At 42.6% G+C, this 72,089-nt stretch overlaps 1 protein-coding gene across 2 annotated transcripts; it reads right to left on the reverse strand.

The window, feature by feature from the left end:
- Positions 1–9,480: 9,480 nt before the first annotated feature.
- WNT2 (Wnt family member 2) lies at positions 9,481–54,738 on the reverse strand. 2 transcript variants are annotated; one of them, XM_019797704.2, is made up of 5 exons: positions 53,814–54,734; positions 51,455–51,681; positions 46,009–46,286; positions 29,326–29,590; positions 9,481–13,252 (listed from the first exon to the last, which is right to left on the reverse strand). In XM_019797704.2, exons 1-5 carry the CDS (start codon positions 53,894–53,896, stop codon positions 13,023–13,025), a joined length of 1,083 nt encoding a protein of 360 aa, XP_019653263.1. In that variant the 5' UTR covers positions 53,897–54,734; the 3' UTR covers positions 9,481–13,022. The 2 variants fall into 2 exon arrangements, with proteins under 2 accessions (XP_019653263.1, XP_034526923.1); XM_034671032.1 differs by lacking the exon at positions 9,481–13,252 and adding an exon at positions 25,607–25,867 and having other exon boundaries at positions 53,814–54,738.
- Positions 54,739–72,089: the final 17,351 nt, after the last annotated feature.

The raw sequence follows: 72,089 nt of genomic DNA on the forward strand, positions 1-72,089 counted from the left end.
TTTCCTCTTGCATTTCTTTTGGAAAATATTTGTTCTGAAGTTCCTATAGATAGGATCTGTTCTTGGTAGATTTGTTTGTCTGAAATGTCTTTATTTTACTCTTGTTCTTTAATATAGTTCAGCTGGATATAAAGTTATAGATTGATTTTTTTTCAGGGTTTTGAAAATATGATTCGAGTGCCTTCTTGTTTTCCCATCACTGCTCTGGAAAAGTCTACTTTTGATCTGATTTTCTTTTCTGGGTAACTTGTCTTTTCTCTTTTGTAGCTTTTGAAATCTCTTTTTCTTCTACTCCCTGCACTTTTGCAACAATATATTTTTGTGTGGATTTATTTTGTTTTGGAACTACTTGGAACTTTGCTTCTTGACATTGAAGATTTATATCTTTCATCCGTTCTGGAAATTGTTCATCTTTCTCAATTTCTCTCTTCTTCTTTTTTAAAAAGATTTTATTTATTTATTTATTTATTAAAAAGAGAGAGAGAACATGCGCAAGCAGGGGGAGGGGCAGAGGAAGAGGGGAAAAGCAGACTCCCCACTGAGCAGGGAGCCCAACTCGGAGCTCAATCCCAGGAACCCAAGATCACGACCTGAGCCATAGGTAGATGCTTAACCAATTGAGCCACCCAGGTGGTCCATCTCTCTTCTTTCTTTCTGGAATTCCTGTTATAAGACATATGATGGACCTCTTAATTCTACTTTTCCTGTCCCTCAACTCCTTTCATATGTTCCATTTTTTTAATATCTTGGGCAGAATTCTAGGTAATTTCCTTAATTTCCTTAGATCTATCTTCCGCTTCACTAACTCTCTCTTTAGCTGTATCTACTTTTCTGTTTACCAGTGAATTTTTTTTAAGGTACATTTAATCAGCATCATGATCAGCTATTACAGTTATCAATTAACAACATGTGAACAACAAAAAAAAAAAACTGCATTAAACCTTCTGTTGGAATGCTTTTCACTTTTCAGAGAACAGAAACTAAAATACCTATTATATGATTAGTCACAAATACCATCCTTATTTTTTTTTTCTTGTAGCAGTTAGGCTCTGCCACTGTGATTGGCTGAGTTCACAAACCTATTGTAACCCAAAGCTTTTCTTTCACTTCTCTGGCTCTCCTTTCCTGCAAACTTTTTTCTTGGCAGTAATTAAAATCTCTGCCACTGCCATAACTACTGGTGTTGCTTAGACACCCATAATGACCTTGGTTTTGTGGTTTGGCAAAGTACTGGCCTTCACCACCACAAGAATAGAAGTTTCCTTTCTTCATGGGTCCAGAATCTGAAGATTGATTGTTGTAATTGCCCAAGTTATTGTGGCTTCTACCACCTCCAAAGCTGCTTCTGTTATTACCAAATCAATTACTGCCATCATATCCACCACCACCAAAGCCATAACAACCCTGGAAGTTTCCTCCATGACCAAAGTTGTCATTTCCTCTAAAATAACCTCCATAACACCTGCCAACATTTTAAGAACTACTTTGACCTACATGAGACACTGGCCATCTCTTGCTTAAGCAGGGCTCTCATTACTTCACAGTTCTCGCTATTCATAGGATGGTATTCTGAATGACAGTCTTATCCATGGAGTTATGGTCACCAAAGGTTACAAAAGCAAAACTTCTCTTCTTGTCACCATCCTCGTCAGTAATGATTTCAATCACCTCAGTCTTCCCATGTTGCTCAAAATTATCTCTTACGTGATGTTCTTCAGTGTCTTCTTTAATGCCACTAATGAAGGTCTTTTTCATAGGTAACTGTGCACCTGGTCTTGAAAAACCTTCTCTTGGGACATCTTCTTTGGTTCTATGATGCTTCCTTCCATCTTGTGTGGCCTTGCATTCATGACTCCATATGCTTGCTCCACAATGGCTTATGTGACAAGCCCAAAGCTTCTAGAGTGCTTGGTGTTTAGATCTTTCATTGCTATGCAGTCTGTGAGTGTTACTCATATTTTTCAGTCTGCCACTGGTTATTTTGAAGTTCAAACCTTTAATGAAGAGCTTCTACAGTTCTTTGGGCTCTTTGAGAGATTCTGAATTATATATGATAGTGGCCGTGGGAAAGAGTTTAACAGTGCTTCCTCAGTGGTGGCCATAGGCAGAAAAATCACTGTTTTAATAACAGTGATTATATTTTTAATTACTGGCTGTTCTTTTTAGTTCTTTTTCAAATATCTTTTAGCTTTCTCTTTTTTCCTTTAAGTATTATTTACTATATTCATATTTATTATTCATTTTGCTTTTTAAAATCATTCCTAAACAGATTTGTTTTATAGTCTGTATATAGTAATTTTATTATCTGATATTCTTGGGAGTCTAAGTGTATGTTTTGTTTTTTATTTTCTGTGACTCTCAATCATGGTGGCTTATTTTGTAGTGTGTTTTGTAATTTTAAATTATCAACTTAGATTTGGTGAAGTATAACATGTGAGAATCCTCTGCAGCCTGGCTGAAAATGTGACCCTCAAAGAGGTTTTCTTCTTGTCTCTGCTAGGCACCTCAATCTAGAACTATTTTGGTTTTTTTTTGTTTGTTTGTTTTAGGATGATACACTGGCTAGATCATTTCTGAAGTGTGCAGGTTACGTTCGTTCTAACATCAACCTAAACAAAGAGAGGCTGGTAGCTGTAAATGGTCCAGGCTATATATTTATTTTAATTCATTTTTTCCTACCCTAATGCCATTTCAGGGCAAACTAGTTCCCAGTTGATTCCCTGTGCTGGTAGTCAGAGTTTTTCTAATTGAACTTGTTGTCCTCTGAAGGTTCTGACTTCATATGGGAAGAGATGGGTTGCTGTAACCTAATTCCAACTCCTCACTTCAAGAAAGCCCAAAACCCTGTTTCCTGCCCTGCCCTGGCCTTTAATTTAAAACCCAATCTTCTAGGGGCACCTGGGTGGCTCAGTCAGTTAAATGTCTGACTCTTGGTTTCAGTTCAGGGCATGACTTCCAGGTCATGAGATTGAGCCCCGCTTTGGGCTCTGCTCATTGTAGAGTCTGCTTGAGATTCTCCCTCTCCCTCTGCCCCTTCCCCACTGTTCACACACTCTCTTGCTCTCATCAGTCAATCAATCAATCAATAAATACCCAATCTTCAAGAGAGGCAGATTAAGAAGCCTGCACTGGGGGCACTAAGGCTTGAGTTTTCAGCATCCTCTTCATATTTAACCTTGGAGCTTTCCTGTATTTGCAGGTGGGAATGGGGAGAGTTTACTTATGTATTTTAAAGGATGCTTATTTTACCTATGTCAAATTTCTGAGCATTTTGCATCAGAAGGCTTCTTTTTAGGGTATTTAGTCTGCCATATTACCAGAAATAGAAGTCTCATTTATATCATTTTCTTTATTCAGTGCTGTTTCCCTGACACTGGGGAAAATATTTGGTATATGTAAATTGTGCCAGATATTTGTTGAATAAATAATTGTTAAATTAAGGAAGAGACTTGAATAACTTTTATACATTTTAAGAGAAAAATTTTGAAACAGAAGTTCTTAACCTCCAGGCAGCATTGGTAAGGGTGAGAATTTTAGGCCCAATTTAAGATCGATGAAAGGAAAATGGCATTTCGGGATGAGTTGATTCCCCTTATGGTTGTCAATATAATCTATGCAGGGAACTGATTCTGCTATATTTGATATAAGGAAAATGCTTACATGTCCCAGAAATAGGGAAATTGCTTTTGGACATCATCTCACTCTATTTATTGGTCCAAAAGAATGAATCACATTCTAGGCGGGATTACACTCTCTGGATTTTATTTATTTATTTATTTTAAGGACCACCTTCTCCATGATCTCACATTTCTTAGCAGCCTTCTCACAAATTAAAATGCATATCTGGGGACTTTTTTTTCACCATGAATAAACATGTGTGTAAATCTATTCCAAACAGTTCTAGAATAATTGTGATACATGCTCCACCCTTTCCCCTGACCCATCATTTAAGATTCCATTTAGACAAAGATTCTTTCTCGCTCTCCTACACTCCTCAGATATTCATATAAGGTCTTGTCCTTGGTTCCCTTACACTCTGAAGAGACTTACTTTTGCTAATTTGACCACCATCGGAAAAAAACCCCAACTACAAGATTGGATTAAGTCAAGAGCTGATTCAAGATCAATTAGAGGTCAGGGCCAGCAATATGTATTATTCCAGCCCTGCTGGATTGTTTTCACATTAGAAGGTAGAGGAAAGGTCCCCTGTTGTTTCTTGGGACAATATCTAATAATCTAGGATTATACAAACCTCCCCAACTTGCTTTATGGACAGAAAGACCACCTATCCTTTATGTTAAATGAAGTGAAAATATTATTAACCCTAAGATGCTGATATCATATTTATATGCACTTTGTACCTCTAAAACTATTTTAAAATACATTGTTACATTTGATTCAATTCTGAAAATTTTTTTCTTGGGCATTGTTGCTAAGGAAATTTTAACTCTCTTCCTCAGTGTAAGTGGACAAGACTATTATGAAAACTATTTTTAAAAATTATTGACATGTTAATTCAACCTGAATAAAAGCACTAGGTAGGGGATTGAGGAAAACTTAAATAAATCATGATTTATACCATGTTTGAGTTGGTTCATGATATTTTTAACCATCTTCAAATGTGGGTTGTATCTCCATCTGACAAGGAAAGTAGATTTCTTATGACCAGAAATCCCAGATTTTCTAGGAGGATTTAGAAGCCATTTTATTTTAAATAAAAGTGCTTTGTGAAATGAATAACTAAAAGTCACATTCTGGTAGAACTTGGCTAAATGTGTATCTAACATGATTTTTTTCTCTGGATTGCATATAAATTTAATCAGAAAACATAGAAATATTTTGACAGTCCACACATCCTAATTTTTGTTTGGAAAATGTGGTCATTGAACCAACCAAGTCATTTTCAATAGCTCATTGGACAGAATACTTCTGACTAAGTTTTAATCAGAGGATGCTCTGATATACTGGAAAGGACACTGGAGTGAGAGTTGGAAGACAAATATTTGAGTCCAGACCCTGCCTCTTATAAGTCTTTTTATCATCTTGGGCCAATTACCAAATCTCTCTGAAATTTATCTCATCTTAAAAAAAGAGGATAATCGTATCTATATCTAAGGGTAGTTATAAGGACTAAATCCAAGCATGCACGAGAAACTGCTTGTCAGGTAAGAAGCAAAGTACACGTGTTCTGTGTTAGCCCTCCCTGAAGGTTCTGAGCAAGGGCACGTTTGTCTTAGTCACTGCTGCGCTTCCAGTACTGTATGTAGCACAGCAGTTGACTCACAGGAGATGCTCAATACAGACTGATGGAATGAATAATAGCTGTTCTTCCCTGAAGGTGATTCAGTGTGTTGTTTATATCACAGTCTGAACCATGAAATTTCTTTTGTTTTCCCATGAACAAGATATGGAGGTTAGAATAAATTATGTGCATTGTTCCTTCCAAATGTGACGTTCTATGATTCTATGAATCCTCACTCTCAGACTCTTGGAAGTGTCATGTAACCTCATTGCTCTGTTGAAGTCTCGTATCCATATGACAGAACAACATAATTCTCAGACACCATTTAATTGTATGTCTACAATATACAAACCAGAAGGATAATCCTGACCCAATCATTTAGTCAGTTCAGAAAAAGTGAAAGAAAATCACCAGTGAATGAATGGTTAATAACTAGAAGCATTCAAATTCATTTATCTGTATAGTATACTAATTCTTACTCCAGTTCCTAAGTGCTGTAGAAGAGGGAAATTTCTCATCTGTGAATCATGATCCTAATAAAATCTCCAAGGGCTGGTGTAAATACCCACAAAACACTGGTGCTTGTTATTTCCTGAGAGTTGCTGAGAAGATAAGGCGTTGTTTATAGTTACAGCAATATGTAAGAAAATTAAACCCGTACTCCCTTCTTCTCCTAGTCCTCTTAGGCTGGGAATATTTGTCTTGATTAAGAATGATTCCACAATGACAACTCAGAGTTCAAGGCCTTTCATGAAGTCTTCATTACTATTGGAGAATAATGATCAAGGAACAGATGCCAAAGTTTATTTGGGTGGGTGGACTTTTGGAGACTCCAATTCAGATTTCATTTTCTGTGTTTCCTGCCATTTGTTCGGCTGGTGTGTCACCTCCACCTGTCACATGAGGCCCCGAAACATTCACAGATGGGTTTGCCATGCTCCCTAGCCTCTGCTGAGGTGACCAGGGTGAGCAATCTGGCTGACTGGACACTGGATGCATCTTCGTCATTTATTTGAATTGGGTTTACGGGCAGTAATATGATTCCTCTCATCCGTGCAACTTAGGAAGGACTGCGGTGCTATTAAAATAGGATTGGGTGGACTGCCTGGGGAAATCCAGGGCCTATGATTCAATTACAGGGGCTTTCACAGGGTCAGTCACTACTCGGAAATTACAAAATCAAGTCAAGAGTCCAAAAATAGTCTAAATGGTAAACTGATCATGTTGATCAGATTTTAATCATGCTCTATTATCTAGAACTAGATCATAGCATGAGGGAACAGATGAAGAGTTATTTGTTCATCGAAGTGGTTTTGTCTGGTCTGTATCTCCATGGGCAGCCAAAAACATAAATTCGTTTGGGTCCATGAAAAATTGTCAGGTGGAAGACTGGCTTTCCAGTTCCTTCTTTTGGCCGGTTGTCATTGCCCCCAATCTCTATCCAGTTTGGGTTATCCTTTGTTTAGTCTGCCATCCAGGCTTGTTTCTTTCTCCTCTCTTCCCACGTTGCACCCAGCTTGTGCTCTCCCCTTCCCGCTCTTCACTGACACACATTGGACAGCACTTGGATTGCTTCGCTCTCCTAAAATTCCACCCGTCCAAGGCTAGGGTTAACTGCAGTAGGGATAACTGGCAGTGTGTGTGTGTGGGGGGGGAGGTGTTCAAGGATCAAACTGCAAATGATACCCATCCTAGTCTTAAACTGGAGATTCTATTTTTTTTTTTGCCTGAAACTCAGTCTTTCTCCATGTTTTGGTGCCCTCTCTTTCTTATTGCCCTCCTCTGTGTCCTGAGAAACTCAAAATTACTCAACTATTTAATGCAGAGCTATAACAGCCTTACTCTTCCACCTTCCAGGCCGTATCTTGGGGCTTCTCTTTCCCAGTGAGCGTTGTGAAACTGAGGAGTTCCTAGGAGTTCCAGGCCGTATCTTGGGGCTTCTCTTTCCCAGTGAGCGTTGTGAAACTGAGGAGTTCCTAGGAAGACTTTTGCCTTCAGCTTCTGAAACCACACTAGTGTTTTTCCTTGCTAAGCTTCCATCCTTCCTTTGATACCCTACAGTTAATGCCCATCCATGGAAACCCAGGAGCCTGGTGCTTTCCCACCCTCCCAGGACACATTGTGAACTTCAAGTCTCAGCATGTCTTGTTCTGGCCCACGCTGCTGAAGGGTTCTATGATATACCCATTCCAAAAGATTCCTTCCCAGTTAGTCTTATGCATTAATACCAAGATTTAATCCCATTAAACTATCACTCCTGGTGAAGTGTACCTAACTGAAAATGGCAAAAATGTATATGGATTGCATTTCAATAGAGGACTTGACCCAAAGTGTTACATCAGTGGTTCCCAACTGGGAACAGTTTTGTCTCACACCTTGCTTCCTCCTCCCCTCACCAGGAACATCTGGCAATGTCTGGGGACACTTTTGGTTATCACAGCTGGGAAGCAGGAGTGTACCTCTGGCATCTAGTGTGTAGAGACAGGATTGCTTTTGAAGATTGTACAACATCTAAGACAGTCCTCTCACCCAAAGGATTAGTGAGTAGGGAATTTTCATTGATAATGTTTGGGCAAAAATATTTGGGGAAAATGTTCTTTGAAAAACACATGTAGACACATGTATCACCACATCTTCTGCAAGTCATCCAAGCATGGGAGTTTCTGAAAGGGACAAAGGAATCCTAGAGGGACAGCAAGCAGCCTGACAGTAGGGCCACCTTGGAGTACTTGATGTGCAGAGTCAGCTCCTTGCTTAGTCAGGTCACCCCAAAACAGTTCCTCAGGGAAGGGCAAATGTTGGGTGGATTTCCTTTGCTGGGAGAGAGTTTCTTTCCATTTTCCGAGCTTTCCCTACTTGTGTGTAAATAGCACCCACAATCAGGATATGCAGATCTCAGCAAAGGGGCAAGGGATCTTGTATGTTTCTAATCAAGCTGAAAAAATACCATTTCAGCCAAAAGCAGGCACTTACATGGAGTGTAATAATTTGGAGAGGTCAACAAGGGTGGGTCTAGCTGCTGTGGAGAGACACTGAATTTAAAAACAGAGCCAAAGCGTGTTGGCACCTAGAGAGGGTAGGCACTTAAATGGCAGCACAGGGTGAAAATGCAAAATGATTTCTCAATCAGGAATATAAGCCTTACCCGTGAGCTCACAAGAGGATTTATCAGTAAGGGAAGCCAACTGGCTTCCCTGAAAATCTTCACAAACTTGAAAGCCACTTCTTGATGAAGTTGTGTAAGAAGCATATTCCTGAGAGAAGACAAGGGAATAATTCCCATAACCTGCAGGGATTTCTTTCCACCAGAGGGTTTGGCAAGACTATCACAAGTTTAAAATAACAAAGTCAACTCTGAAAATTCACTTTATTATGTTTTGATTTCACAGAAGATGTAGACTTGTAAATAACAATAGTTCTTTGTAACAATCTGCGTGACACTTTTATTAGCTCGTGGAAGTGGGAGGTTTGGTTAAACAGGAATCATGTGACTATCAGGGGAAGAAAAACTACAGTTGGAACAACTATGATTTAGAAAAATAATAATCATGTTGGGCTTTGCAAACCACCTGTCACCTTGCTGATCCCCTGAAAAATGTAAAGAACATTCTCATGGATGAGTGAAAATTTTCTCTGCCTAGGTAAGGAGAAGGTCAAAATAAGCACGCCTTTGTGAGCTTATACCGTTGGATTGTTTTTCAGAAGGTCAGCACAAACCTGACAAGAGCAATTTACCAGCTTTGGAACTGGCGAGGTTTATTTGTTTAGAGTATGCTTCTTGCTCTTAAGATAAGGAAACCCAGGTTGAAGTACAGTAAATAGACACAAAAGAATGGTTCTGGTCGATTGGACACCTCTTTGAGCCTTTATTTGGAGAGCAGGCAAGAGGGGAGATGAATGTTCTTCAGCTGAGCGAGACAACACCAGCCCCGGGCTAGCCTTTAATAAATGAGAAGTAATAACAATATCTTGGCCTGAAAATACCAGCGGGGGCAAGTGCATGTACGGTCGTGTTGGGTACCTCTGAGGGAGCCCTGCTTTAGGTTTTGTAGAGCTGATGTAAGATCTCTTTTTTTTTTTTTTAAAGATTTTATTTATTTATTTGACAGAGATAGAGACAGCTAGCGAGAGAGGGAACACAAGCAGGGGGAGTGGGAGAGGAAGAAGCAGGCTCATAGCAGAGGAGCCTGATGTGGGGCTTGATCCTGTAACGCCGGGATCACGCCCTGAGCCGAAGGCAGACGCTTAACCGCTGTGCCACCCAGGCGCCCCTGATGTAAGATCTCTTAATAGATTAATCAGGCTGAGAAACGTCAATGTGAAGCTAGATTTTCTGACTTTAAAGCTACTTTCTTTGAAAAAGAAATGTGATACCTAATTTTGGGGGGTTCTTGATAACTCCAATGGAACGGAATATGGTTATGGCAACCGAGAACATCTCTTGACATGAACCTTGGCAGCCTCGTGCAGAGCTACATGACAGGAACGACAGGTTTGGAGAACGTGAGCGATGGCCTGAGGCCCTGCCCCTCTAGGTCTCCTGGTGTTTTAGGAAGTAGGTGCTGGGAAGGGATAGGGAAGCAACAGCGGAAGGCAGGGCAGAGGTTACCCACAGGAGCTGAAAAAGCCACTCTGCGCTGTCACCAAGCTCAGCTGGTCATATGGCAACAGCCACCTGGCTCTTCCCCTTCCCATCACCCGGCCCCATACAGAATATATTGCCATTTGGTAGATCCTTCAGGGATATTCCTTTCAGTCTGGCAATATCCGGATTATGCCGGGGCCTCCCACCCGGAGGGGCAAAGAGCCACGGCTGAGTGTGGTCATGGCACTTGGGGCTTTTATGGGGGATCTTGTGTGTGAGAGGCTGTCCGAGGTGTAACCGGGATGCACCCTGACCAAGCACGCTCACAGAGCACAAAGATCAGTCCAGTCCAGTCTTCCAAACCGCAGGCCAGTGTAGGGAGGCACGTTTATTTTGAAGAAGACAACTCATTTGTTAAGAGTCAGAGTCATGTGCAGATGATATCTTTATTGTAGAAAACTCCGCTGAGTTGGTCAAGGTCTATTGTGTTGGAACTTTTTCAGCGATTGCAGAACATTAATGGGCAACCCCTGGGGCCTAGAAATCTTTCTTTTATCATAAGATTTTCATTGAGAGGGAATTTGTAAGGGATCTGAACTAAAGGGATTCTTCCATTTTGTTTTGGGTAATGGGTGCCGTACATTCCCTTAAGAGCCTCAGGTCATCAAGAGTTCAGCATACCCTAGAATCACGGCCTACTGATCCTCAACCAAACCCTAAAGAAAAGGAGTTTGAACTTATCTTCAGCTCTTTTTAAATTTGTTTTCCCCAAGAGTGGAGATTTCCTCTTTCAGAAGTAAAAGCAGATAAAAATACTTCATTCTCTTATCACGCCCTCCATGATGACCACACCCACCGCCACTTGCGATGGCTGCAATAGTCTCCCTTACAGATCAGAAAAGTTACTCAGGTTTCTATATGGATATGCCCTGTGCCCTTGCTCCTTATCAAGAACGATGCATTTCAGCATGAAATGAAAGTCAGATCAAAACATCCCAACAATTAAAAGAAATCATGACCATCCCCTTTAGATGCTAAAATGACTTAGAGTCCACTTGGGTTAATTTTGAGACAAACTAGATAAAGTGCTTGGCTTTCCCGATTCCTCTGTTTGCAATGGAGATTGGGGGCAATCGCAGTAAGTGCACACAGGCTTTCACCCCTCTTGGTCTCAGCTGCCCCAGATACAAACCGGAGGGAGCTGAGACGTCCTCTTAGATCCTTTCCATTTCTAAATACACTCGTGGATTTATGATTTCATAGTTCATCCAGCAGGCTGATGGCTGTGGGACCACCGTGCAAGTCCCCTCACCGCCGCCCCCAGAAAGGCATTCACAGGCAGCTGCAGTGAAACTAAGACAGCCCACCTGCCCAGCCTTCCCACTCGCCCCCAAAGGCCCACACTGAGCTCAGAGCAACTGTCCTGCTCCACTCTTCCCACCTTCTGAATCCATAGGATAAAAAGAGGAAAGAGCTACTTTGGAAAAATCAGATGAAAATTTTGGGGTTTGGGAGTGAAAGAAAGGAGGTGAATTCTGTCATTTTGATGAGGGCTAGGAGGCAAGCATTAATTCTGACAAAGTATTCCGGCAGGGTATTGTCCATGAGCTTCAGTCTAGATGTCCTGCTGCAAAGCAAGGACGGAGAAACTGAAGACCAGGCTCTCAATGAGTTAGTGAGCATCAGTCACTGGACACCAGATGCATAGAATAGAATATCATCTTAGTAAATGTGAAGAGACCACATTGAGAACCAGAACCTAATTGTACTGAAGGGATGAGACATAACTTCAGATATTTCGCCTTTCTTTCGTTTAATATACAAAATGGGGCGGCAGCTTCTCTATTTTCCCTGGATGTCATATTTTGGCTCACGGACAAAGCCAGCCATAATTTGTACGTTGATGTTCCCATAATTACAGCTGGGTGCCTTAAATATAATCTCCAAATGATGATTTGTTTGCAATATAATATACTAGGATTGCCAATTTTATAAACAAGGCTATGTGTCGTTTGCTCTAAGCTATGGTGTCTTGTCATCTTGTCAGCCTCAGATGAACACAATTCAATATGACAGCTCTTTCAAACGTGCTTGAAGGGTGATGGGTACAGCTGATGTGCTCGGCACATGTGGCCAACTTGTTCTGGGCATCTGTTCATGGTGAAGGCTGTCCAGGCATGACTTAGCTCTGGAAACCTCTCTGTTAGCATGCTGGTTCCCTGATCTTGTCATTCCCCAAAGTTTTCTTTCTCAAAGCCATTTCAACTACGAAATTCCAGGGGTCACATGCATCATACCAGATAGGAATTTTATTCCCCCTTTTCTTCCTTATCTGTACAGACATGTTTTCTGATATTCCACTCACAAGTTATTTTTCTCCATCTTCCCCCAATAGATACAGAATACTGCCAAATCATCAATCTTCTTTTAAATTCCTTTCAGGTCCTAAGAAGGAAGTCTCCTTCCCTAAAGCTTCTTTATATCAAGCAGACAGTAATGCAAAGCAAGTCCTTTCTGAGGCTCTTGCTATTGTAAAGATTCCAAACTGTACCGAAGGACACCGGTCCTGTCTGGTCACACCAAAACTTTAATATGGCAATAAATGCCTTGAAAAATATGCATTTTAAACCAAAAGTTCATTGAAAGCCATCGTTCTCCAGGCAATTACCAATCAGCCCTAGAGGGGGTGGCTGTGAAAATCACTTGATCAGGCAAAAGCCTTGCTTGGTCTTTTCAAGATTTAAAGTTAATTCAGTGGCAGTTGGTCCTGCTCTTTACCCTCCAGAGAGAAGTATAGAGTTTGGTAACTGTGAGCATTTATTGTGAGACACAGAAAAAGCTCCTTTGGGACACTCTTTCCCCTCTGGCCAAGTGCTCCAGAAAGAGGAAACGTCTAGGTGGGTGGAGACGGGGATCAGCCCCCACCCCCTCCACACCCCTTTCCCTCCGAGCTGTCTATCCTGACCAGGAAGAGATGTGCCCCCACAATGCTGGCAGTCGGGGAGGATAAGGCATGCTTTATGTGCGGCATTTGACCCCCGTCCTGGGGCCCCCGCGGCGGGAAAAGGGGCTTCTGTTGAGACAAAGGTCACATGCCTTAGGAAATAGCTCCCCGAGAAAACCCCCAGGCCCAGTGTCCTTGCAGACCCCCGGAGTCCTTGCAGGAGGGCAGGTGGGCGGGGCCTTCCGCCGGCGTCATGTGGGAGCAGCCCAGTCAGCGCTCTTGGGGGCCTTGCACGTGTGCACGTCCAGGGCCTCCAGACAGTCCTGACAGCGCACGGCACAGCACCAGTGGAACTTACACTCGCACTTGGTCATCCGGGTGACGTGGGAGGTGTCGTAGCCTCTCCCGCAGCACATGACTTCGCAGCTGTCCATGCCGCGGGAAGTCAGGTTGCACACGCGGCCTGCTGTCCCCGGGGAGCCTGGAAGACAGTTCGGGGAGGGGTCACTGAGAAGGTGTGGGCGGAATACAATACGCCTCAGGAGGGGGAGAATCCCTCCTCCAAGATGGCGCCCGGCGGCCCAGGCTGGGTCTGTGTTCCCTGGCGCCAGCCGCAGCGAGTGTAGCCGTGCCCACAGGGCCAAGTCCAGGAAAGACAGGTGCAAAACTTTGGACCTGCCTTGGGCAACTTAACTCTAGTGCTCCCAGTTTTGAGCTGGATAAACGTTTCAGTTAACCCCTACCCAGCCTTGGATTGGCGGACCACTAAATGGGCAAGGCCAGATCAGAACGGAAGAAGGATCTATCCTAGCTCCCTCTCACCTGCCCTCAAACCACATCAAAGAAGCAGTGACCCATCTTAGTGCTCTCAGAATTCATCAGGGTGTGGAACCCTCAAAGGGAGGGGATTCTGTCCCCGCAGACCTGACGACGCTGCCTTATTAGAAGGAGGCGAGAACTCTGGCAGTGAAGGGGAGGTGTGGGCATTGTCGGTGTAAGACCCCGAGGAGGAGGCAACACCAGCTGCTTTACCTCGAGCGCTGCTGTCCAGTGGGCCATCTGGATGTGCGTGAGGCTCCTGGTCGAAGCCAGGATGCTAAGCCTTCAGTGAACGGAACTGGCATAAAAATCTGCTAGGAACTACCAGCAGAACATTGTCTTAGTTATTTAAGGTGAGGTTTCCTAAATGGCAATTCATTTTTATGTATTTGTTTCTGAAAAAGCCTGTCAAAGGTCGATGCCTCTTCACATGTTCTATTCCCGGGGAAGCACCCAGAATTCTTTTACAAGAGCATTATCAGACAACAGAACAAAGTGTAGTGGGCCTTTGTGGAGCGTTAGCTCAGCTCACAGGATCCTTTCTGCTGCTTTCTCCGACACAGAAACCGGCACTTGGCAGCCATGTTGAACAACATCAGCTGCTCTGCTGGTGGCAGGTGATTGGACAGGCGTGGGGCCCTGGCTCGTGCTGGCCAATCAGGTAGATTTCCCTGGGGATTGGTGGTTTTGCTGGAGCTAGGCGTTCTCGCCAAATAGACACTGAGTAGCCACTGGCAGCCATGCGGTGTGTGGGCGGGTGGTCTACAGAGAGAGAAGAATGAGGCAGATGTGCAGAGACAGCGAAGAGAGGACATGGAGAGAGGATGCTGCCCAGATCCTGGACTATCTTCCTGAAGCTGCTTCCATTTCTCCCCTAGGCCTGGCTGCATTCCAAACTTTGGGTTCCTAGAGATTCTGTATCCTTGCTATAAATTTCCCCTTTCAGCTTAAACCACTTCTGTTTCTATTACTTGCAATCAACAATCCTAAATAATTGACAAACTGAGAGAAGCTAAGCTCCGTATTAAAAAAAAAAAAAAGTAAGGATGAAAAAGACGGTGACTTCATTCATTTTCAGATCCTCTGTCATTTAACAAGGAATTTCTCCTCCTTCATAACTGCTGTCCTGCCTCGTGACTCTCTGTTTATCACAATCCAAACTGTGTTCCAATTATCTACATAAATGTCATGTTGCCCTGCCTGTCAAGAATGACCCGGGAAGCAGCCAGGTTCCAGCAAGGCGTGGGGTCGAGAGGAGGAGAAGCCTGAGCAGAACTCGTTCTGCGTGATCAGGCCCCTGACAGCAGGAAGACAGGCAGGGGATTTCATGATGACAGGAAGGATGGCAAAGGGCTGGGGTCAGGGTGGAGGGGGGGTCAGCCAGGGATGGCCAGGAGCCCCTATGGTGCTGCAGAAGCACACAGAAGAGGCAGCAGTTGGGGCTGGACTCGGGTCGATGGTCAGGACAGTGCTCAAAATTACTGACTGGACAAGAAGGACTGACCACCAAATGCCGCCTCTTAACAGCAGGCCTGTTATTTCATTCAGCAAACATTTAATGAACACAAATTTGTAAGACACTGTGCCGTCTGTTTAGAGTTTTGGGTAGTGGTGGTGGAGAAATAAAATAATTAGAATTCACTTCCTAGTCTCTGAGAACTCATACTATGATGAAGAGATTACTATGTAAAGCGATACTTCCAGTACTTCAAGATAACCGTTCCATTTGCTGAAGACCAGATTCTGTAACCTCCAGGAGAGTTTTGTGTAAAGCACCACTGCAGACAAAGCTCACGATCGTGGGATGAGGTCATTTAGAGCTTGGACACATCAGGGTTCAAGTCCTAGCTTTTGCCATCTAACAGCTAGGTGACCTTGGGCAAGCTATTTAATGTCATTAGGCGTCAGTTTCTTCCCTTGCAAAACTGGGATGGAAACGGAGTTCCTTCCTCACAGGGCTGCGGTGAGGCGGGAATGAGATCCTGCACGAAAAGCACCTGGCAAATAAGGGCTCAATTAATGTCACCCTTCCATTCACTTAGCTGGTGTTTATTGAGTGCCTACTATGTGCTATCACAGTTGTGGGAGCCTGGGATATAGCAGAACAAAATAAAGATGCTGCTCTGAGGAGCTTGAGCTCTAGAGGGAGTGAGCCAAACCTATTATAATAATGATAACGAGGGCTATTAATATTGATAGCAGCAAACAGGATCAGAAAGGAGCTGTTAACAGCACAGTTTAACAGAGGTGGCATCAGAGGTAGGCTGGAGGGAGAAGTAGATCTGAGAGGAGAAGGGGGTGAAGGGCATCCCAGGTAGGAGGGAAGCTGCCAGCAGACCCCCTGGGGCGTGTCCTTGGGCCCGCAGAGTGGACAGTGGCACAGGGCAGGCAAAGGGCCCGGAAAGGGAGCCGGGTCCCAGGCTAGGGCCTTCCTGCCTTGCTACAGTTTGGGTTTTATTCCATGATGAGTGGCGAGCCTGTCCAGATTTGTAATCAGAGGAAACCACGTCGGAATGACAAGTCTGAAACGGCCTCCCTTCTTGGACAGGGAGGTATCCTTGAGGCAGCTGGATTCGTCCAGGAGATAATGAGCATAGGACAAATACGTGATGGGGGAAAGGGAGAGGATCACTAGGACTTGGGGGCTCACTGAAATGGGGGGAGGGAGTCAAGTAGGAAAAGACTGAAAACTATTCACTTGGCTCAACACGAAGGAGGTAAGCGGTGCCCTCCGACGAGAGCGGCTCCAGCAGAAGCACACGATGCAGCAGTGATCGCGGAGTGGGTAGAGGGCGAGGGTAGGCAGACACGGAGTGTGGCCAGTTTTCAAGAAGCTTGGTGAAAAAGCGGATGAAAGAGCATGGCAGCAAGGAGTGATTGAGACTGAGGTGGGACTTGAAGGTTATTTTAGGCCGTGAAGTTTCTGGGTGGTTTGTTATGCAGTAGTACACATCTGACACAATTCAGCAGGTTCTAATTAGATAAAGTACAAAGGTGGGGAAAACCAGTCGGTGCTATTAGAAGTCCAAGCAGTGATTTCCCTTGGGGAATAGTGAAAAGGGGCATGAAGGTGGCTTCTGGAATGCCAGTCCTCTTCAGGTCTTGGTCTGGGCATAGATTATTTGGGTGTGTTCACTTGTGACCATTCCCTGAGCTATACATGTGGTGTGCACTTTTCTGTATGTGTTTTATGTTCCAGTAACGAGAAGAAGAGAGAGGAGTCCACATATGCAAAACCAGGAAACCAGCAAAACTCTGATATGTGAGGAGCAGAAAGGTGTTTAACCTGGCTGGAAGGCAGCATTCAAAGGGGAGCGTGGCAAGAGGTGAGGCAGGAGAGGCGGGCAGACGCCAAGACGTGGAAGGCCTTGTGGGACAGGTGAGGGCATTGACACTTTAACCCCAGGACAACGGAGTGCTACTGAGAGTTTTTACTCAAAGGGGGCTATGGTGGATTTACATTCAGAAGACTCACTGTGGGTGCCGGGGTCGGATGGATCGAAGGGGGCCAGGGTAAACGCAAGGAGCCAACTTAGAGAGTGGTAAAGTGCCCTGGGAAGGGCACAGGGTGACCAGGACAAGGACAGTGGAAGTGGGGGGGAGGGTAAAAGAGGTTAAAGGGCTTGGGGGATGTGGAGGAGGCAGGACGGGAAGGACCCAGAGGGTGAGGGTCAGGAAGCACTCCCAGGCTTCTGGCTCGAGTGACTGGGTTTATGCTGGTGACCTTCCTTGGGGTGGGACACCGGGGAGAGGCAGGCTTTGAGCCGAGATACTGAGTTTTGTTTTCAGCACATTGGCTTTGTTGTTGACAGTGGGTCCTCCAGGTAGAAACCTTCACTGAAAATACTCTTTGGGACTCAGGAGAGAGGTCAGCATGGAGGTGCAGAGTGGGAAATCTTTACCTCACAGGTGGCCACTGAAGCCAAGGTGCAAATTCAACCCCCAGCGGGTGTGAAAAGCACTGTCACCTGCCACCCCAGAGGCCGCCCTGAATTTTCACCTTTTTGGGGTTTTTCCATAAACCCTGCACACCCATAAGCATTCTTCACTTCCACCAATATGCATCCATTAAAATATGAATACATGCAATTGGAATTTTCTCTCCCCCTTGGTGTTGGGGGGGGGGTGGAACGAAGCTAGGACAGGGAGGTGAAGATTATCATTACCGAATCACCCTGTGGACTTTTTACCGACATCAAACTTGGTGACCCTTCCCCAGTGGCCTGAAGCCTAAGGAGGTCCCGAGCTGGTGGTCTGACTCAGCCACAGCGATGGTTGGGGTGTTTTTTTTCGTCAAATGCAAAAAATTGAATCGGACTCTGTCTGAACAGCAGGAGGGCTCAGTGAAGTGACCTCAGCACCATCAAAACTCTGAGAGAAGTGGGCAAAGTGTGGCCATTGACAAGAGCTTAACTCAGAAGTGGTTTCAGTCAAGGAAACAAAGCCTCTGGCTTTGAGATCTCAGTGGCTCAGCGTTGTGTTACAGAATGCCGGAGAACACCACTCTTCTGAACATACCACTCTCCACTGGCCGCCCAAACGGGGAGTAATGAGGGCCCAGAAGAAGGAAGATGAGAGGGGTTTTTGAAGGTTGAGAGGCAGTGATGTGAGAATAGTGGTGAGGCCACAGTTTGGAGGGGGAATGGCCCCCCTCTGAGGACCCCAGGCTCCCAGAAATGTGCCAGCTGAGAGGTTCAGGGCAGGCTCTGTCATCTGGGGAGAGGACAAGGCTACAGGACAATGGACTACAAATTGGCCCTTCCCTTGGGGTTTGGATCTAATTAGATTTAATGACAGACTGTAGGGCAGGAGGGCAATTTTGACACCTGCTGTTATTTCAGCAGAATATAGACCCATTTCTTCAAAACCCTGAAAAGAACATTTCTAGTTCAAGGGTGCAAAATCTATACAAAATTTGCTGGCATTGCTTTCCTTTACCAGAATTATAATAAAGCCCCATTATTAATGACAGCAGAAGGGCTCTACTGTCTTAGGGACCTCCCACTATCCTTTCCAAAACAGAAGGCATCACTATTATTCTTAAAGTAAGAGATAAGAATCAAGACTAAAAACGTGTGTGTGTGTGTGTGTGTGTGTGTGTGTGTGTGTGTGTGCACATTGCGAAAGGGACCCTCTGAGTTTTATGATCTTCCTGCTTGTTTAAATATTTGAGACATACACTTTTAGATCTTTTTTTTTCCCCAAATACTATACCTGTTCATTAACTAATGAGTCACTCATTCCTGCCTGGGCCACAGCAGGAACGACCAGGTTAATGAAGTCAGCTCCACCTGTCAGCCCGAAGCCCGTCCCTCCTTGCCTTTTTCCTCTCTTCCCCTGATTCTTCTTGCTTCCTTCCACTCTGCATCCTTTGCCATCCTCTTTCTCTTCTTTTTGTTCATAATTGGAGCTAATATTTATGGGGCACCAACATGCACTAGGCCCCATGAGAAGCATTTTGCCTGTATTATCTCATTTAATTCTTGCAAGCTTAGAAAGTAGGTAGTATTATCCCCAGTTTGGAACTGAGGGAATGGAGGAGGGTAAGTAACTTGCTTGTGATCACACAGCTAGCAGCTGGCAGGTCAGGATTTGAAGCCAGGCTTACGTGAGTCCAGAGCTCAAGCTCTTGACCACTGTGGCACGTGTCAGGGAGCTCCGCCCCGCAGCCCAGCCAGGTGCCAGGAAACCGAGCCTTAGCACCCGTCCTGCTCTCTCCCGTCATTATTTTATCAAATGAAGAACTTGCAAAGGTCCTGACGTGTGGTCTTTTTGGAAGCGACCTTTTCCTCCAGCATGTGCTGCCCCATAGACAATGAAGACCCTGCAGTTACCTGAGAATGAGGAAGGCTAGTCAGCGTGGTGTTAGCGGCTTACACTGTATTGTTCCTGTACTGATACGCCCATCGAACTCCTGTCCCCTTTTTGAGGGATGAGACTAATTTCTTTGCAATACCAATATGCACACCTCCAAAACAGTTATGTGTCCTCAAGGCAGTTTTAATTTATGTCACTGGTGGGGCCATGGCTGAAAACATTGGGAAGAACTCTTGCTAAGCAGAACTTTCTGGTTCAGGAAAGCCAACAGCACCAATTTGCATCTCACCCAAAATAGCATGTCTTAGCCTGATCACTCACTTAATTCTACCCTGGACTTTACTTTAAGATTTGCTGAGACATTTCCAAAACCCAATCTTTATAGGTCAAGTATTTGCAACATACAGTATCTACAAGAGCATGTGTAGGCTGGCTTTACAAATACTTCAAAGGAAATTTTAAAAATATTTAGAGTAATGGCCCTATCACTCTTTTCCCAAAGCAGTATGGTAAGAGGATAAACACATATTTAGATGCTTCACATTTATTTATTTTAAAAATCCTTCATGGTGATTTATAATGTTATCTCCTACTGTACTTTGATTTACTCAGTTTATTTAAGATAAGTTGCAAGTCAGAAGCTCTTTTCCCTGACTTCCCTTAGGTTTAGCTTTGTGAAATGTGCCCTGATGTGTGGCCTGTCTGGGTGCAGATCCCAGTTCCCAGAGTGCGGCAGACTCAGGCTTCATGAACCCAACTTGCTTCTGTCACCGTCACACCGCACTCTTATGAGATTATCTGCGGAGACTCCGTGTCCAGAAGACCCAGGCAGTCTGTGATGTCTATGCCGTGGGAAGGTGTGAGTTCCAGCCAGATCCTCCTTTCTCCTCCCCACAAGTGTTGCCCTCACCCTTCACAGAGATCAAATTTGCATGGGGAAGAAGGACAATGAAGAATTGGTGTTTCTAAGTCACATAAGTTGGGACCATTGAACACACTTTTGGTGGGGCAGTGCCACGGGAACTTTACAGAATCGAGCATCCCTTCTCTAGAGCTATGAAATTAATAATGGAGTCAGGGTTCCCAGTGCAAAAACATTTCTGTCTCCACCGACATGCATCTTCCTGACAGCAGAGGAGGATGGAGAGCTTTTGCTAATAGTTCCCAGACCCACACCTCTGGGACCTTGGAGGAAGGGCGCTCTCTCGAGCGCTCTTTCTCTGTGGATGGGCCTATGTCTTTGGAAATTCCTGCCACTCCAGGCTGACAGAAGCCCATATGTTGACCATTAGGACATAAAGCAAGATTCACTTAAGCCCGTCATCCAATCGGCTGTTTCTTCTCTGGTTGACTTACATGTTGTCATTAACGACACAGATTTATCGAGGGAAGAAAAGAATGTTAAAGCAAATGTTAGAGACCGCACATTCATCTATCTACTCACACAGCTTGCCCCTCGCGCAGTAAGGACTGCAAACCTAAAACTAGGAAAGACAGTATCTCCACTTCTCTCAGATAATCTTATTCAACGTTTTTATAATAACCAGGAAAAGCTTGACTGGCACAAGAAGGCATGTTCCATTAAATTAACAAATCCTATCGTGGAATTAAAGTTAAGGTCAGGCTCTTCAAGGCTTTCCATGTCTGGCACACCTAGTCCACCCAAGTTTATTTCCCACTGCCCCCTACTTGTACCCCTTATGAGCACTGAGGTGACTGGCTGTGTACACTGTTTCCTCACAAGAGCTACTGTCATCTGCTGTCCTGGCCTGTCCTCACTCCATTAGATCAGAGGTCTTTTCATTCTTCAAAATTCGGGCCAACTTCAGCACCTGCCTTAGAGCCCTCCCTGTTTCTGCTCCGCACCCACCTGACCCCCTTCCGAAGTCTTGCAATGCTTGTCACGCAATAGAGCTTATGCACTGTTTCAAAATGTTTGATGATTTCTCATGCATCTTGTCTCCCCAAGGACAGAGGTTAGATCTTGTATTTCTTCTATACAATGCGTTGTGCTCAGCTGTCAACATATAAATTCCTGATTCATTAAATATTAAATTAAAAACAACTTAAAAATGAAGATCAGCTTTTCCTTGCCAAGGGAGGGCACGCTTCCCCAGGGAGCGGTCACTGAGTCCTCAGGCACTATGGTCATAGTAAACTGGCTAACAGCCTGGTTTCTACTCAAATGATCTCACTTGAAATATAGAGAACAGATGCAGAAATTTCAGCACATTTTAAAAAGATAAAGATTGAAAATAACAACCTAAGGGAGTCTGTGGCATTAAGTTCATGTTCATGTTCTGTGATGGCAAACTTAGAGTGAAATTAATTAACAATTCACTCATTCATTTATGGAATCATAGAAACCGAGGGAATTTCTGGGTAAAACACATATCTTAAGAGACCCAGAGAAGCTAATTTGTCCACGGCTACCCAATCAGTAATCACTAAAAATAGTAATAGGTAGCAACAGGTACCATCAAAGTCTCTGCTGATCCATAGGCCAGGAATTATTAGGAATACAGGATTTGCATAGGTTTAAAGAAGAGATTCACCACACCAACACAAAATAGGTTTCATGGGGAAAGCCTACATGAAGTAAGCAAATACATTATTTTAAAATACGTTAACATCATTCTTTTGTTTGTAACATATTAATTTTTTCTATTACAAAAAAGAAGAACATCAATTTGACAAATTTTTTGTTGATGCAAATTATGTCAAAGACTTCAAAAATAGGAAAATGAAAATTTTGTTTCCTTTTTTTCTGAAAAAAGTGTCGTTTTTCAGTTTTCACAAATTCATTCTGATTGCCACTGTCGATTAAAATTAGGGCCCTTTTCAGTGTATCCTAAAAATTTAATAATTCTAGTACATGTACATTCTGAAAGGAAAGGCAGACTTACAGACCACGCCTATAACATAAAGTAGCATTAGAAGTATTTTGCTTGCATTAACAGCAAAACCAGATGAACTAACAAGTAGTCCCACTGATAGTCGTAAATGAAAAAGGCCCCACACAGAGCAAAAGAAGTATTTGGTGGCAACTAAAAGCCGTTGATATAGTCTACTGCTGCATATGAGACTTTTATCTCTTCCAGGGAAATGGGCAGCCAGCAACATCCTAAGCTCTCTAAATGGTCCACTAATGCACTTGAACATCAGGAAAAAATCCATTTAACATTTCAATTTAAATGGGAATTTTCATAGGCCGTGTGTTATCATCAGTGATGAGCAAAGATGTGCTTAATAGTCACCTGTCAAAGCAACCAAGTTATCTTTAAGTTATGACGTTGCACCAACATAACTAAGAATTCACCTCCTATGATGAGCATATTTAATATGGTTGATAACTTGCCTTTCAACTCAATTCAGCACATAAATGCTAAGTGAACATAGTTCCTACCATCATGGAATCAGAGTCCAGTGGGACAGACCGAGACCAAACAAACATGTAAATAAACCAGTGCTGTGAGTCAGGGAACAAGGAAGGCTCTCTGAGCTAGACCCTGATGCATTTCCCGAGGACCTGGTGATGGGCCGATGCGCAAGCGAGAAAGAGGGCAGCACATGACCTGCGGGTTTATGGCTGCCAGTGGAGCGGACGGCTCTGCTGTTTCCTGAGAAGAGGAAGCTTGAGGAAAACAGGTTTCGGGAGTGGGACGAGTCAAGAGTTCCGTTTTAACAGAATCAGGCTGACAATGATGTGAGCAAGTGAGAGGAGCTGTTAAGCAGGGGTAGGACCCAAATGAGGCCCGAGAAGCAGTTAAAGCCATCGTGAAGGAGAAGGCCCCCCAGGCAGAAGGTCCAGAAACAGAAGGGAAGGGGGCCCGGCCGGGCCCTGAAGATCTTCAAGGTTTACAAGGAGAAACTAGCAACTGGAACTGGGGAAGACTAGCTAGTGGGGCAGGAGGAAAGCCGGAAGACTGTGTTGCAGGAAGGTGGGGCTGGCTAATTGTATTAGCTGCCGCTCAGAGTTTGAAGAGAGGGTCCTCTGGATAGTAACTAACAGTAATTATACGGTGTAATCAACAATTGCCTGTGGAAACGGTGACTTACAGGCCTCCCCAATACATTTTTCATTTCATCCTCTCCTTGTCTAGCTGTCTTGTCACTTTTCGGGTATCAATTCATGAATTTCTAAAATAAATCTCAATGCAGAAAGGGATGAATAACCTATTTTTTAATTTTCCAAATGACACATGTACGGTAAAACCCTATAATAGAGCGTCAGAGTGAGGACCGAAACCCAGAAAGCACCCCCTTCCTGTCCGGGCTTGAGGACCCCCAGCACCTGGCCTGAGTCCCATTGCCTGCTAACCACCCAGCTCATCTACAGAGACAGGGAGGCCTTGTGAAGGCTCAGGGCAAGGACGAGTCTGGCTTCCTCATCTTTGCATTCCAGAGGCTTATCATATGGTCTGACAAACAGAAGGGGCTCAATAAATATTTGACCCATGGAGCAATGAGGGACCTCGGAGGTACTGTGGGAATTGTGCATTAGTTATCAAAATAAGATCCTTCCATTCCTATTGGCTGACACGCTGTTCCCTTGCTTTCAATCGGGTCGCAATCACAGAGCTTCAGCAAACCAGGCCACGCCATGGGGTGTGTCTAGATTGGCGAATCTCTGTAAACCCGTGGCTGGAATCACGTTCCCAAGGTTCCAAGCTGTTTGCCAAGTACGATTTGTGTACAGAAAACCGTGATACCTTAGTGCTTCCCCCACTCACAGCCCGCAGCCCTCGGCCATGTGGCGGGCGTACAGCAAACAACAGGTTAAGCAACTGTGGAACTCTGTTTTTTTGACTGGAGAAGAGGTGCAGTGTCGCCTGTTTCCTACAGTTGGAGAGGAGACCTCAGGGTGACCTCTGGCCCGGGTCAGGGTTTTACATCATAACGGGGGAAAGTGGCCTGTGATGAGGTGCATTCGTGTCTCTGCAGAGGACAGCGGCATTCCTTGGAGATGGACTATCTCTAACTGGAGGGCTTCTTTGATTTACAGACGCCTGGGGCAATAACCGGCGTAGATAACCACACGAGCACGAGAATATCCGCCTCAGAAAGCCCGGCTTCCCAGATGCCGCCTTCAGAGTGGCCTGCATCATGTCACATGCACGGCGTCCCACTGCTGCACGGACTTGCGGAATCTGAGGGGAGTCTTTATCGTTGAACGTCAGAGCACTCACTTTCCTCAACTGAAGGCTGGTGGACAATGTCTGTTGTTGTTGTTGCCATAGAATAGCTTCCTTAATCATTTGAGCTTGTGATTTTTTTTTTTTTAGGAATAGTTAAGGACATTTACACTCTCGAAAACTTGAAGGGCTTGTCATTGGAAGGGGCCTCAAGGCAACGTGAGCCAAACAGGAGGGAAGCTTGGGTCTGACCACTTTCCACCTCCCCACTCAGTGGGCCCCTTCGCGCACTCTGTTCCCGTGTCCTCACGCTGCCTCTTTAGGACACAGGTCTCCCCTCCCCAAATTTCAGGAAGTAAAGTGATAGAGTGAGAAAAGTATGGACTTTTGATTTTTATTTTTTGTTTTATTTACCGCCTACAGGCCACACAGTCTCAGGCATGTTAAGAAGCTTTTCTGAGCCTCAATTCCCTTCTCTATAAATGGGGGGTAACTGCTGTGCAGATTCAGAGAAAATGCCCAGGAGGTGTATAGCAGGGGCCAGACTCTCAGGGGAACTCACCCAATGTTCCCACCACCCTTCTCCCCACCGGGGTCTGGGTCTGTCCTCGCCTGGGCGTACCCCAGGGTCTTGACTCAGCCTTCTGCATTTCTCGTGGAAATTTGCTATGCCTGGTATTATTCTCTTAGGACTTCTCTAAAGGCTGGCTTGATCATCTCTGTCAAGCTAATTCCAGTGAATGCTTGGATGGCTGAGATCATTTTAATGCACTTACAGTGCAAGAGGGTTCCTGAAAATTCAGGACCTCCACGTGGAAGAAGATCCTTTATACTGGGCGAGCCAGGATGGAGAATATTTTTGGTTGCTACTTGTCTAGAACTCCTTAAGTAAAGATTTCTTTTTTCCTTCGTAAGATATCAGGCATTCCAAAGAATATAATGTCTCCCAGGATTTCTTCTTACCTAATACTTATGAAAAAATACTTATGAAAACAATGTGTTAGGCCAGGGACTGCCTAAAACATCGATTTTCCACTTTAATGTGCTGAAGTTTGAAATGCAGACAGAATCTCACCAACAATCCCCTGAGATTCTGATTTAAGAGTTTTCTGAAGAGGCCCTCACTTTGGAAAATAGCGGACTAGACCTGTAGCCTTTGTCCATTCCACAAACCGGATTGACAAAACAAGCAGGCTCACTCCGGTCACATAATGAGTTTCTTGGAAAGGGAAACAAGTGTTGGCCAGCGAGAGTAAAGTCAGTCAGCTGCAGGTATCTCTTACTTGGCAAGACTCAAGCTGCTCACCACCATTGCTTTTCCAGTGCTGACAAGTAGAAGGTACCCAATCAGTTAAATAGGAAATGTGTAGGATATTTTAAGAAAGCAAAATAGAACAATATGGCCACAATAAAGCACACTGGGTGGTGTGAGATGTCATCTAGGGAAAGGTTAGTGTCAATTTGAATAGAGAAAATGAAAGAAAAATTAATTTGTTTTAAATTTTACTGCCCCATTCGGACCTATTTTAGAGCCTGGATACCTTTGAAGGTAACCCATTCCAAACATGCGGGCGTTCCATTTAGCCCTTCCTAGAAAACAGCCCCTTCCTAAGGCAGTATGGTGCTACTGAAGGGAAGAGAGTCCCTTCATGACATGCTCACTTAGTAATGCACACATGCTGGGGGCTTCTTAAATATAGATTGACAGGACGCTAGCTTTGGAACCCTCAGCACCTTCCTTTCAGGACAAGGACGCAGAGCTCAGAGAAGGAATGTCGCTGTGAGTTATGAGCAAGAATCTCCCCCTTCTGGAAGGACTCAGATTTTGTCACATCTCCCTCCCTCCGCAGAGGTTAGGGGCTACTCCAGAATGATTCGGAACCACCCCCTTCTATGACTGTTGTGACCAACTTTCTAGAGTGCACACTACAGGAGTTTCTAGTAGAAAATGGCCAGGATAAGTCTTCATCTTTAGAAGGCCATCGGTTACGCGGCAGGCGGAAGGCTCTAGGCTGCTGTATGAGTTGACGCAGGCTTTCTCAGGGAAAATCCGCATCTCACACGTGTGGCTATGTATATGTGAATTCGAGTATGAACAGTGAAAACTCTACTCTTTCAATAATTGGAACTTTTGCCTACATGATAGCAAACACCCTGAATCATATTTTCACTTAAGTAGTCACCTGATGGTCAATAGAATTAAAAAGAAAAGTTTATATGGCTGACTTTGGCATTTTCTTAGGCTCAGCTATAAAAAGGATGTGAAGGATAGATCAAGCGAGTTATGAATAATCTAGGGATCTTAATGGAAATCTGATCCAATACACTGAAACTGGCTACTTAAAAAAAAAAAAAGAGAATAACAGGGTGGCTCCTGGTTAATCAAACCAACAAGAACCAAGTTCACATCTTTTAAAGCTAAAAATGAGATAGGCTAAAATGAGCCTAAAATAGAACAGAATAAATTGAGAGTGACTAAATGATAAAACTTCCCTCTAAAAGTCAGCACCTGCCACAGGGTGCCTTGCAGCTGGTGCATCGAGAGACAGAGTGAAATGCTTAAAAGGACGGATGGTTCAAGTCTCTGCTCTGTGTCTTAACCAATCGGGAGTTTTTGAGCAAATTCCGTAACCTGTTTGTCAGAGCCTCATTCTCCCTCCCATAAAATGGGATGATAACATACCCCTTTACAGATTCTTTGTGGAGTCACTGACAGAATGCAGATCAAGTGCCCATGAACGGCAGGTACTGCAGATGTGTTTGCTATTTTAGGATCAAGGCACAGAACCATGTTCTAATACCGGGAGGAGCAAAAGCAAAGTGTGGAAGAACAACTTAGTATCCTGAAGATGAGTCGGGATAGATTCAGAATCTCCTCTGGGGGGAAGACAAAGTAAGATCTTTATTTCATTGGATACCCATGAGGCAGTTCAGTGCTCATCAAGCATCATAACCATTTGTTTCACTGTGTGAACTGCTTCAATCCAAAAAGCCAGAGAAGATGTCCTGGGGAAGCAGGTCCTCTGACATTTGAAATGAGGGTTTGGCTTCACGCTGTCTTTTCAAAGCTAGCTAGTGACAGGTTGTGTCAGGGTCAGGTGTGCGGGCCATGGGATCAGATAGCCAGACATCCATCCCCTCCAAGACCAGGGAGATCTTGAGCTAGTCATTCATTTTTCTCATCCAGGCACTTGGGATGATGATATCATCCAGGGCTGCTTATCTGATCCCAAAAGCTAAGATGGGAATTTGGTTCTTCCTTGGTGTTGATCAACCAGGGGCCACCCTCTCCCCACTCCCAACCCCTGAACTGGTTCCAATGTGCTGATGTCATTGGGTGGCTCTGAGGATTAAATAAGACCATGTGTGCAATGATCTGAGCCCATTACCTGGCACACAGGAGTCAATCCACTGTAATTCCTAAAGTGATCACAATGTCATCATCCCCATGTCCTGTCTGAGGAGCCTAAGCTTAGACAGCTAGTTAATGGCAGAGGGGAGCCAGACCTCTGGGACAATCCTGGATCAAAGTATAGGCTTCATGGTGATTTGGCTGAAACTTTGGGCTGACAAGTAGGATGACCTGTTAGAGGTCCCAGAGCATGTCAGGAATGCAGCAGGGCACAGGTCTGCTCCTTGCGCTCAAGCCCTTGTTAATCCGTAGGCTGCATGTACAAACCCACCCAAAGGCTGTAAAGAACGTGCTCATCAAACCAGGAAGGAAATTCAGCTGCTCACGGACAAAGGAGAGGCTCTGGACTTCTTGTGACATTCCCTGGTAATAGTCCCTTTTGGTCAATGTAGTGTTAGGAGCTGGCTGCCGTCTGCACTGTTTTACTGGTTTCTTTGCAATTACTTTAGAACAGAAAACAAATTTAGAATTTAAATTCAAGGATGTTTTTCCTGATAATGAATTCCCTTGCTTTCTACTGAGTCTGGGAAGTTGGCTCAAGCCGGAGTTGGCCTTGGGCTCTCCATCTCCTCCTATCCACTGAGACTTGGGCTCCTTCTTAGTTTGGATGAGGCTTTGCAAAGACTGTGCTAAGCCCGGAGCTCCCTGCACCTGGGAGAGGTGAGAGGTAGAGAAGAGCAGGTGCCTAAACCACACTGGTGGAAACAGCTACGTTGAGGCTGATGGAGCTGCTCTTTGAGTGAGTTCAAGACAGACGAAGTGCTGTCTGGAGGGAAGGGTGTGGCTTTAATAAACAAAATGCCTCTTACACAGCTCTCATCCACTGCCCACCAACAGCCAAGCCAGTGGGGATGAATTTTTGCTTTCTAGTATTTGGCAACTTCTCAGCATATTGGAAAGAATGAGGGAGTGAGAAGTATGGCAGATCTCAAAACTGGCTAACTTTAAAGCCCTGGCCCCTCTTTCACAGTCACAGAGGTGGGATTGCTAAGGGAGAAGGTGCATGGCCTAGCTCTACTCCTCTCGGCTTTGGGATCACAGCAGAGACGCCGGTTGCTGTTCAGAGTGAGTGGGCGTTAGAGTTTCGTCCAGGCTGAAGAATTTGGCTAATCTGCACATTCTGACTCTTTGCCATGTACCTTCTTGGGTTCACCTTTCTCCAGAACCTGCACATTATCAACCCATTTCTCCAGTTGCCTAGGAAAGCTCTCCGCACACTCACATATGACTGAGCAGAACACCACGTTGAACGTGAAGGCAGCTGGCTGCACTTACGGAACTGTCAGGCTGCACACCCAGGACTGCACTGAAGTTGTGGATTATGGATCCGTGAGAGAATTAGGTACTGCGAGTAGAGTGTTTTGAACTTACCTGCATCTCGGTCCCTGATACAATAGTCTGGAGAATTCTCAAAATACACGAGGTCATTTTTTGTTGGCTTCTTAAACCTCTTGTTAGCCACAGTGAAACCAGTGCCGTCCTGGTTCATGACGACCTGGATGGCCCCGTTGTACTTCCTCCAGAGGTAATCGCCTGTTTTTCTGAAGTCGGCCATGGCCAGCCAGCACGTCCGCAGAGTACACGAGCCACTCACGCCGTGACACTTGCATTCCTGTTTCAAGAACCGCTTTACCGCCTGCAGGGAGAGACGGGCAAGTTCAGTGCAGGTGGACGTGAGCCCCTGACGGGTGCTACAACTCCCCTTCCAACCGAGCGATCGAGAAGTGACCCTGATGACAGAGGATCCTGGGGCTTAGGACTGGGAGATGTTGGAGGGCACCTCCGCCACACCTCACTGACCACCGCTGGTGGGGTCCCGGGGAGACTCGGGGTGGGGGCAGTGCCTGACGTGAACACCATTTGGCTATTGGTATAAAAAAACCTCACTAATTTGAACTGAATAGGGCACAGGGCCAGTGTGAAGAGTGAGAGAATGAATTAGAGGGTTTTTTTTGTATATAAATATGGCTTTATTATCTTAAAACTGTACAGTACTACTCAGGAATTGCTAAGCCTGCTTTCGATATGCCAACGGTGGTGATTGTTACTATTTCCATGTTCCAGGCATTGTGCTGATGCTTCCTACACTCTATCTCAATGACCTTAATCTTCACAACGATCCTGTGCTATCATATTTATTTTGCAGATGATGGGGGAGCAAGTCTGAGGGAGGTTAAAGCACTTGTCCCAAGGGACACGGCTGGTACAGGACAGAGCCAGGGTACTCTGGAAGTCAGCTGATGACCTGAGAACGCCAGTCAGTTTGGGAGATTATCACTCGACTTTGGCCAAATTATTCAGCTTAGATGACAGGGCTGAGCTTGCTCTGTCTGTTTGCAGAGAGGAAACAAAGGGAAATGGGACCAGCTTATCTCAGCTGGCTCCCAGCACGGGCACCCCCTTTGTGTAGGCTGTGAGTCTGTGGACAGGGAAGGGCTCTGGTGGGCCCTGGAATTGTCCAGGAATATTTCTGCTTTGGTCTTGGATTAGCCAGCAGACCTGGGCCAGCCCCAGCACAATTTTGTGAGTGTTACACAGGACTGTCCCATTCTCCCAGACTCAGCTAAGGGAAGAGAGTCTTCAGGACCCATGGTCCCCAGAGCCTTCCTGAGCTACTGTTCTTCCCACTTCCTAAGTGAGGAGACTAGGGACCAGGGAAGTAAGATGACAGGCCCAAACTCCTAGGCCAGGATGTGGGACGGCAGATGCAAACCCAGACTCTGGAGTCTTTCCAGCTCATAGGAGGGACAAATAAATGGATTTCCTCAAAGTATTTTCTAAGAGCATGTCTTCTGATTACAAACCTTCCTGTGCTCCCTTTTTCATATGATTCACTAATTTAACAATTGTCATCCCCCCCGAACAGTTAGAACTAATTTCTTGTTCAATCAATCAATTTTCCAAATTATTATAATATTGAAAGAGCTTTTTGTTGCTCATGGGAGATCATGACTGTTGATTAAGGGCTTCCTCCGTCAGATACCCAAAGTGACACACAGATGGGCAGTGGGGGAGAGCAGCCTTGGGGGGCTCACCAAAACAACACCTTTGATCCTTGGCTCAGGCACAGAGCAGAGGAGGAGAAACCTGCCTGCCGAGGGCTCCCACCTCTCTGCTTGTATCCCCAAGACAGCACCTACCTGGGTTGAAAGGCATAGGCAGAGGGGACAGTGAACCCCATTGATGACATTATCTAAGGTGGTACTATGAACAAAATTCTTGGCGTAACACATTGAGAGAATGATTTCTAAGACCTCGGATGTGGTAGATTCAACCTTGCCCTGCCTATTTCCTGAGAGTCTGGTATAATTGCTCTGGGGGTGGGACGTGGGTGGGTGTCTCCAGCGCTCATCTCAGGGGGAGCTCCCTGCAATACACTTGCTTACCCTTCCCCACGCTCCCCCAAACCCACACACATGCAGACGCCAGTCTTCCAGGCTGCCTTGCCAGGGCCTCACCAAGGTAACTGTGCCCAAACCTGGTTTTGCCTCCTCTACAGATTCAATTTCTTTTCTAACCAGGTGTGCAGAAAGGTTCTTCATTCCAGAAAGTCAGTCCCAAACAAGCATTTTAGAGCCGAAGGATCCAAGACATCGTGGTGGCTCTCCAGTTGCAAATTCAATAACACCCTTCCCAGGTTGGGCCTCAGCACCCTACATGTCCTGCTTTGCCCCGCATGGTGGACCGTGCCCTGTTAGTATTTGAAATCTGTGCTCTTCAACATAAGCCAGGCTTGAAGGGCAAGGACAGAGAAGTGAGCTGGAGGAATGTCATTAGTTTGGTCCTCCAGGTCACAGGGATCTGAGGATATTTAAGGGATGTCTTAGAATGAACTCCTTTTCTAGAACTATACTCTCCCATGTGCCTTCCTCCCCCCCCATATCTTTATATTCCAGGTGTTTGGTATGAGGTTCCCTGGGTGACCTGGATGGCAGGCCTCACCACAGACATGGCCCTAGAAGGGCCACCTTGGCTCCCTGACTGCTGCATTTGGGTCCCACAAGCCCAGGAGTTTTCTATCTTATGATCTCAAGAGAGCCACATAGAACTCATTCCATGCCAAGTGCTTGGGAACTGAATGCTCATTCTCCAAGCCTTAGTCCTTTCAAAGTTGGGTTATTTACTCATAAACACCACTCTTAGCTTCACAAATGACAGGAAATATTACTGCCCTCCCTTTGTAATGCTAAGTTTCCAGGTTGCAAACTTCAAAGTTGGTAAATGTTTTAGATGACTAACTGAAGCATTTGCATATTAATTTAAAATTCGATCTTAAACATATATCTTACGAATCCTTCTAACGACACACGGCAGTGGTACACACTGCAGATCATCATCACCACTGGCAACGGCCATCCCCCTCTCCCCTGCTCAGTTTTGCTCAGGTGTTGAAGCCGGTGCTTCAGAACGGGCCAGGCCTCTCTGACCCAGAGCAGCCCAGGTCAGTGATAGTAATTTCAGTGTCCTGCTACTGATTCAGCTGGGGCCCATACGATGCTCAGAGCACTCTGTAGGGGGACTTGTGAAAAAGATTTCTTCATGCTTTAAAAAAGACACAAGAGAAGCTTTTTTTCCCTCTGTCTCTGGATGCAGTTTTCTGCAGCGGCTCCCCTGGGACACGAGGCAGCCAGCTCAGGACCAGCAACAAGCTGCTGCTGGCGGTATGGAAAGATGGCAAGGACTGGGCTCTGGAGCATGTTGCTGAACTGCTTGAATGAATCCACCTTGGCCTGGCCCTGCCTCCGTAATTCTTGTGATCCAAGATATGAAGTTTGTGCCCCCAGGGTCTATTACTTATAACAGCAAGTATTTCAACTGGAACCATGGTCAGTTCTTGATTGTGGATTAATCACAGGCTCTATCTGACAGTGAACCTTGGGGGAAAGGGAGACCTTCTCTGATGCTGGGTTTGCTCACTGCTCTAGGCCCCACTCTTAACACAGCCTGTTCGGGGCTCCATCACAGCTCAGGGGACCCGTCCGCCTCTGGGTTTGCAGACTTGACATTCAAACTCTTAACCATGAAGGGGACAACACCCTGCTCAATCAGAGAGGCAGAGGGAAGGGGACCTAAGCCGAGGTGGCATGATTTAGAGAGTAGCTAATGCTAACGTAAGAATAAGGAAGGGGACTGAGAAACTCCAGGTGAGTTTAGGAACTTCCTAGTTTAGGAGAATTCCTATGATCCAATGTTATAATAACCATGTAACAATAACAACCACTTATCCAGTACTGCACTGTGTGACAGGCTCCATGACAGGTGGTTTACACGCATTATCTAATTACCACAATTAGGCAAAATAGGTTATTATTCCCATTCTATAATTATGAAAACCAGGGCTCAGTGAGGAAAGTAAAATCCCCAGAGTTACCCAGATAGACGGAGGCAGAACTAAGGTGTGAATCCAATTCTCACTCCCAGATGTGCGATCTTTCTAAAAACATGAAAATCTTATATAAATTTCATTGTGCTTTTCTCAAATTTTGAATTATGCATACTGTTTCCCTCCATTCTTTTGAATAAGTCAAAAATTGATAAGATTGCCTGCATAATGGAATAAAAGAGGCAGAGAGATTGAGGAGGGGGGACTATATTGCATCGTCCAAACTAATAGTCATCAAAAAATCTATTCAACAGGCAGTTCACAGAAAAAAATATAAAGTCCTAACAAAAATACAAAAAGATGTTCAACTTCACAAGTATCAGGAAATGCAAACTAAAAGAATGCAATATTGTTTTTTGCCTAGCAGATTCACAAATAATAAAAAGGCTGATAATACTTGGTGTTGGTTAGGAGTACCAAGGAAGGAAGGCTTTAACAAACTGTCGGTGGAAGAGTAAACTGATACACCATTAAAAAATGGAGAGCATTTTTGCAACACCTGTCAAAATTTTAAATATATGTATCCTTTGACCTCAGTGATTCCACTCTGGAAATATTTGCACAACTTTGAAGGCTATACGCCCACATGGATGTTCAATGCAGCGTACTCAGCAAGAGCGAAAATTAGGAAAAAAGCCCAAATGACATCAATAGGAAAATAGTTAAGCAAATTATGGTATATGCTTAATAATGGAATATCATGTGGGCTTTGAAAATTGAGATAGATCAGTATAACAGAATGAAAGGAAGCCAAGTGACAAAAACAAATTGCACAGCAATATACACGGTCCACGTTTTAAAGGCCTGCGTATGGGTGTAGACACAGAGAAAGAAGGGAAAGCATGCTCTCCTACAGTCTGGCTGCAGTCTGAGGGGCTGCATGGTCTGGGAAGAGAGGGAAAAACAGAGTCAAACTCTCTGATATTGATACGTTGTACACCTGAAGCTAATAGAACAGTGTATGTTAATTATACTTTCACTAAAAAATAAGAGAGTCAAGCTCTATATGGAACAGAGTAAAACAACAGCGATTGGGGGATTGTCGCCTGGCATCTGGAGAGAGCAGAGCAGTGATTCTCATTCCGGCTACACATTAAAATCACCTGGGGATGGCTTCCGGCCCCAGACCGGCCTCTCCCTCCGCGGAGTGAATCACAGCCGAGGCTGGGGGCAGCCCGGCAGGTGCTCCTAATAGCCGGCCAGGGGGAGAAGCCCAAATCCCAAATGGCGTCCAAAGCCGGGAACGGCATTGCGTTTCTAGGAACAGGGGTAGCTGATTATTGAATTAGAATTTGTGTCCTACCCTATGTCTCCGAAACATACTCGTATCCGGGAAGAAATGGCTACAAGCAACAGTTCGTGCTCATGCTGTTTTGGAGGGACTCAAATGCGGGGATGGAGTAAAGGCCAAGCGCTTTTAAGGACCAGGCTGCCGTGGAGGGGCCTGCCCAAGGGGACACGCCCCCGGGGGGGTCTCGGGAGGTGAGAGGAGAGGGGCTGCTGGGCTTCCCATGCAGGCCACAGGGCAGGAGGGGGGCAGCCGCAGACTTGCCGGCAGGTAAAGGAAGGGGTGAGCGAAGCAAAGGGCCTGGGGACATCCCAGGAGCTGCCAGACAGTCCGGGCTTTTTGTGTTTGTTTGTTTTTAATGATTACTTTCAGAATTTTTAACGAAAGAAATATGTGCCCATGGTTTCAAAATATCAGATAGTCCAGGAAGGATCAGGGTGAAAAGCTGAAACCTTCTGTTGTACCCTTCTCCTCTCTCCCCCTTCTTCTGACTGCATAGCACAACCCCAGAGGTGGTCACTCAAAGTTAATTCTGCTTGTAGCCTTTCTGGTGGTTACCTATGTGCCTGTAGGAACAGTTCTGTGCCAGGGGACCCCTGACTTTGGGAATAGGAAAAGGCATCCCAAGAGCCCTCTGCCAGAAAACTGCCATAATAACTAAACAAATCCTTAGTAACCACGAGGTGAGTCGAGCCCCCTGGAGGGTGCGGTGCCAGGTTGGCCCAACGGGAGGTGGCAGCCCTGCCTGTCACTGTTGACCTAATCTACAGAGGGTATTTTCTAAGAGACTTCTTACAGCGATTGAGAATTTATCCCAGCCCTTAAGTTCCTAACCCTGCCTCTCAACAATTCTGGTGATCTAGGCAACTTCAAGGCCCAAAGTTGAACAGTTCTTGTTCCAAAAGTTCCAAAAGTCACCGGTGCTGTCTCACATGAAGACACTGCAGTCCCTCCTCCCTCCTCCCCTTCTGCTTCCCAGTCTCCATCAGCGGTGCCTGATCTTTTATAGGGACAAAGATGAGGGCATTCAAGTCCTGTTCTGTGACTATAGGTTCTCCCACAATGTGTCTAGGCATTGACTCTAAAAATGGAAAACAACACAGAGGTAGTCTGTTAGCTGTGCAAGTAAGGACCATCCCAGGACTGCGGCTCATAATCTCTGATCCAGCATCACAGCCTCTGTGACAAAGAAGAATGTGTTTGGAGTGAAGTTTGGGGTTTTCCCATTTTTCTTGCTACCAACTGCATTTACTATAACCAGATATTTTGCACCCTCACCACCCTTCCATCTATCCCTGAGGCCTCCACGATCCTCCACTTTCCTCCAACCTGGACTGGCTACGCAGCTGAGAGCCAACATCATATCCTCCCAGTTTGCACACATTGCTCTGCTAGATGCCATGTTCGCTCTTTTTGGTTTATTCCTTCTCTTTGCAGCAACTTCTTAACTCCTTCAAGGTGCATGGGGATATGTCGTCTGAATTTTTGTGCATCTAAAATGTCTTTATTCAGCCTTCATACTTGACTAATAGTTTGGCTGGTTGTAGAATTCTGGGTTGAAAATAATTTTTCCTCAAAACTGTGAAGGTGTTGCTCCATAGGCTTTGGCTTCTAGTGGTGCAGATGCGAAGTCTGATGTCCAGCTGATTTTTCGGCAAGTGACTTTTGTTTTCATTTCACTTTGTATTTTTTTCTACATGGAAGTCTCCAGAAACTTTCTTTATCCTAGGTGTTCTGAAATATCAGCATGATATTTAGGACTTTAAGAAAAAAATTAAATCTCCTCAGCTCTCAGTGGACCCTTTCAATCTGGAAACTCTTTCAGCACAGAGACAGTCTCTTAATTATTTTTCTCCCTTCGATTTTTTCAGTTTCTTCATGGCATTCTAATAAGTTGCTGAGCCTTCTCAATTGATCCTTTATGTCTTTTATATTTTCTCTCTTATATTTTTAATACTTTCTTTCTGGCTTCCTGAGGAAGAAATTCCTTTAAAGTAACACTCCTGGCTCTCACCAGTCCCTTACTCATTTCTCTCCAGGGGAGGAGAAGTGACTTGTCCAACTGGTGAGTTTAGAGGAAGGACATCTTCTTGTCGGGCATCTGCCAACCTGTGGAGAAGGTGAGTTACGATCATTTCCTTCCCTCCAGCAAGGGGCTCCCTGCAGGGGCTCCAACGTGCAGCCTGTGACAGGGTGAGTAGGTCTGTCCAGTTCAGGCGTGGAGTGCCAGCAAGTGCTTCCAAGCTTTGAATCTACATCCTCCAGGGCAGCTTTCTTTTCAATAGAGCAACAGACATTTTTATTCTATCCATCCATTTCCTTTATCAATTTTTCGGTTGGATTCAAATTCAAGTGGGAAAGATGGGTTTGTTTATGGATCTCCTTAAACTCCACTTGTCTTTTGGGCTTCTTCTTTTTCTTTTATTTATTTATTTATTTGAAGCAAAATGGTATATAATATTATACCAGTTCCATTATAATTTGACATCTGTATACATTACAAAGTGATCACCACCAACAGTCTAGTTACCCTCCATTCTACAGTTGATCCCTTTTACCCATTTCACCCACTGCTCTGCCCCCTTCCCCTCTGGTAACCATCAACCTGTTCTCTATCTATGAGTTTGTTTTTGTATTGCTTTTCTTGTTCATTTTGTTTTTTTAGATTCCACATATGAATGAAATCAAATGGTATTTGTCTTTCTCAGTCTGACTTATTTCACTTCGCATAATATCCTTAAGATCTGTGTTGTCACAAATGGCAAGATTTCATTCTTTATGGCTGAGTAGTATCCCACCGTGTATATCTACCACATACTTATTCATTCATCCACTGATGATCACTTCAGCTGCTCCTATATCTTGGCTTTTGTAAATAATACTGCAGTGAACATGGGGTGCAGAAACTTTTCAAATTAGTCTTTTAGTATTCTTCAGATAAATACTAAGACGTGAAATAGCTAGAGCATATGGTAGTTAGATCTATTCTTAGTTTCCTGAGGAACCTCCATAGCGTTTTTCTGGGCTTCTCGTTATGCTTTCTGGGAGGTTTCTTGGCTTTCTCTTCTAAGCTCTTTCCTACTCTCTAGCCGTCACTTTTTCAAAGCATCCATTCTTGTAGTTTATGGATGTTAACATCTTCTGAAATATCTGTGAGGAGATTAATTAGGCTTTTAAAAAATTCTCTTCTTATCCTTGAATTATTGTTTTTTCTTCTTGGGGTCATTTTTCCTACCATTTTTGGTCTTTTTCTCTCTTGCTGCTGAATTTAATTAAATATATGGTAATCCTTGGACAGTCTCTTTATATTTAAGAATGAAGTCATAAAATGGTATTTAGGAATGCTGGTTATATGGGTGGGGCTTGTGGGCCAGAGGGGTTTGCCTTCTGGTGAGTAGGTAGGACATTGGCTGTTATGCTGGAGACTCTAGCTCCAGAAAGCCTGGGAGGTTATGCCAGACTTCCAGGAGTTTCACTCATGGGGGGAGGGGAGTGGATGGGGTTCCATCTCTGGGTTTTTCAGTTAGTCCCAGTTTTTAGGCCTATGCTTCTCTCCAATGCTCATTAGTAATTGAGCATCTTGGTTCCCACTGTAGCTATTGTCCCATCTGCTTTTTCCTTTCCTCTATCTGCTTTTTACTTTCCTACTAGACTGTGGCTTCTTCATCCTTCTTTATCAGTACAATTTCTTCATTTACTTCCCACTTCCCAGAAATTTGTTGGGCTCTCTCACTTCTTTGACCATTCTCCTTATGGTTGATTTCAACCATTTTTAATCCCATTGCTATAATTTTAATGAGGTTTTGGAAGGAAGATGTGAAATGCCATATATCCTGTCCATGGCCTTCAGTCTGTTTGCACTCAAATGTCTGGAAGGACCGTGGGGTGGGGATGGGGTGGGGAGTAACTTCCCCATCTTCCATAGACATTTCTGCACTGCTCAATTTGCTTTTGTTTGGGCAAGTCTTGTTTTACTGCCGGAAGAAAGAACACTAGAAAGAATTGTTGACAGCGGCTTGCTGTCTCTTTTCAGTGTGTAATGCTGAAAGCTTCTTCCAAAAACAGACCCATGACATGGGTCCTGTTTTCTCTTTTGTCTCAAATCTTTCCTAAAGGGTCTCTTCTGTTTCCTTCTTTGATTCTTAATGGCTGCTGCTTCAAGGTTGCTGTCAAGATTCCATTTCCAGCCTTCCCTACCTCTTCTCTCACATTCTCATGGCCCCGTGGCTTTTCATATCACCAAACTGGCCAGTACAGTTGGCATCAACCCTTCACCCCTCACTGTTCACTTAATCCCCTCTCATTTTAATTCTGTGGCATCCAGTGAATAAATACTTACTTGCTCATTTGACATGACTACTTAAAAAATAATAATAAATATGACTCCTAAGGCCAGCAGTACTCTTTTGGTATTCAGCCTCATGGAAACCGTTTTTAGCTTACCAGATAACTTTTCTCAAAAAATCTTCGATAGGCTCATAATTGCTTCCGTGCTAAAATCGTACTTAGCAGATTCTTTATGTGGCCCTTAAATCTCTAATTTTGAGCATTTTAAGTCTTTGGTCTGCAGAGGCTATTTTCCAGATTTAGGATTTAAGAAACTTTTACATATTAGCATTCTATCCCAAAGAGACAAAAGTTTGAATGTTAAAAAAAGAAAAGGGGGCTATTAAAGAAGATAATACATGCATTTAGGTAGAACAACTCTATTTTATATTTATCGCCCAACTTACTGTCAGAGCATAATAATGAAGCATAACATTCATGAGGGTCTTACTATACGTCAGGCCACACTAAGCACTTTATGTCACTCACTTAACCCACCCAAGCACGCCATATTCACTGTCTTATATAAGCCACACAAACATAGAAGGTAGTTACTATTTTTATCCCCATTTCACAGATGAGGATATTGAGATACCTAGAAGCTGAGGGGCTTGCCCTAGGCCCCACAGGCAGTGTGGCTGAGACAGGATGTAACCCAAACGTTACTGGCAGCAAGTCTACACCTCAAATCACTCTAAGAGCGTTTGTCATACTCCACCCCCCAGGGCTTCATGTTCTCTGGGTTCAGTGAGTTTTATGAAACTTTTTACATAGAGTGTTTGTGTATCTAATTATACTCTACAAGGAATTATTTGTCAGTTAGTAAAACTTCTCCCAAGGAGAATGAAATTTTGGTTTAAGTCAGCTTTGCTGAAAATGGAGTCCGAGCAACCCCAGGGTGTCTTTGTAAGACTTCTTTACAGGACAGCTCTTCCTGTCAGAATAAGGGCAATCCGCCTTATACTCTGTGAAATGGATGCCAACTTGACTATTGACCTTGCCTTAGAAATTCAGTTTAGAATTTATTTTAGGTCCCTATATGCTATGTTTTAACTAAATTGAACGTGGGCATTCAAAGGAGTGTTAGTACTTCACTTTTTAAGTTGAGTGTATGCCACAAAGCAACTAATATATTTCTGGTCTTATATCAGTTTTCCTGAGGGAAACACACATTAAAAACCTATTTAATTTTCAGATGCTGGCTTAAAGCCACGTACATTTATGAACAATTGAGTCCTTTTGACAGGTCCACATCTCTAAGATAAGAGTTCCTGAATCAGACCAACTTCTACCTTTCAAACATACAAGATCTGGAACTAGGGAAACAAAGGACATTTATTAGCCACCTGTACAGTTGATTTGCGGATGCAATCATTTATTAACTTAAATGAGACATTGTGATTTCTTGAACACTGTCATTCTTCAAAAACAGTGACTGCGGGTGGGCTTAGCTAGGAAATATAAGGTGCGGAATTTATATTTGTGGAATTCAAGAACATTACCATTGACTAACCATACATATAATAATTCTTATGACTAATGAGGCCAGTCTAAAAACATTTTCTATGAATAATAGAATTTTACGGGGAACTGTAACAATTTTGTTAAAAGTTATTCTCTGCTTTGGGACTTTGATTCTGGTTAGTTTTTGATTCATATGCTCTATAAAGATCTATAGTATGAAGCACATACTAGGTTTAGGTGCAAGACAGGGGTGAGGTTGGCAGAACGGATCTACCTTTGCAAAATGCATTTAATTCTATGAACTAAGGAGACCAATTAGAAAACAAGTACCTATGAAGTGAGATTTGTGTCTCATAAGGATGCTCAGCATTATTTAAAGGAGGGGTTAGATGAATAGGAGGTTAAAGCAATCTGGCTCTGTAGTTCAGTTTGATTTTATCATTTTCTATTGATACTCCTTACTTTTTGAGAATGTGATTTCTTTTTAATAATGCCCAGTTCTCTTGGTTCAGAACCATTAATAATTATTTATCTTAAGGGGCATCCTGGAAGTTTTTATTAGGTCCAAGATTACTCGCCTGTAATAAGTCTGTGCTTATGTCTTGGACAATATCCATTTCTGTTGGACTCTGGACACGTTTCCTATAGACAGAAGTATCTGCTTTGTCCCCCAGTGCCCCAGTGGGCCAAGCTCAGGGCAGGCTCCGGTGCTCCACGGCAGTGACCTTGAGTGGCCCTGGTTTGGGCAGGGCGTGGAACTAGAAACTCTGAATCCCTTGACCCTCCAAACTTCTCCCATATAAAATACAGGATACCAAGTTAAGTCTGAATTTCAGATGATTTCAGCTAGCAAGTAAATTCAATTTGTTTGCTAATTCCAGCCACCTTATTAGACCGTAGTCTCTTCATACGCAAAATATGAACAGCAATGGTATCTGCCTTTTAGACCTGCTTAAAACCTGGTGTATACATTTTATTTAATGTGGCAGTCCTCTTTGGGTAAGCTGTCTAAAATCATGCTCAAGTATTAGAACCAATATTCTGATCCTAGAGCCCCAGTCTCCATACTGCCTCGGTCAGGATGCCTTCAGTAGCTAAGAACCCCTAATGAATAAAGTAGCTAATAGTAATGTAAGCATTATGTTAAAAATATAAATTTCAACACAGTTGCTATAAGCTAACTTTTTGTTAGTATACATCAGGAAGTATAATATATACATCAGCCCTTGTCTGTATATTTAAGGCTGAAAATAAAACTCAGGGAAGTAAACATTTCTTACAATTTCCCTACTCTATTTGCGGCATTAATTCAAACACATTATAGAACACCTGAACTTTGAAATCTATCACTCTTTCAAAGGGGACTCCAGAGGAATTATGAATGCATAAGAATGGAACTTAAATATTTAATTTTCCCCCATTGTTCAGCACCTTCCTGTTGCTTCCCAGCTACATCCAGATCTCTCTGCGCGTGTTCGAGGCTGAGATCTGGCAGACTCCAATTTGCAGCCTCAGCCCCTATTAAGTCTCAGTTATGAACTCCACCCTAGGGCCCTCGTCATTCCTCAACTTTGATGTTCTTTCGGCTCCAGTATCTTTCTTGGCCTTGCAGTTTCTTTGTCCTGGAAAGAATGTTCCCTATCTCAATCATGGGAAATCTTTATCTCCAGCTCCAACACCCAGTTCTGTTGTGACACAACCTTTCTCTTCAGCTAACTGGCCCTGTGACTGATTTTTCCGTCAATACCGGCATCCTAGAGCGTGCCGGGCGACTGTTTCTTGTGGTCAGAAGTCTCTTCGTCTTATGCTTTTCTACCTATGACTTAGTGCCCCAAACCGTGCCTTTCCCCGAGTAACGCTTTAATTATCTGTCGACCTAAATTTAGTCCCGTCGCACGCAGGACTCTCCAAGCAGCAGCAGCGCCATTAGCTGGAATTTTCTGAATCCACCAAATAGAGGCTAAGTTGCTTCAGGCACACTCACAGTGACCTGACCGTAAGTTAATGTTTCTGGCTTTTAAAACAAAGTTCCCCTGTTGTTAAAAAGTAATACAATTTCATCGTAGGGTGCTTGTGAAAGAAAGACCTACGCAAAGGGGAAAACGTCATCATTAAACTACCTTCTAAGGGCAACTGCTACTCTTTTTTAAGTACAGAAACACTGTGTTTTTCTCAGAAATGCTCAACAGAGACCCCATGGAAGGTCCACGAGCACAGAAGGGTGAGCACTGCTGGGTTTGCACCCTGAGCCCAGTGTGTCACGACTGTGTGACTCTTTAGTAAGCCGAGTCCTCAGCTTGCCATCGGAAAAGTAGCGATACTCATGCTGGTTTATAACCTACAGGGTTTCTTGGAAGATCAAATTGCAAAATGTGGGATAGCGTTTTGTAAACTAGAAAATATTACATGCCTGTTTATTAGTGTGTCTAACTGCTCCAAGATGCGTCTGTGCATACCTGAAACCATCAGACTGAATCCTAAGTAATAGTTCCTACTGGGTTTGTGTCCAGCTCTGTTAGTAAAGTCACGGATGACCTGCGCTTCACTAAAGAGAAAGGAATGAACTTTTATTGAGCACCAGTGCATGTGAGGTTCTGTGCTATTTGCCTTATTCTTCTCTTCCCACAGCACCACAGAAAAAGCCTTTACATGGGAGAAAAAACGGAATTTCAGTGAGCAAAGCCCCTGGTGTTGGAAGATTAAAACCAAGGTGGGTCTGATTTTAAATCCCATATTCTTTGTATTTTCACTACAGTAAGAGAACTTCAGGGGAAAGAGTGTTTATAGAATTCTTATCATGCACATTTCTAGTGATTGGAGGGCAGTATTTGATTGAATACATAGATTATTTTGATTCTCTTAGAAAAGAGTCTCTTAGAAAAAGGTCGAAGAAGCTGTGATCATTTCAACCAATTGTGATTACTTGTGACTATTTCTAAAGAGAAGACTAATGTTAAAGCCATTTTCAAGCTTATGAAAGGGAACAAATGGTGGATATCTTGTAATTTGTATATCTTAAAATATAACATAGAGGTTTTCATGGCATGGCATCTTTAGACTTAAAAAAAAACTGTTAAGAGAAACTGGAATTTCCTTCTTGATAGAATGTTGGTTTTGAAGAAGGTAGATTTATCTTTTTTGGAACTTAACAATAATCTAATTTAGATGTGGGAAATTAGACTCTATCAAGGATGAATTTTCAAGTATACATGAAGGAAAAAAACGATTATTACAAATTTTGAGGCTGTGATAACAGCACAGAGGATCTTAAATGATATTACAGTACAGAGACACATGAGGATGCTCTAACCAGCTGCTATAATAAAGAATTAAACTGTTCAAATATTAGGGGAAAATTAAGGCCCATTGTGAATGGTAGTGTTGAATTCACTTGGTAGTGTCAGCTAAACATGATCTTGGAATCGATGTTTTTCTTTTATATAAAATGTATTGGTCCCCCAACCCGCATTTTAAAAAGTAGAAGATGTTCATATTGGACAATCTGGGAAACACTGAAAAGCACAAAGAAGAAAATAGGAAGAAACGGACAGTGCTCTCCGATCTGGGAGGCTGGGGCTTTCTAGAGCCAGGCCATTTGGAGGCTTAGCTCAAGAGGCCTGCCTTCAAACACAAGCCCAGCCTGTTCTCATTTTGATTCCACAGACCTTCTGCTGGTAGGAAGGGGGAGCAGAGACTGGGGGTCTAATGACCGCAAGAAGAGAATTAGAGACGCATGTTTATCTCAATACATTTACTCTCATTAAAGTTCATATTCACTGACATCATGCATCTCCTTGAAAAAGTCTGCCCACCCACCATTAATTAAAGCCATATTTTAAAAAGTCAGTGTGTGCACTTTTATTCCAATCAAAAGTAGCCTCCTAAATTTTGCAGACTAGGCAGGAGAATATCTGAGGCCTGACAGCTGTTCACCTCTACATAGTGAAGAATCATGTGATTTATATTAAAAGTCATGTTAAAGCAGGGCCTACAATATAATAGCTAAGATCTATTGTCTTGAAGAGGTGAAACATTCAAAACCTAATGGCCTATTAAGCAAAATTAACATTTCTTTTGATAAATCGGCATTCTTTTGGTTACAGTGTAGGACCATATGCCTGTACCTTTACAAATAGTCTTCTAGATCTAACTAGACACGCTGCTTGAATAATTAAGCAGCACGCTCCTATCAAAGACACCACATTTCGTAACTTATACATGTGGTATCAATGTCAAAACAAAGGTCAATGTAAATTTTTAAAAATCTAAACCATTGCACAAACAGTAATTACCAATAGTTGTAGGATTACACAACCATAGTCTATATTCTTGGCAGTAGTCACTGTAGGTTCATAAATTCATGAAAATAAGGAATGTTGATTTTTAAAGTTCAAGAAAGGTACTATTTGTAAACAGCTCAGGTCACACTCATTTTATTCCATGTGTTAAGCAAGACTTTCCTTCCAACTTCCTTTAAATGAGATTTGTTCTTTCCATGAGCCTAGTAAAAGGGTTTTCATCCAAACAGATCTGCATTCTTTTCAATTCTTTTTTCTATTAAAGCCCTCCTGGGGACCTTTCAATTTATGCTGATCTTTCTTTATATATTAATGTCAAGCACATTTTTGTTTTTTGTGTTGATAAAGGACAAATTATGGTTATCTCTTCTCATTGGCAATTCGATTACTCTAGAATGGCTCTGACCAAATATTTGATTAGCCAGTTTATGTTTTTTACATAGAGATAATGTGCCGTGTTCAGATTCTCTAGTTATTCTGGTCCTGTCACTATGCAAAAAGAAATGGCATAACAACAGATCTGAATACTAGCTCCGAAATGGCTTAATCCTGGGCCAAAGCACCCCTGGGCTAGGAGTTGAACCTGACTGCTAGTACTGACTTTTCTACTGACTCTCCCTGTGACCTTGAGCACCTTAGGGCCTGTTGCCTCATCCAACAAATGGGGGTGAGGAGGTGAATAATGGCTGGGTACCCATGGCCCAGGAAGTTAGTCAGGACTAGTGAGTAAGGGGCCAGAGCACCCCTTTGGGGCATGTCTTCCCCTGGTCCCTTACTCATCCAGTCCCAGAAACTATAAGGTGTGTCTTTTATGCATGAGAGTTGGGACTGGTTCTAAAAAAATCTAGAAGTCAACAAGCCATGCCTGGTGTGTTGCTTTCCTGATGAGTTTGAGAGAAGACGCCCTGGGTCTTTATCATCTCAGATACAAGCACTCAGTTCCCATTGGTACGTGGGATAATTCCCTATCCTCACCCACAGATTGTATCTTCTTTCTAGATGATACAGTATCCAGAGGGACCATAAAACACTTGACTCTATAAGATGCCAAAAGCAATGGGTGGACTCCAGCTCAGCTGTGGGAAGGAAGGTGGAGTGTGGGTGGAGACATTTCAACTCAGTTCATGGTTTTCTTTAGAATCTATGGCTGGGGTGGGGGGGGTGGAGTGGGGCAGGGCAGTGGGAAGTTGTGACTGTCTAGCATTTTATCAACTCTAGGAAAGCTAAAGATAAGCTTGGCTTAAGTGATTTATACAGTCATGCAGTCTGTAAAATGAGTACCACTGTGTCCATACCTTCCTGCCGGCTCTGTTGTTGTGAAGGTTCATCAGGGCTCTGGCATCCTTTCCCTTCCTCTCCTTGGCATCCACAAAGGCTCGGGCAAATTTGATCCCATAGTCAATGTTATCACTGCAGCCACCCCAGTCGAAATTGCCCTTGCTGTCCTTGGCGGTTCCCTTCTTCTTTGGATCACAGGAACAGGATTTTAGTTCTCCTTGGCTACAGGCCCTGGTGATGGCAAACACAACTCCAGCTGAGGAGACGGCGTAAACAAAGGCAGATTCCCGACTACCTGCAACAGAAATGCTTTCCTTAAACGTGGTCTGGAATTGCTAGCTCTGAACAGCTTTCACCCTATAGCTGTTGACCGCTCGCTCCGCCCTTGGCGTACTTCGCCAAGGGGCAAGAAGGTTCTGGTGTTCTTGAAGGATTCTCTTCTAGAGCCAGGGCTTGCTTTTTAATAGGAATGGTTTCCATATCATAAAAGCTTTTGTCAGGTTAGGCATCTGTGTGACAACCATCCTTAAGTCAGTTAAACGTATAAAAGAAAATGCAGCAAGAGCCTGTCTTACCCACTCCTGGCTTTCTGTTAACCTCCTGTCCTAGAGGAGAGGAGTATGGCCTCTGAGGCCCTCCTTCCATTTGCAACAGAGTCTGAATTCTACCATTCTGTCATTACACAAAATAGTTTGGTATTCGTGCTACCGCAGCTCTCCTTGAAAAACCCTTCCAAGCTTGCAGGCCTCAGTGAGGACACTCCTGTCACATAAACAGCCAAGGCCAAGGCCGAAAGATTGAATTCAAAGACACCTAGGGGCTGAGGCGGGGAAGAGAACTCAGGCAGGAGCCAGCTCTGTGCGTTCACACCGGGGAGCTCTGGCTCAGCATCAACTTTCACGAGTAATTGAGAGATTGTTGAAGGCACTATGCAATATCCTTGAGTTACATACTACGTCTGACTATTAAGGTGAATTTACTTTCTTCTGGAACACCTGCACTAATCACTGGTATTGGGTAAAAGACAGTGAAAAGCTTTTCTTTGGTTTTTCTGGAAGGAAACAAATTTACCGCCTATAATTAGACTTGGGCAAGAACCCTTTGGGGTGCTTTCTTAGAATTGTTCTTTATTAGACCACAGGCTACTTTCCCTTACAGGCTGAAAGGTACATATTTCAGTGCAATAACTACATTAAATTATTTTAATAATCTGTAGTAACTCATAACATGGTGTTGTGGTCTAGTGACAGATATAAGGCTCTTTCGGGTCTGTGTGCACCTCATTTTCCAAGTGGAGCTGTATTTCATTGTTATTAGCATGCCTTTTTATTAATGGGTGCTGCAGCAAATATATTAACAATCAAAATAGAAGCTCAACAACCTAATGCCAGTGCAAGGCAGAAAATGGAGGGCCATTCAGTGATTCAATATGTCAAGACGAGTGTGACTTTTTGAACCACACAGCTGGGAGAACAAACCACCTTCTCGCCTTGAAGCCCTGCTTGTTTCCGTTTGTCATTCAGTGCTAGAATTTATTATATGTCCCTTGCAATATTTGCTCTGCTAGTCTCATTATTAAAAATCAGGAAAACATATCTACACCATATTAAATGGCACTTACCTCAGCCTTCAAAAAATATCTCCCCTGAAACCTCTAACCATCAAAAAAGGAATCCATCATGCCCTGTATTTAGGTAAAATCAATTACATGAATATTTGCCATAGGTAGCAGGCAGCACTCTCCAGGGAGAAATGTGATGGTCACAGAGCTGTTCTAAAGAGTCCCAGGTTATATTACAAGGATCATAGATTTTCTAAGTGAATTGAGATGTTTTGTAAAAGAGGGTGATTAATAGATACTAATGTGGCTTAATCTCAGGTAGTGGCTTTCAGATAAATAAAATTTTTTATTACACTCATTTTATAGTTTAGGAAAATGCCTTGTCCATAGTTACCCCCTTGATCCGCTAATGCCTGGCTTTGTATTTGGAGTGTAGTGCCTACATTTAGAGATGCCATGGACGGAGGAGATTCCAAATGCTTCATGTATTTAACACTAGTCTTATTTTTTAAGGAGAAAGAAGAACAATTTTATGAGGTGGTCTTTTAGGGGAAAGGTATGGAAGGCGCGGATAACAGAATGTCAGTGGCCAGACGGGATTTTGAAAGCAGTAGAGGAGTAAATTGCCTAGGTGCAGAACTCGTCCTGGCATAATTCGCAAACAATGACATTCGCTTGTTGGCTGAAAGAAGAAAGAAAAATCACTGAAAATCTGTGTTTCTGAATTACCAGAGCAAAAACATCACCTTTCTAAATATTCTCATTCATTATTCCAACACATTACTAAAGAACTAGATGTCTATATATTTAAATACAAAACTTAGCACATTGACTGACTTTTCATTTTACCTCCAGATGTTTTGGTATCACGTAGATACGGCCTTAAGATGTTTTCAGTTAAGTGTCTTAGATGAATCACTAAAATGCTATGTGTGAAATAGTAGCACATTTCAAGAGTTGGCTTTGTAACAAAACAAATTTTGATCTTGGGCCTCTTAGAAAAACTGATTCTTTTTAAATCTATCACAATATGAAACAAAATCCAAATCTAAACGGTGGTACTTAACTTCCTGATGTGGTTGAAGTTTCACTGATTTGGGGGTTGAGAGGGACGCCCGTGTGGCTCAGGCAGTTAAGCGTTTGCCTTCAGCTCAGGTCATGATCCCAGGACCCTGGGATTGAGCCCGGCATCGGGCTCCCTGCTCAGCAGGGATCCTGGTTCTCCCTTCTTGCTCCCTATACTTGTGCTCTCTCTCTCTGACAAATAAAAAAATAAAATCTTTAAAAAAAATAATTTGGGGGTTGAGATAAGTCAAGAAATGTCTATTAAGTGCATAGACATCATTTGGGGGTGGGGTGGGGGATGGTTACCTGGGAGGGCAACACTCTAGAAGCTCTGCATTCTGGAAAGTTATGTGTCATTCAGCTCTCTCTTTAAGTGCTGGCTTTCCCCTCCCCCCACCTTTTACTTTTAATACATTTACAAGGATGAGACCTACTCACCTTTTTGTTTTTTAAGGCTTATTCTAGAATTCTGGAGGTGTATTCTTGCAGGAATACTTTTGGGCTTACTACTTTGTTCTTTTAAGTCTCTCTGCCTGTGGCTAGTGACAGTCAGTGGAATGAATGAATTACAAATGTTTCCAGAAATTGTTCTGTCCTCCTCTAGCTCTTTGAAGCAAAAGAGACAAGTAAATGTCCTTCTTTTCTCTACGACCATGGGGTATGTTATAACTTTCATGTTCTCCCCATCAATGGTGTTGGCCTTTGCCTTTCCTATGCATCTATAAGGACATTTAGGTTTCTAAAAGAGTCCTTCACAACTTAAGATGTGAATTTCCCTCCAACCAATTAATTGTAAAAATCTTTGGATAGTTTCATTCGAATTTCTTGATTATATCCAGGATAAACTACTTTGGGCCAGATTCCACCCTCCCATAACCAACACAAAATCATCACTGACAGTCACAGGAGTTTATATAAATGTCTAGGAAGAAATCTGGCCTTCTGTGAAGAATGGAAAGAAATTGTGTAGCATGAGTGTTTTCAGTTTTGAGTACTTTGGCCAAGCTTTCAGCTTCATCCGAAAGAACTCTGAAGGAAGTATAGCTTAGGCTCTCTTATTTACTTGAGGTCTGACACTAAGTCGAACTAGCACCTCTTCCCCCAGTTCTAACCTCTTCTCTCTCAGCAACCCTATAGCCAAGATTAAGGGATTTTACAAATGAATTTCCAGCTTTGCTAGACACGCTATCTTTAGGGTCCATGGGCAACATTGCTTACTTTGATTGGTGATCTAAAGGTTTTTCTTCAATATGGAGACATCTGAATGGATTTTTACAGACAGAATTTGGAGGTGAACATTTTGTAAATGAGAAGGATATTGAATTTGTAGTGATTGAAAAATGATTGTGAGTACTTTGGAAAGTAAAGTCCTCATACAGCCTTAAATCCTGAGAGCTTGTCTACAACATGCCCAAAGATCACTTGTGTTAGATATTTGTAAACTGTCTCTGACAAGGTCCAGCACTTTAATTGATTCACTGGTGAGCTAATCTAGGTGAAGTCTTAAAATTCCATGTAGCTGAAATTTACTATTAACCTTTCAAAAATTTGCGATGTCATAGTGAAACGCCAAAAGGAATGCACGAGAATATAGTTCTTAAACTAGAGAATAAAATTGCAGAATATCGCAGTAAATTAACTTTAGGGATACACTGAGTGAGAGCACAACGCCCTTGGGGGATTTTAGAGACATTCAGTTATGCATTTGGCCTCATAAAACCCTAGGGCTGTGATGATTACATGATAGAAACACCCTCTGTTAAGCATTACCAAGTGTACAGCCTGGACGATTTTCTTAGGAATTGGGGGGAGTGGGCATAAACAAGTGTAGTTTCCTGTTTCTGGGGTTCACACATAAACTGTTGTGTTTTCACTCAGATTTCCTAATAGCAAATGGGCCATGCTACTTCTTGAAGAATGCTAATAATGCCAGGTTAAGGGATGGGTATTTTTGACAATGAAATCTGATTTTCAGTTAATTTGCTCTGATTGTATACCAGCTACTTCCCATATTCGGAACTTTTAAGAAATTTATTATGTAATTAGATAGTGTTTAATGCTCCTTCTAAGTAAAACAGAAACAAAACAAGCATGTATATTTGAAAACTATGTATTCATGGTTCTCACCCAAATCCTCCATAAATATTCTTCTTCCTAAAATGTGCCTGAAAAGCAGCAGGTGCCCACTACGAGTTCATCCATTCATTCACCCCGTCGCTGAGTGAATGGTGCCTGTCCCAGAAGTCACCACAAGAGTGCGAAGAAGAGAGGCTAGTCCCTACCTTGCAGAATTTACAATCTACTGGGGAAAGAAAATGTTGAATTTAGACACAGAGTGACCCAAGGCTGAGTAGCTGGGAGGTGAAAGGTGCTGAGCAGAGTTTTGTCTCTGCTTCTTAATAAACACACAGTTTTTTGTTTTGTTTTGTTTTTTAAATACTTTTTGGTCAATAAAAGATTCGCGTATCCCACCCTGATCTGCTCAAATCTTCTGAAAGATTCAAGTCCCAGAAAGAATAAAAAAGTCAAGAGAGCCCTGTGACCGCTTCCTCCTTTCTCTTGAAGACAAACTCTGATCCTGGAGGGACAGGCAAGGTTGTGACAGGACATGGGTGGACAGAGCACAGAGCCAGGAGACAGTGCTCCTATACCATGCCCGGCCTCCTTCAAAACTTGAGGCGAGTTCCTTGATCTCTCTAGTTGTCATCTGCAAAACAGGGACAATGCCACCCAACAGAAGAAGCTTCTGACTAATACAGTGCAAGAGAAGATGAGCAGGGTCTCTGAAGACCAAGTCAGGGGACAGCCCGTGGAGCTCCACGGAGGCAGGGACTTACTTCGGAGCAGGACCCTGCCAAAGAGGCCGTGATCCCGGTCCAGCGTGTTGCAGTTCCAGCGGTGCTGGCGGAACTGGTGCTGGCACTCCGCTGTCCACTCGGCCACGCCCAGGCCAATGGCCCGCATCACATCTGGGTGCCGGTGGCACAGCTGCCGCTGGCGGCTCACCAGGCCTGGCACATTGTCACACATCACCCTGGAGGAGCCACCTGTAGCTCTCATGTACCTGAAAAGGACCAAAATGGAGGTGAAACACCATGAAGGGCTAGGGCTGGTGCCGTGTTCCCCGGGAAACTAAAGAACTCAGAGCAGGGTTCAAATTGGAATTCTTTATCCTTTTGTGGATATTGGAAAGCAAGAAGTGGCACAGCAGGCATGGGAATGATCTGGTAGAAGCCACCCCAAAATGAAGCAATGACTGTGTGTCTTGGACAGGAAGTCAGGGCCACCTGATGATGCTCTGGTTGGGGTGGAAGAGTCAAGGTCAAGAGTCAGGGAGAGGGGCAATGTGTTTGGGGAAGAAGGCTTCAAAGACTTTTCCCCAGAAGGCTCTGATCTCCAACACAGTATGTCTGGGCTTTGCTCTTCGGGGAAGTCAACCTTTAGAAGCAGCTTGCTCCCATTTATTTGACCTAATGTTTAAGTGTCTTTAGAAAGTGTCTGTATCTGTCTAATCAACGCCTGATGGTGTTATCTGATGTTACACTCTCTGCACAGACATGCCCTTCTTTCCTTACCAAAGACTCCTTTAAATATTTCCATTTTTCCAGCTCTCTTTGTCTTTTATAGAGAAGCTTTGGGGAAAAAAAATTCTTTCTATTGTTATTAAGGACACTAAATGTTTGGAAGAATCAAACAGTGTTATAGCTCCATAAAGTACTTTTGAAAAGAAACTTTAACAAAAAATTACATCATCATCTCTACCCAGATGTTCTCTATTAGTTGTGAAATGTTTAGAAAGGTACCTTTTATATAACCCAAGCTGCCATAGGTGTCTTTTGAAGCGATCAAACAAGGAGAATGTCTTTTTCTTGTATTTTCATTATTTTATATGATCATAAAATCGTTACAGCTGTGACTTCCAAAAAATATATTTAAGTGACAGCTGAGAGACAATGTGACAAAAAGCCTGGGCAATAAATAATGTTTATACACCCATGGAAACAGAAATAGTCATTTTATTGAAAAATGGTCACTCTGATAAATCAATCTTTGATCCTGTGTCAGCAATGTCAAGGCTAAACGCCTTCCTATTCAAAGCGGCTTAGGAAGGAATTGAACCCTTCTTCCCATCATTGCTTTGCCTTGCTCCTTTGAAGAGCTCCAGGGTCTTCCTAAAGTTCCCTGCTCTAGTCTTTAATTTGGCTGAGACTCCTTACTTGTGCCAGATTCGTGTGTGTGTGTGTGTGTATATATATATATATATATATATATATATAAAGAGCCCACCGTAACTGGTCTTTCTGCATCAGTATTTTAGTATCTGTTCTGAAACTTGCAGGTTCAAGGACATTACAGAGCTTACAACTCCACCTCTTTTCAAGATCAGAAGGAAGGGAGACGGAGTGGAGAGAGAATCTCCCTTTGGAACTTTTAACCACGCTAAGACCTGTTACATTTCAACATTCTGCCACTCCTTCACTATGCAAAATAAATCGCAGACCAGCATACAAAGGACAGCAAAGTTACTCTTTGGGGTGACTGATTTGAACAGAGTAGCGTCTTAGAGCCCCCTTGGGCTGGATCTTCTTGTTAAGGTGGTAATCTCTACCTGGAGGCAGCAAGAGGTCCTTCCGCTCCACGGGGTGAAGCATTAGGAATGTGGAAGGACGGGAAATAATGCAAAATCATACGCTTTGCGTTGTGAAGCTCTTGGCTGCCAGAATTGGCCCGTCGGTTTATCTTGAGGCAGTCTGGGGGGGGGTGGGAGACGGTTGTAGTTTTCAAGGTGAATTTTCACCCACACACGCACACACACGCATGCACACACAAGCCTGTGCTACAGAGCTAAAGACCGGCTAGCATGTCTCTCAACGGGATAAGAAATTGGCTGATTTTGCTGTCGCTCATCTGGATCCAAATCAACCAAACATCCGAGCTCTCATTTGAGGGAGACGTGTGTGTGTGTGGGGGGGGGGGGGGGGGGGGGGTGTTTGGAGTTGTCAAAGCTGGAACGGTCTTCTGTGGAAAAGCAAAGGGGCTGAGGCTAAGGCGGTAGGAGAGGACAGCAGCTGGGGTTCCGACAGGAATTTCGATAGCGGTGGCCTCGGAGAAGCACCACCGGGGAAGGTCTATGTGGCTAGTGCGTTCCCCACTCCCATCTCCAAAATCCCCCTGCACCCGTGCGCGTGGACTTACCACCATGAAGAGCTGACCTCAGGGGTGAGCCAGGTCAAGAGCAGAGGGAGCCAGAGCCAGATTCCACCGAGAGGGGCGTTCATATTAACCCCCTTGCGTCCGCATCAGGTCAGACTCCGTGTGCGGGCGCCATGCGTGCCCCGAGCAGAAGCGCTCAGCTCCGGGAGCGCCTCGTCACGGCTGCCGGCGCCTCGCCGCGCCCCCGCCCCCCGCTCGCGTCTGCGGCGAGTGGCGAGACTCGCTGATAAAGTTTCAAACCACCAGCGGGCCGAGCGATAAAGGCCAGCCCTGGCCGCCTCGCCCACAGCCCAATTCCCCAGGCGCGGCGAGCGCGGGCAGCCCGAGAGCTCTGCGCGCCTCCTGCGCGCCCCTGTCCGTTCAGCTCCTCGCCCGCGGGGAGCAGCCGAGGGAGGGGGTGCGGCACCGGGTGGGGCGGGGGGCGCAGGTTTTATGCAAGAGTGGATGAAATGATGGCAAGAGATGTCTGGAGATGAGGTGAGGCGGGGACGGAGGAACACCGCCGCGTGGCCTCGAGCACCCGCGGAGGTAGGCACCTTTCGGGAAGCGTCTGATCAGAAAGCATCAGTGGGGCTCCTGCCACAGGACCGGTGTGGCGGAAAGACGAGGCTACCCTCCGGCAAACAGAAGTCTCCAAGCGTGCAGTGTGGGAAAATGAAGGAGAGGATGAGGAGATTACTGTGTACAGGATGCAAGAATCCAGAGATGATTTTCAACTCATTGCTCCGCTTCTCTCCCAACGCCAAGAGGAAGAGCGAGTGGAGATTTGGGGCTGCAGAGGCGAAGCCGGGCAAGGTTGGGGAGGGAGGGGCCAGGCCTCAGGGAAATGAAGACCTGTGGCCTTGATTCCTCAGAGCTGGGCTTATATACAGAGCTCGCAGGGTGGGGAGCCGGGAGTCCATGACCCTCCGGACCTCACCCAGGCACCCTCAGCCAAAGTGTCTGGGGAAGATGCGGTCTTTACGCACACTCAGCTCCTCCCCGGCGCTGCGGAGCGCAAAAGATCACATAGGGAGGAACCCAGGCAGTGCGGAGCTGCGCGCGTCTGTGCTCCAACACGGGTCACGCCTTTGCGCCTTGCAGGGGTAAAAGGACCCTGGGTCCTGGATCTGGGCCCCCGCATAGAGCCAAGAGAGACTCAGGCTCACGGGTGGAGCATCTTAAGCAGCAACTGGCTTGTAGCCCCGCCGTTTATCACCGGAAAGGAAGGAAGACCAGGAACTCGTGGCGGCCGTGAACTGTTCCATTGCTCTTTTCCTGGGGTGGAGGGACCCGCCGCCCGCCAGGGGAGCGTGCCTTGGGGAATGGGGAATGTGTGTTCGTGTTGAGGGTGGGGGTGGGCGCCGCATTGTTCGCAATGTGAGGAGGGGTGGCTGTCCAGATAGAAAGGCCAGGCTCTCCCCCCACCCACTCCCAGGGCCTGGACTAGCCGCAGCATCAGCCCTTGCTGGGCGCGAGCGCGGTGAGAGGCTGGACGGGGCCAAGCTCAGAAACGCCAAAAACCTGAAAGATGCTGTCATCGCCACCCCCATCCCCCCCGCCGGTCCCTGGCAGGTCCAGCCCCTCCCAGGCTGACCCAGATACATCCCTGTTTGGGTCCGGAAAGGGAGGGGAGGGAAACAAGCACCGCGCCACCCACGACTCGGGAAGAGCAGGGCTCCGCGCCAGGGCCGCTCCATATCGCTGGGCCGCGACCCAAGGGAAGTTCTGGTCGGTCTGTGCCGGTCGTGAGGGAGGGGTGAGGAGGGCCCGGGGCAGGAGTGGGTGGGGGTTGTGTTTCTGCTCACAGTGTGTGCACACGTTGGTAGCGGCGTGTGAGGCCGGGTGAGCGGTGTGATAGTCACCGAACAGCAAGAAATAATCTCATTTACCTCTTTGCTTATGCTCATAAGCCTCTTTCCTGGATGAAGGAGAAGAGTAAGCTACAGTTTACTTCCACTCTATTTTGTCCAGTCTCTTGCAGTAAATCCAGACGCTTGGGACATGTGGAAGAAACGAGTGGCCCCAGAGGAACCCTAAGTTGCCAAAATTTCACTTCTACCAGCAAATAATGTAGGGGTGTGTATGTTGGGAAAGGTAGGCAGCTGTAGCTTCTCTTACGGAGGATGAGACCTGAAACCACCTAAAAAACTCCTCAACTCCAAGTTCCACCCACCTCAGCACCTCCTGTCCTCCCAGCTAAGGGCAGTTAGAAGTACAAGGACTGTGACCATCAGCTTAGAGGCCCTTCCTCTCTGCCCAGGGAATTATTGAGTGGCCAGGACATCTGCCCTTCAGTTGTTGGTGAGGCCAATAGAATGACCTAAACCTGAAACAGACCTTCTGGAAAAAGAACGGACCATCCCCAAAGCTAATTAAATCCACTCCAAAGGACTTCATCCTGGGGCAGAAGTACCACATGACTTGCAGAGAAGAAATCAGCCTTGGTAAAAGGCAAAAAGCTGAAAAGTTCAAGAGAAGCTAAATCCAGATGTGAAAATAGGTCCACCCAAACACCCCTTCCTGACCTGTCTAGAGGCAGTCTGGACCAGATGACTTGTCTCTTCCAGATCTGTGATTACGTTTCCCTTACTCTCCACCCCTATTCACTTATGACCCATTATGAGCCCTGTACAGCTCCTCTTCTTGCGAAAAAAGCCTGACTTTCCTCCTTCCTCATCTGTACCTGTTCTTCAGATGGACCCTTCACTTTGAAGAAAGTGCGTTCACTACTAGAAGTTGGGAAATGCTCAAGAAAGTTTGGGGAAAAGGAAGTTATTGCAATCCTCACTTCTGTTGCAATAAAAACTACCACCCTAAAGAAGAGTTAATAAATAATGAAGTAAATTGCATATGACTTCAGCTATGCTATAGCAGATGATGAGGTAAGGAAAGGCAGGGTTCAGAGTGCCATTAGATCTATAGATGTCTGATTTTTTTTTTTAATTCAGTGAGAAATCTCAGAATTGACTGTAAAACTCATTTACAGTATACAGAACCCGATTCCCTTTCTGGAGATTAATGTTAGTTTGCTTATAACTTCGGTATAGCATCATAGCCAAATGAGTCAGTCTATTTTCTTAGTTAGATCCATTGTTTGTCTAATCTCCCAGGGCAGGGAGAGAACTAATTTACTACCAAACCATCTCCACCCTTTAAAAATGGAGAGTTACTTCTTCAACCAAGTAGTCATTTGTGTTTCAGTCTGAACTGGCTTCTTCCTAAGGCAGTGACTCCTAATTTAGCTACTCACTAACCAATGATTCAAAGGTCTAATATCTCCAACTTAGATTCAGTGACCTTAAGTGAGAACATTTTGTGTTAACAGGATGGGCCAAAATAGGAAAGAAAAAAATGTATCTTTTTATTTTCTAAATCTATGAGTATCACATACATTACAATATAGGTTATGTATCAAATAACAACATAGAATATATATCCTTACAATTTTTTTACTTGCTAAGTCTAACCAAGAGTGTCATATACATAACATAGGTTAATTTTGAAATTTTAAGTTTGTTTTTAATGCCCTTAAAAACATTGCCCCTTTCCCTCTTTAGTCACTCCAAAATTTTTATTAAGTGCACTCTCACCTATTCTTTGTCAAAAATTCCTCTTAGGAATTGTTAAAGGTATCAGTGATTTAAATCTCAATGTGCATTCAAATGTGCACCAAAGACTTACTTCTAACCACGAGAGAGTAATAGGTACCTGACTTGTTCTCCTACTGGAAAAAAAACCTCTAAAACTACATGCAACAAATCTTTTCAGGCATTGGGTAATAGGTAGCACACAGCTGTGATCTTTGAGAGAAGGAAAATACATGAGGTATGCTCCATGACTATCCCATAATTGTCCTGGTTTTTCTGCTGAAAGGCACCTTTTTTGGGGGGGGGTGCAAGAAAGTGGAATCCATACAGAGTAGTCTCGTTTATGGAGAACTTGGAGTCTTGGGCTATCGAAGCAGCTGAAATTGGCAGGGCAGCATATCTGAAAGTAGGTAGCTGTGAAAAGGGGGGCCCTAAAAGTCTACATGGGGATTCACCATGATTCCTTGGCCAAGAGCTGAGATGAATATGGACATGAAATGACTCTGCTCGGCCTAGTAGGGATTGCCTGCTGCATATTATGCAGTGGTGAGAGACAGAATTCCTTCTTGGTGGGGGTGGAGAGACTTCATGAAGCACTTCAAGTATTCACGTTAGATGTTAGAAAGGCCATCCCTTTAAAGTAAGGGGCACACCTTAGTGTAAAAAGCATGTTTTAGGTCAAAAATTCAAAATTTTGTCTCTCCATATCACATACTCAAAGAATAAAAACAAACCAAACAGGCCAAGGGAAATTTACAAGAATAAAACCAACACTCATTAGAGGAAGACAACATAATCCAGCACCCTCTTAAGGAAGACCATATTGTATAATTTACAGTGTTGAACATACAATAACAAAAATTAATAGGCAAGTGAAAAACTAGAAAAATGTGACTCAGACTCAAGAAAAAGCAGTCAAAAGAAACTGACTCTGAGATGGCCCAGATGTAGGAACTGGTGGGAAAATTTTTTTAATAACTTATAATTATGTTCAAGTATTTAAGGGAAAATATGATCACAATGAACAAATAGATGAAGAATCTCAGTAGAGAAATGAAAGGCGTAAGAAACAAATGGCAATCTAGGACCAGAAAGTATAATGTTTGAAATGAAAAATTCAGTGAATGAGTATAACAATGGAATGGGGTTGGAAGGAGAAAAGGATGATAAACTTAAAGATAGAAATTATGTAATCTGAAGACCAGAGAGAAAAGATACTGAAAATTAAAGAAATGTAATCTCAGATATCTGTGGTTCAGTGCCATGCAGTCTAATATACGTGCAAGTGGAATTCCAAAAAGAAAAGAGAGAGAAAATGTGAGACTACATAGATGTATATGAAAAAACACAGCACCATATTTGTCCAATATGATAGAACACATTTATTTATAGATCCAAGAGGGTCAGAAAACCCCAAGAAGAATAAATACAAAGCATATCAAACTGTTTAAAACCAAAGATGAGAAAAATCTCTAAAGCAGCCGAAGGGAAGAGATACATTAAATACCGGTGAACAAGAATATGAATTAACAGCTAACTTTTCATTAGCAATAATGGAAGTCAGGAGACAACAAAGCAACTTTTAAAAAATGCTTAAAGAAAAAAAGTGGTCCCCACAGAAGTCTATAATAAGTGAAAAATATCCTTCAAAATTGAAAGAGGAGCTATTCTTTGTTTCTTCTTCCCCTTACCTTGGGAATAAGGACTACACTCCATGAGTATGGGCAAAACTGAAACAAAGCAACCCTAATAAAGTCTAAAACCAACTCTTGACAGGATCAAAGTGAGCCATAAGAAAACTCAACTCTCCCTGAAATGACATAATATCATTCAGGGTCTCTATAAACTTTCATCCATTATATCCAGCATCAAACCTAAAAATTAAAACAAACAACAACAACAACAACAAAACCCAGCAAGAAAAAGAAAACAGAAACCCAACAGAAAAGAGAGCCAGAAGTAATTTAGCATTTTGATTTGAGTTACCAAAATGACTTTTAAAAGTTCAAAAAATAACAGATAATTCTAACAGAAAACTAGAACTCGGAAGACTTAAATAAGAATCATAGAACTGAGGGAGGGGGATGGCCAGCTGTGACTGAAATTAAGAATTAGATAGATGGTTTGAGGAACTATCTAGAATCAGCAGAACAGTGGACTAATAAGAAGAGAGGTCAATAAAAAGTATCCAGGTAATGCACAGAGAGAATTAAAAGGATTTAAAAATGTAGAAAGGAAAATAAGAGATCGAGTGAAAATGTCTAGAGGAGAGAGAATGGGACTAAAGAAATATTTCTGAGAATTTTCCAAAATGATGAAAGAAAGAAATCCACATGTTCAAGAAATCTACAAACTTGAAGCAGAACAAATACAGGGAAAACGATTCTTAGGCACATCACACTTAAATTGGTGACAAAGACAAGGAGAAAATATTAAAGCTGCATGAAAAGACAGGCACAGTAGCTTTGTGGGAGATACTATAAGCTAGGGCTGGCTTTTCAATGGAAACCATTGAAATCAGAAGACAGTAGAATGACATCTTTAAAAAACAAAAAAAGAGGGGTGGTGGGTAGGACTACTAAACAAGAATTCTGTAACCATTATAAAGATCCTTCAAAAACGAAGACAAACCAAAGATGCTTTCAAACAAGAGCTAAGAAAGTAAATATTAAGATAGTTCTTTAGGCTGAAGGAAAATTATACCAGATAGTGTTATGGAATTGCAGGAAAGAATGAACACTGGGAAGGGTGAATTTGTGGGAAGATACAAAATGATATTAATGTTAAAACAGTTATTAAGTGATTATAATATCTTGTGAGGTTTAAAACATGTAGAAGGAAAATGTATGACATCACTAGCACAAAAAACAGGAGGGTACTCTGATTCCAGGTTAGATGAAGTATGTAATACTTCCCACTGTCTCTCCCACTGAATGCAGAGATACAACTTGGAAAGAATGCATAAAGAAGCTATTTGAAGACTATGAAAGGGAAATGGTAGTGGGTGGATTAAAGAAAACCGAAATTTTAAGTACTAATAAGTTAGGATGAGTTTCTTATTTTGTACCTCCTCTGATATCCTGCAGCCTGTGCCCAAGGTAGCCAAACCCTTGAAGTGGGTACCTTGTATGAATAGAGGGACCTACGAGAGAAGTTTCCAGAGAAGCCCTCTGGTTTTGATTCAAGAAGCATGAAAGGGACTCCTAATATACCAGAGAGAGTGGGAGAAATCCCCTCAGTGCTATCCCTCCACCCCATATTTCTTACACCTGGGGCTCCTGAAAAGTCCTATGTTGGTGTTGGCAGTAGTGACAGTAGGAAGAGTGAGGGCTCACATGTGCATAAAACTGTGACAGATGAGAAAATTCCTCTCCAAAAGAGGGGAGTTGTGGTCTCAAGAAAGCAGGACAAAATTCCATTGCCTTTTCCCCCTCTTTGCCTTTCTCTTCTGTTGTGTGGCTCTAGAAATGGATATAGTCAAGAAAGTAAATGGCATAGTGGGATCACTAAAGCCATAGTTTCTGGCCAGAGGACCAAGAAGAGGAGTCCTTGAGAACCAGAAAATGTCTGGGAAGTCAGAGAGAATGAGGAACTTGGAAAAGAGACCCCATAACACTGTATGTGAACACTTGTGCCTATTCCCAAGCTGTACACATGTGGATTTGACTCTAAATATCATACCAAAGACTTTGAGAGCAGAACTATGAGATAGACTAACTCCCAGGTCCCAGACAAATCACTGTGTCTTCAGCGGTTAAGCGTCTGCCTTCGGCTCAGGGTGTGATCCCGGTGTTATGGGATCGAGCCCCACATCAGGCTCCTCTGCTATGAGCCTGCTTCTTCCTCTCCCACTCCCCCTGCTTGTGTTCCCTCTCTCACTGGCTGTCTCTATCTCTGTCAAATAAATAAATAAAATCTTTAAAAAAAATCACTGTGTCTTATACGTGTGAGGCAGGCATGAATAGTATTGCAAAGGCTTTGAAAATTGAAATAACATCAGAACGTGAAGCCACAGAAAGCTGGTCAGAATTTTCAGCCTGAACCCAACTGGGTTGATTGTATGCTAAAACAAGACTATCAGCAATCTCCATAGGACTTAATCTAGATCTAATGATCTATTCAAAATATCCAGGATACAATAAAAATTACTTTGGCATATGAAGAACCAAAAAAAAAAAAATTCCAAATCATATAGGAAAAGATAATCTACAGACACTAATTCCTAGATGACACAGGTATTGAAGTTATCAAAGAATTTTAAAGCAGTTATTATGAAAATACGCCAAGAAGTAAGGATGAATACTTAAAAAAAAAAAAGATTTTATTTATTTATTTGAGAGAGAGAGTGCATGAGCAGAGAGAGGGGCATAGGCAGATTCCCCACTGAGCAGGAAGCCCGGACATGGGACTTGAAATCAGGACCCTGAAATCATGACCTGAGCTGAAGGCAGACACTTAACCAACTGATCTACCCAGATGCCCCAGGATGAATGACTTTTGAAACAAATGGGTAATAGAAAATACCAGCAAAGAAACAGAAAACAGGGTAACAACACAGAAGTTTTAAAACTAAACATGTACACACTGTCTTTCACAGCGATGTAGTGAAGTATCTATCTCACTAGCCAAGACCAAGAGCAAAATAGAGATGAAAGTGTGAGTGAACATGAAGACAGATCAGTAGAAATTATCCAGCCCTAAAAACAGAGATTGAAATGAAATGAACAAAGCCTCAGGGATCTGTGGAACAATTCTACAGGGTTTTAATATATCACAGAATCCCAGAAGGAGATGAGAAATACCCCATTGTAACAAAAAAATATTTGCAAAAATAATGGCTAAAAACTTCCTAAATTTTGTTGAAGGCATAAACCTAGAGATTCTAAAAGCTCAGCAAACCCCAAACAAATTAAAAGAAGTGAAATTATACAAAATATGTTCCCTGATTGAAATGGAATGAAATGGAAAATCAGTTAGGGAAAGAAGTCAAGAAAATCTCCAAACTTTTGGAAACTAAGCAACGTACATCTAAATAATCTATGGGTCAAAGAAGTCTCAGAGGATATTAGAAAATACTTGAACTGAATAAAAATGCATGATTATGAAACTGTTTTATATTCTAAATTAAGAGTAAATATTGTCATCTCTAGGTTAACCAATAAAGAAATAATACAATGAATAACTTTTCCAGTTATCTATTGCTACACAACAAACTGCCTGCCCCCCAAATTACTGCTTTTTAAAAGATGTTGTCTATTTTTTAAAATAAATTCAAGTATAATTACCATAGTGTTTTATTAGTTCCAGGTTTTCAATATAATGATTCAACAATTCTACACATTACTCAGTGCTCGTCACGATGTGTACTCTTAATTTCCTTCACCCATCCCCCACCCACCTCCCTTCTGGCAACCACCAGTTTGTTCTCTTTATTTGTCTGGGTTTTTGTTGTTGTTGTGGTGGTGGTGGTTGTTGTTCTTTTTTCTTTGTTGTTTCTTAAATTCCATGGATGAGTGAAATAATATGGTATTTGTCTTTCTCTGACTTATTTCACTTAGCATTATACCCTCTAGGTCCATCCAAGTTGTTTCAAATGGCAGGATTTCATTCTTTTTTATAACTAATAGTCCATCTAAATTCCTGCTTTAAAAAATTGAGATAGCATTGGCATACATTTTAAGTGTACAACTTAATGATTTGATATATGTATATATTGTGAAATGATTACAATAAATTTAGGTAATGTCCATCATCACACGTAGTTAAAATGATTTTTTCCTTGTGATGAGAACATTTAAGTTTTACAGTATAACAACTTTCAAATATACAATACAATATGGTTCACTACAGTTTTCATGCTATTTGCTACATCCCTAGGACTTATTTATCTTATAACTAGAAGTTTGTACCTTTTGACTGCCTTTATCCATTTTACCTGCTCCTCATCCCATCATTGGCAACCACCAGTCTGTTTGCTGTACCTGAGTCATTTAAAAAAAATGTTTAGATTCCACATATACATAAAGATACAGTATTTTCTTTAACTTATTTCACTTAGCATAAGGATCTCAAGGTCTATCCATGTTGTTGCTAAAGACTAGATTTCTTTATTTTTAATGGCAGAATAATATTCCATGATACACACATGCGTGCATGCACACACACACACACACAGATTTTATTTATCTCTTAATGGACACGTAGGTTGTTTCCACGTCTTGGGTATTGTGAATAATGCTGCAATGAACATGGGAGTGCAGATATCTTTTTGAGATAGTGATTTAATTTCCTTCAGGTAATTGTCCAGAAGTGAAATTCCTGGATCATATGCATCCATACTGTTTTCCATAATGGCTGTATCAGTTTATGTTCCCACAAATTGTGTGCAAGGGTCCCTTTTATTCACATTTTCGTCAACACTTATTTCTTGTCATTTTTTGATAAGTTATTATAATGTAAGGTAATATCTCACTGTGGTTTTGATTTGCATTTACCTGATTAATGAGTGATGTTGAACACCTTTTCCTGTACCTGTTGGCCATCTGTATGTCTTCTTTGAAATAATGTCTATTAAGATATACTTTTCTCATTTATTGGATTTTTTTTCCTATTGAGGTGCATAAGTTCTTTATATATTTTAGGTATTAATCTGTTATAAGTCACGTGCAAATATTTTCTCTCATTCTGTAAGTTGTCTTTTCACTTTGTTGACATTTTCCTTTGCTGTACAAATCTTTTTAGTTTGATGTAGTCCCACTTACTTTTTTTTGCTTTTGTTGTCTTTGCTTTTGTTGTCAAATCCAGAAAATCATCATCAAGACTGTTGTCCAAGAGTTTATCACCTATGTTTTCTTCTAGTTTTATGGTTTCAGGTATTACATTCATGTCTTTAATCCATTTTGAGTTGATTTTTGTGAAAAATGGAAGATAGTGGTTCAATTTCATTCTTTTGTTTGTGGCTGTCCAGTTTTTCCAATACAATTTATTAAAGAGACCAACCTTTCCCCTTTGTATGTCCCTGGCTCCTTTGTTGTAAATTAATTGACCAAATATGTGTGGGTTTATTTCTGGCCCCTATATTTTGTTCCATCGGTCTATGTGCTTATTTTTATGCCAAAATCATTGTTTTGGTTACTGTAGCTTTGTAATATAGTTTAAAATCAGTAAATGTGATGCCTCCAGCTTTGTTCTTTCTCAGGATTGTTTTGGCTATTTAGGGTCTTTGTAGTTCCATACAAATTTTAGGATTGTTCTATTTCTGTGAAAATGCTATTAGAATTTTGACAGGGATTGCACTGAATCTATAGATTGCTTTAGTTTGTATGGACATTTTAACAGTGTAAACTCTTCTAATCCATGAGCATGAAATAACTTTCCATTTATTATGCCTTCTTCAATTTCCTTCATCATTTTCTTAGTTTTTGGTGTACATACCTTTAACCTCCTTGGTTAAATTTATTCCTAGGCATTTTATTCATTTTGTTAAGATTGTAAATGTGATTGTTTTCACAGTCCTCTTCCTGGTAGTTCATTACTAGTGTATACAAATGTTACTGACTTTTATCTATTGATTTTGTATCCTGAAATTTTACTAAATTTATTCCAACAGTTTTTGGGTGGCGTCTGTAGGGTATTCTATGTATAACATCAAGTCATCTGCAAAAAGAGACAGTTATACTTCTTTCTTTCTGATTTGGATGACTTTTTTACCCCTTGCCTAATTGCTCTAGCTAGGACTTCCAGAATAAAAATGGCAAAAGTGGGCATCTTTGTCTTTTCCTGGTCTTAGAAAAAAACTTTTTATTTTTTCACTGTTGAGTACAGTGTTAGCTTGGGCTTGTTATATATGGTCTTTATTGTATTGAGGTACATTCCCTCTATACCCACTTCATTGAGAATTTTTATCAGGAATCGATGTTGATTTTTTTCAAATGCTTTTTTTCTGTTGAGATGATTATATGCTTTTTTTTTTATCCTTCATTTTGTTAATGTGGTGTATCACATTGATTTGTGCATGTTGAAACATCCTTGCATCCTGGAACGAATCCCAATTGATCATCGTATAAGATCCTTTTAGTGTATTATTATATTCGGTTAGCTACTATCTTGTTGAGGATTTTTACACTTTTGTTCATCATGGATATTGGCCTGTAATTTCTTTTCTTGTAGTGACCTTGTCCAGTTTTGGTATCAGGGTACTCTTGGCCTCATAAGTTTACAAGTGTTCTCTCCTCTTCTGTTTTTTGGAAGAGTTTGAGTAGGATTTGTATTAATTAATCTTTAAATGTTTAGTAGACTTCCCTGGTGAAGCCATATGGTCCTGACTTTGTTGGGAAGTTTTTGAAAACTGATTCAATCTCCTACCTAGTAATAGGTCTAATCAGATTTTCTTTCTTCATGATTCAGTCTCAGTATGTTCTAGGAATTCATCAATTTCTTCTAGGTTTTCCAATTTTTTGGTGCATAATTATTCATTGGACTCTCATGATCCTTTGTATCTCTGTGGTATCAGTTATAACATCTCCTCTTTCATTTCTAATTTTGAGTCTTCTCTTGTTTTCTTGGTGAGTCTAAAGGGTTGGTCAATTTTGTTTATCTTTTCAAAGAACCAGCTCTTAGTTTCATTGATCTTTTCTACGGTCTTTTTAGTCTCTATTTCATTTATTTCCTGATCTTTGTAATTTCCTTCCTTTTACTAACTTTGGGCTTTGTTCTTCTTTTTCTAGTTCCTTGAGATATAAAATTTCTTGTTTCTTAATGTAGGCATTATCACTATGAACTTCTCTTCATCCGCTTTTCCTGCATCCTGTAAGTTTTGTTATGTTCTATTTCCATCGTTATCTGTCTCAAGATTATTTTCTGATTTCTGATTTTCTATTTTCTGATTTCTATTTTGATTTCTTCTTTTGATTTCTTTTGATTTCTCTTTTGATTTCTTCTTTGACCTATCATTTGTTCAGTAGGATAATAATATCCATGTATTTGTGGATTTTCTGGTTTTCTTATAGATTGAGATATAAATATATCCATGTATTTGTGGATTTTCTGGTTTTCTTATAGATTTCTGATTTTCTATTTTCTGATTTCTATTTTGATTTCTTCTTTTTGATTTCTCTTTTGATTTCTTCTTTGACCTATCATTTGTTCAGTAGGATAATAATATCCATGTATTTGTGGATTTTCTGGTTTTCTTATAGTAGTTGATTTCTTTTATACCATTTGTGGTTGGAAAAAATGCTTGATATGATTTCAGTCTTCTTAAATTTATGAAGACTTGTTTTGTGGACTAACATATGATCTATCCTGGAGAACGTTCCATGTGCACTGAAGAAGATTGTGTATTCTGCTGCATTTGGATAGAATATTCTGTAAATGTTGTTTAAGTCCATCACTAGTAATCAGAAAAGTACAAGTTAAAACTGAAACAATAAGCTTTATTGAATCCATCATAGAGGAAGAAATGTAAGTCAGTTAATATTAAGTGTTGGTGTGGCTGTGGGGTAGGTAATGGACACTCATACACTGCTGATAGGTCTGTAAATTAATATAGGCTCCTTGAAGAGCAGTATAGGATTGACACAGTAAGGCTCTCACCTGGAAACATGGTGGGATAATTCAAGGAGGTTTGATTTACAAAGAGATTATTTATGAAGGTATAGGCAGAGGAGCTGTTACCACCCTCAGACTGGAGGAAATGGGAAGTGAAGATTCCTGGAACCCAGTAGGAGTGAATCTTGTAGAGGTGCAGTCCCCTTCGGTTGAGGGTCACAGATAGCAGTCTTGCAGGGAGGAGAGCCAGGTGCATAAATACATGAACTTTTCTCTACCTCAGATATCCTTCTGGGGTTCTCCATTGGATAAACCCAATCAAGAGTTTAAAGTCCTTTGATGTGTTTTATAGATTCAGCTTCCCAGGGAGATAGAAGCTCTGGAGGGTCAAACAGAAATACCTGGCAACATCGATAGTTAATGATGTTGAAAATATTTGTGTCCTATAACTAGCTATTCCACTGCTAAATATAGCTAAAGAAACTTTGTCACATGTATATAAGGACACATGCACAAGCTTGTACAGTAATACTGTTGAGAATAAATCCAAAATAATTCAAAATTGTATCAGTGACGGGACAGGTTGATAATATGTGGGATGGATATATGATGAAATATTACACAGCAGTTCAAAGGAAGTAATTACATCTTTGCTTTTTAACATGGATGCACTGGAAAACAATGTTGAGGGAAGAAGCAAATTGCAGAATGAGGCAACATAAGTACAACCCTGTATTAGTTGGGAATACTTTTGGCACCATTAACAGAAAACCCAACCACAGTGGTTTAATCAAAGAGGAGCTTATTTTTCTCATATTGAAGAGTCAGACTATCCAGAGCTGGTGCAGCTGCTCTGGGATGTGTACAAGGTGGGCTCTTCTTAGTGTGTGGCTCCCTTTTATGGCTTCTAGGTATTTGGTAGCAGCCCTATATCTGTGCTTAAAATGATATCCCTTCAGATTATTTAGCAATTCAGTTAACTTGGATTTTTCCATTTCTTTAGTATTAGTTTTCAAGCAGACATGAAATGAGTAAATATTTTTCAAGTTGGGTGAATTTAATGAATAAAAACCTGAGAAAATGTGTACCTTTCCAGTGGATAAACTGTCACCCCCTGTGGTGTGTAAAATGTTTCAGGGAGATGAGGTCCTCTGTGACTAGGGAAGGTAAAAGTGTATTAGGGTAGGTATCAAGCTGACAGTCTGACCACAACTGACTGACACACCTCCTTACACCATCCAGTCTTCATCTATGGAACAGTAAGAATGCAAACTCCAGCTCTCTCCACTATCACAAGAGGGTTTAATAAGCTTGGCTTTATAGACAAATGGTTTCTACTCTGACTTGTGGCTGCTTGCACCTCTCTGTATTTGAGTATGGTACAATCTGTTAAAAAGGGAAAGGGGAAATGAAGGGAGTCTTATCAGATAATTTATCTTCCGTAAGACCTAATAACTGTTATCTTGTGCATTGTGAAAACATCTGTGTCAGTTTAGACAATTTAAGCATTTTCAGTTATGTATCACTACATGACAGAAAATAGTTCTCTCAAACAAAAATATGGTCCTGGAAATTAGAAAAATCTGACCTTTTTTCTCATGTAGAGTATCATTTTTGTGTATGTAAGGCACTGTAATAAATGCTTTAGATGAGTAATAACAATAGAAATTATACTGGCTACCATTTATTTAATTTATGGCATATACTAGACATTGTAGAAAACCCTTTATAAGCCTTAGTTCACTAATCCTTGTGACAACCCTATAGGTTTAATTCAATAGGCTTATTTTTAAAAAGGTTTTTTTAAATTAGCTAAATGACTGGCATACAGTAAATACCCAATTAAAGATAATTTTTAAGTATAATTATTATTGTTATGTTCATGTCATAGATGAAGAGGCAGAGACTTGGAGGGCTTAGCTAGCTTTCTAAAAGCCGCACAGCTAGTAAGGGGCAGAGCTGAAAGTGGAATTCAGGTCTGCCTGGCCACAGATCTGCATTGATTATAAAACTCTACAACCCCTTCCATGTCACTGCATTTAACACTCCTAACAACCCTAGCTCAGGATAATCTTTATTTTTCAAATTAGGAAACTAAGTTTCAGAGAAAATAATTATTAATAATAATCATGTCTTTCATGACTTATGCAAGGCACTGCGGGTGACAGCTGGGGTCCTTGGGAAGCAGATACTGAGGTGGAGATTAGCACACTGGACATTTCTTAGGGAGTGCTCTGGAGAGCGACACCTGTGCAAGGGGAGGGAGGAAGCGGGAGTGGGCAGAGGGGGCGAAGGGCTGTGACACAGTCTCAGTGAAGGCCTCAGCCAGGCCCACCAGAAGCTCCGAAGCAGGATGGTCCTTTAGAGTTATCTTGAGTTGGGATGAGGCCGCCTGAAGATGGGAACTTTAAACCCCTAGGTTGATTAGCCATCCCTGGAGATAGCTTGGGGAAGCTGTCGCTTTGGGGAAGGCTGCTTGCTCTAGTGGAGAAAACTCTCAAAGAGGCCTGTCTGCTCCCTGCACTCACAGCAGCTGGGGTAGTAAGTCCTTTCCTCCTCAAGGGAGATCTAGGAGCCACATCACAGAAGCTGCTTCAGGACACAAAACCTTACCAAGAACAAAATCTGCAGTTTTTTCTTTCATGTTGTGATGCTATTCCTATTTTATCTAGAAACTGATTTAGGGACTTTACATAATAACTTTAATTTTTCATTTCCCCATTTTAAGTCCAGTCTTGGTTGGCCACAGCTAACCATGAGTATATTATAATACTGCCATTAATATGAAAATTAATTATATTACCTGTGACTGGATAGTTACAGTATTACTACTGAAGATTCTAGGGGTCTCATTTTAATTCCTTACACTGGAGGCAGTAAAAGGTGTACACCTGCAATCCCAAAACTGGTTTAACACTAATGAGCCTTGAATCCATGAGTAGTAGAAATTTACTTTACATTCGGTCTAAATCTCTTCTAAAAGATTTCACACATTGGGGTTTTGCCGATTTTCCTTTTGTAACTGTGTTTTGTAGAAGGGCATAGTTGAGGTTGAGCCCTAACCCCACAAGGTAAGGCAGTTTTTCACCACATTCTCAAGGGCAGAAATTTCAATAAAGAAACAAACCAACCACTGGACCCCACCCTTTATGATGCAGTCTCACAGTTTTAACATTTACATCCTTAAAGTAACAGTAATCCTATTGCCTCTCTTAATAATAAAGTATTTAGGTTTTCCAATCTCATATAAAATATATAATGTATGGGTATAATGTCTTACACATACTCAGTAATCATTTAATGCACTCAGTAATCGTTTAATGAGTTGAAGTGTCATAACTAGTAATTTTGCCAAAAATATAAAATTGGCAGTGACCAAATATTAAAATCAGTTCTCACACATTAGATCTCTGAATGTTGAGATCAAAAGCAAAACCTCTCACAAGGGGTTCAATTTACTTAGTATACATTGATTCTCATAAAGCCCCTAAGGTTTTATTCTATTTTCAGAATTCCAAATTGGATCTATTTCTGAAGATGGCATTATTCTGAGTCAGTCTTAGAAATAATCTATTTTACAGATGAGGAAATCAAGACCCAGAGAATGTACATACTAACGACAACAGTGCCGGAGCCTAGGCTACTTTCTGTTCTATCTCATGGTCATCAGAGAGGTGAGGGGCAGGTTAGAGGCTGAGAGGGAAGAGGTAGCATGTAACAGTGACATGGATTTCAAAAGGAAAAAAATAAAGGAGATTAAAGTGTTCACAAGATTCCAGGAAGAAAATTCATGGAAACAATTATGAAAGGTTAGTTGAAAAGAAAAAGGTGATAATATTATCTTATTGAGAGAAGTCTAGAGATGGCGCCACTCCTGAAAATGTCCTTATTTTATTTAACGGTAAATAAAATACTGTAATGCAGTATTAAAAATTTGTTCATTTTGTTTAGAATATTGATAAGATAGTCTGAACTTACAGGTACAGAAATATAATAGAGCATTGCTCAAATGGTTTAGAATTGGTTTCTCTAATAACTAACAAATGTGTCACATAAGTCCAGTATAACATTTTTATTGGCACTTGAAATAAATCTATTACTCACTAGTGGATGTGCCAGAAAGAAAATCCCCACCCTATTTCCACCCCCACAGAGCTACAAATGATTATTTATTAAGCAGTGACAGAGTGACTTGGAGTGCAAAACAGAAGTCATCATGATTATCTGTGTTCTTAAAGATTAACTTTCACATAGTGTTAAGATCAAAAAGTGTTTCACTATAAAATCATCCCATAAAAGAAACCAAAACTCAATTTTGCTTCTGGTGCTTGAAATTGTAACTGGCCTAATTTCTCAGTGATACCCTTTCAGACTTTTAAATATCCTGATTTCTATGTTCACTAAATACAGTTAATTTAAGTTAGGTATTAGCTGAAATACCTCCCACAGGAAAGTTTTCAAAATTGAGAGTGTAGCCTTGCTTTACCCATCATTTATCTAGCCCTAATGTATCCTAGTCCGACCTAGGTGGGTCTTTCCCTTCTGTTTCCAACAGGCTTCAGGTGCTCCGAGAATTTTCAGCATCCTAGGATATTAACCTAGAACTAGGTAAAGCTTATGTGAAAAGTATTTAGCTAATGTTTCTGGCTTCAAAAAAATCTTGTAGACTCTTCTGGGCCAAACACTATACTAAGTACATAGCAGATACCCTAGAAATATTGGTTAATGAATTCCGCTGCCAGGATGGAAGTGTGAGGAGCAGCATGGTATTACTCCCCAGAGAAACAAGCAAAGCTAGAGAAAGCTATAAAAATACCACCTTTATTTAAAGTCTCTGGAAAGAGTCCTAAGGGCTCAGAACCAATGAAGAAATGTTTACTCAAGGAAATCTACTAAAACTCAGTAAGAATATTAAATCATGATCCATTCTCTCTCCCTTACCACCTGCCCCTTGCAGCTCCACATCAGCTGAGCTTGGCAGAAGTTCTGTTCTGGGAGAATGTGGCCCAGAAGATGGGCTACTACCTCTCCTCTCGGCTGCCAAATAAAAGTTACCATATCTCATCTGAAGGACAAGTCGCAAGCTTTTCTTACGTTCCCTGAACTCTGAGCTTAAGTGGCTAAATTCTGGTGTGTAGCT

Source organism: Ailuropoda melanoleuca, chromosome 1, assembly GCF_002007445.2.
Source record: "Ailuropoda melanoleuca isolate Jingjing chromosome 1, ASM200744v2, whole genome shotgun sequence".
In the NCBI taxonomy this organism is placed as follows: domain Eukaryota; kingdom Metazoa; phylum Chordata; class Mammalia; order Carnivora; family Ursidae; genus Ailuropoda; species Ailuropoda melanoleuca.

Bases quoted from the DNA above. Each gene is read 5' to 3' on its own strand.
- WNT2 (XM_019797704.2), bottom strand. From the start codon at position 53,896: ATGAACGCCCCTCTCGGTGGAATCTGGCTCTGGCTCCCTCTGCTCTTG. The intron at 46,287-51,454 runs GTAAGTCCCTGC...TTTCTGTTGCAG, and splicing joins TGGCAGGGTCCTGCTCCGAA to GTAGTCGGGAATCTGCCTTT. The intron at 13,253-29,325 runs GTAAGTTCAAAA...ACTGTCTTCCAG, and splicing joins TATCAGGGACCGAGATGCAG to GCTCCCCGGGGACAGCAGGC.